At 37.0% G+C, this 72089-nt stretch overlaps 2 protein-coding genes across 2 annotated transcripts; both read left to right on the top strand.

The window, feature by feature from the left end:
* Nucleotides 1-14935: 14935 nt before the first annotated feature.
* LOC130982669 (zinc finger CCCH domain-containing protein 48-like) lies at nt 14936-18291 on the top strand. Its single transcript, XM_057906717.1, has 7 exons — nt 14936-16103; nt 16373-16558; nt 16659-16760; nt 16911-17069; nt 17305-17484; nt 17596-17693; nt 17804-18291. The coding sequence occupies exons 1-6, from the start codon at nt 15606-15608 to the stop codon at nt 17653-17655; spliced, it is 1185 nt and encodes a 394-aa protein (XP_057762700.1). The 5' UTR covers nt 14936-15605; the 3' UTR covers nt 17656-17693; nt 17804-18291.
* Nucleotides 18292-29531: 11240 nt separating this feature from the next.
* Nucleotides 29532-37880, top strand: LOC130980711 (exocyst complex component EXO84A-like). The gene is made up of 8 exons (XM_057904363.1): nt 29532-29705; nt 31457-31554; nt 32116-33157; nt 33773-34279; nt 34582-34770; nt 35929-36065; nt 36168-36283; nt 37423-37880. The coding sequence occupies exons 1-8, from the start codon at nt 29532-29534 to the stop codon at nt 37878-37880; spliced, it is 2721 nt and encodes a 906-aa protein (XP_057760346.1).
* Nucleotides 37881-72089: the final 34209 nt, after the last annotated feature.

The raw sequence follows: 72089 nt of genomic DNA, 5'->3' as shown, positions 1-72089 counted from the left end.
AATCCTTTTCTCTTACCCTGCAACACTCCAAAACCCCAGAAACCTGTTGAAAGCACATCCACAGTGCCACCGGCTCCATCTAAAATGTATTCTATACAATATAACTCTTTCGATAATATTCATCTATTCTTATTCTTATAATATCATATGTGTCAACAGGTAGTAATCCACCTCCTGAAGCTCCTGCTGCATTAATGATGATCGCCAACACAGCATCCTATGTACCAAAAAAATTTCTGGCACCGTCATTCTGTCTCGGCTTTACTGATTCAAGTCAAGAAGAAACCTTGACTCAAGAGGGGCAACCAGGATTTCAGAAGGGAAAAAGTCCTGAGACACCTATATTAATTGAGGAATTAGAGGAGCTGGTGGAGAAAATTGAAAGCACTGGGGTTAAGGTAGCAATGGACTTTGCAGAGGGTAAAAGTCCCCTGCACGAAAAGCAACCGGCTGACCAAATTTTTGAAAAATTTGAAACTCCTATAAGGAGTAAGGAATTGTCAGCTGAGATGAAAGAGAAGTGCTACCTTTGGGCCACAAATGTGAAGAAATACGGGGATGGAAGTACTAATGAGTACGACCCAATGTGCACCCTCAATGCCCAAGAACCATTAATACTGTCAAAAATCCATTTTGCATCACTAGTAGCTAGCAAATATATCGAAGCTGAGGTAAAATTAGGACAAGATTAATGATTTAATTATGACATGTGATTGCAATGTTGGTTGATTAAATTGATTTGGGTTTTCTTTTTTCTAGATTGTCAATGCTATGTGTCTCATTCTGAACAGATGATGAACGGATATTTTATACGCTTTTTGCCATCATTTTCATATAGCTTTTAGTATGTTTTGTTTAAGTTTTCATAGGTTTTAGTGTAAAAATTCACATTTTTGGATTCTACTATGAGTTTGTGTGTTTTTGTGCAATTTCAGGTATTTTCTGGCTGAAATTGAGGAGCTAGAGCAAAAGTCCGATTCAGAGACAGAGAAAGTGCTGTAGATGATGTCTGGATCTGACCTCCTTACACTCGAAGGAGCTTTTCTGGAGCTACACACATCTAAATGGAGCGTTCTCAATGACTATAGAAAGCTAACATCTAGAGCTTTCCCGTAATGTATAATAGTTCACTTTTCTTCAGAATTGAAGGCCCAAAACTGGCGTTTAATACCAGCCTCCTGCCCTATTCTGGTGTCCAGCGTCCAAAGGAGAAGAGACCAGCGTCCAATGCCCAAAAAGGAACCCTAGCCAATGTTCAATGCCCTAGAGGCCTCCTAGCACCTGGATCTCAATAAAGCTCAACCCAAACATTCACCAAGTGGGCCCCGAAAATGGATTTTAGCACTAAAAGACTGTTTTATCCTTTTTATGTAATCCTTAGTCATTAGTTTAGTATTTAAAGTAGAAGATCACTCTTTGTAAAAGACTTTTCAATATTCTTCCAACTTTTTTCTACTTTACATGTTTATCATTGTATTCTCTATCAGTATAAGTCACTAAGCCTCCTAGGTTGAGGCTAGGAGCTCTATTGAGTTTTATGGATTAATAAAAGTACTACTGTTCTATTTACAATTTATGTTTGATCCTCTGTTCTAAGATGTATCTTCATTCTTCATCCTAAGACTACGTCCCTGACAACCACCCATGTTCTTCTTGGGTTCATGTGACAACGTAACTGAAAGTATTGAACCACTAGCATGAGTAATCAACTCTTAGATAGTCAATCCACAATTTCGTTGTGGACTTCTCAAGACACCAGTTCAGCTGAGGTATGGGGAGATTAGCGTTTTGTGGTAAAGGCTAGAACCCAAGGTGCAACATTCTCTAATCCAAAAGATTCAACCTTATCTGTGGCGTTTTGAGTAGGATCATCAGGGGGGAATGAATTGCAGGTGCTTCACTTTCAATCAGAATGGATCCACACTAAACCTGGGGTTCAGCACTAGAGGAAGATTAGCAACCGCGATCGTACAATGTTGATCACATACAGCCTAACATAAAAGAAATCATTTACAGTTGGAGTAGACAGTAAGACCAAATTGATCCAGAGGAACAAAGTATCTCCGAGGCCTTAACCATCCTCTTATCATTGCATTCACCATCAATTGAGTAACGTTTTCTTTAATTTACTTTTATGCGCTTTAAACAAATAAACAACTCTTCTACCCGTCTGACTAAGATCTACAAGATAACCATAGCTTGCTTCAAACCACAATTCTCATGGGATCGACCCTGACTTGTTCAGGTATTACTTGGACGACCCAGTACACTTGCTGGTTCAGTTGTACGAAGTGTGGGAATTCGTGCACCAAGTTTTTGGTGCTGTTGCCGGGGTTGTTCGAGTTTGGACAACTAACGGATTATCTTGTTGCTTAGATTAGGTAAATTTCCTTTTCTTTACAGGTTTAGTTTTATTTTATTTGAGTCTTTTATTTTCTTTTCAAAAAATTTTCAAAAGTCTTCACTCTTCTTTATTAATCTTTGTTTTTGGTTTGAGTCTTTTGTTTTTGTTCTTGTTGAATTTTCGAATTTCTTGTTTCTTTTTTAAAAAAATTTTCAAAAATAGTGTCTTTTGTTTAAGTCTTGTGTCAATCTTTAAGTTTGGTGTCTTCTTGAATATTTTCTTTTAAAATTTTGAAAATTGTGTCTTTGGTTTTCAAAATTTTTAAGTTTGGTGTCCTTTGCATGTTCTTGTTTTCTTTGAATTCTTTGAGCTTTGCTTTTGGTGTTCTTCTTGATCTTCAAAGTGTTCTTATTTTTCTTCTTAGTTTGATCTTAAAATTTTTAAGCTTGGTGTCTCTTTGTGTTTTTCTTTGCAATTTTTGAATTCTAGGTGTCTTAGATCTAAAAATTTTAAGTTTGGTGTCATTTTGTTGTTTTTCTCTTTCTTCATTAATTCAAAATAAAAAAAATAAAATATCTTTTTTTATCTTTAATTACAATTTTCGAAATTATTGTTAATTGATTTCAAAAATTTTTAAATTTGGTTTTTTTTGTTAGTCAAGTCAAGATTTAAATTCAAAAATCATATCTTTTTCAAATCATTATCTTATCTTATTTCAAATTCAAATTTTAAAATTCAATTTCAAAATTTAAAATTTAAAATTTCAAAAACAAATCTTTTTCAAAAATCAAATTTCAAATCTTATTTTCTTCAACCTCTTTTCAAATCTTTTCTTTTAAAATTTGATTCTTTCTTATCTTATCTTTCTTTTAAAATTTAAATCTCAAATCTTCTTAAATTAGAAAATAACTTTTTGATTTTGATTTCAAATCTTTTTAATTTAAAACTTATCTTCTTAACTTTCTTATCTTATCTTGCTTACCTAACTTATCTTCTTTTCAATTTAAAACTTTTCTATCTTATATTCTTTTAAATTTTAATTTCAAAATCTTTTTCAAATCTTTTCAATTCTTATCTTATCTTGTTTTAATTTCAATTTCAAAATCAAATTTTTTCTAATCTACTATCTTATTTTATTTTCAATCTCTCGTAATTAGTTATTTGTTTTCTTTTTCTTCTTTTTCAAAACTTCCTAACTAATTCTTCTCTCTTATATTATTCAAAAATTCTCCACTTATTTCTCTCTTCTTTTTCGAATTTCATACTTTAATTTTCAAAACCTTTTAATTCAATTAATAAATAAAATAAAAACAAAAATATTTTAATTCTAGTTTTTAATTTTGCTTCTAAACTTTCGAATTCTTCCTTTCTTCTATTCGAATTCTTCTTCTCTTCTCTCCATCTTCATTCTTCTTCTTCACATCTCACATGGAGTTCCCTATACTATGACATAGAGACTCCCATTTGTCTTTGTCTCTTATTTATATATGCAGAGACACCAGGGTCACTATGGATCTAAAGAGGAATGTACAAATTGGGAGACCTCTGGGCTCCTATACATTTGACACTCCTATAGACTCATATGACTTTAAGGTCAACCTAGACCAGGTCCTACTGTTACAGCAAAAATGCCAGTTTCATGGACATCTACAGGAAGACCCCAGTAAGTTTATCTTTGACTTTCTGTAGTTATGTGACACTGTAGAGGCCAATGGGGTGAACCCTGAAGTCCCCAGGCTAAAACTCTTTCCATCTGAGTGATCAAGCAAATGAATGGTAGCATATGGAACTTAGAGGAATTTTGAACACCTGGGATAAGGTTGTTAACAAATTCCTGAATAGATTCTCTCTCACACAGAGATTAACTAAGCTGGTGACAGATGTTCAGACCTTCAGGCAGAAGGAGAGTGAGTCTTTCCATGATACTTGAAAGAGGTACAAGCTGATGTTCAGGAATTGTCCTCCCCATATGTTCTCAGGATGGGGCAAGATAATGATCTTCTATGAAGCAATAGATCACTTTGCAAACGGCCTTCTGTACTTTATAGAGACACATGAAGAGGCAGATGAGCTCATTGAGATAGCTGCCAATAACCAGCACCTATACTCCTGTGAGGAGACCCCAGCTAGGACAGAAGTTCTAGACATGGAGGCTGTAGCCACATCCCCTGCTGAGATTTATAATGCTCCTAGTGATATGAGTGGTAACTACCCTCAAGGAGACACTCTCACCCATGATCGGTGGATACTTGAGCAGGTTAATATTCCTCTTACTCAGTTGTTTGAGGAGGTGCATCCCTATAGGGCTCTCACAGAAAGCCTAATGCTCTCTGGGAAGGAGACTTTAAAAGAAGGTGAGACAGTAGTCTTCACCAAAGAGGCCAAACCTCAAGAGTCTACTATTGAGGGACTGAAGGCAATCAAGAACTAGGAGGATCCTGAGAATGCCATTGAGCACGGCCCTACAGAGGAGAAGGAACCTCAAGTTGATTCTTCTCTGGGCATGCAAGAGAAGCTTGTGACTCCCATAGAGCATGCCCTTGCAGAGGTGAAAGAGCCTCAAGAGCTACCTTTCCTAAGTGTGCAAACAGAACCAGAAGATGAGATTGTAGTACTGACCAAAGAGTGTAGTGCTTTAGTCCAGAATGAACTACCAAAGGAGATGCCCAACATAGGGAGCTTTCAGCTCCTATGTCCTATTAGAAAGATCACTTTTGACAAAGCCATGTATGATCTTGGCTTGAGTTTAAAGAAGCTGGGAATCCAAGAGGCACAAGAAATAAGGATTAGCTTGCATAAGGACTGTATGGTGTTCAAGGTTCTTGACCCTCCATTACCCCCTGATAAGGGAGGCACTTGCATAAAGGATTCAGCATTCAAGCCTCCTCCCTTGGATGAAACCAATTCAATCCCTCCTAAGACCAAACATAAGTTTGGTGTTGGATGTACACTATCCACAAAGGAGGAAGTCCCCAAAAGGAAGATGCCTAGGGGCTGAAAAAACAAAAATATCCCTACTGAAGGCTTTTTACCATGGAAGATGGTATTATCACTTATCTCATCATGGTATTCACCATGGAAGAGGGAAGTGGCAAAAAGGAACACCAACATAATGCTGCAAGCCCAACCCTGTCTCAAGCAGTGAACAAGATCCTGTCTCTTGAGCATATTACGCTATTCTATAAGAGCACAGGAAGGACACTCCCAGTAAGGAGTAAGAATTTATTCCGCTATGACTATCTCCCTCCTTGAAAGGAGTTGTCCGTCAAGCTAATGACATTAAAGAAGCGTTTGTTGGGAGGTAACCCAAACATAAGTAGAGTATTTATGTTCTTATTTCTTTTCTTTATTTTCATTTGAATTTATTTTATTTTATTTTTGGAGTTTTTCCTTGCTTTTTAATATTTGTGATCATGTGCAGTAGTTAGAATAGAAACAGAAACAATCAGAGCTGGAAACAGAACACCCTAGAACAGAAACCTTGCTGGCATTGAACACCAGACAAGGAGCCAGAGTGGGCATTCAACGCCCTTTGGGGAGCAACAAGCTAGCGTCGAACGCCAGCGAGGGAGCCAGGCTGAGCATTCAATGCCCAAAAAGGCAGAAGACCTAGCGTTGAACGCTAGGAAGGAGGTTTCTCCTAGGCGTTCAATGCCACAAATGGGAGGCAAGCTGGCGTTGCACAAGCTGGGCGTTCAACGCCCATAAGGAGGGCAGGGAATTTGAATTCCTTAGCCTCTCAGGACCAGTAGGTTCCATAGAATCTCCATGTACTCCACCTTTTTCTACTCTATTCATCCCTATTGCTCATATTTGCTTGAGAACGAGCAAAACTCTTAAGTTTGGTGTTGTAAAAGCTTTGCTTTTTGACTTCTACCACTCCTAAGTATAGCACCAAAGACTGGTGAAACCTAAAGGAAGAGGAACGGAAAGGCACTTGCCTCCGCTCCCCTCACCTCATATGTCACTTATGCAATTCAGTTGGAATTGTCATAAAAGGAGACATTCTCATTGAAAAGGACAAGCGCATCACTAAAAGAAGGATGGAGCAAACTAGAGAGCATGCACAAGAGCCTATGCAACCGCCTCAACATGAGATCCCTGAGATGCCTCAAGGGATGCATTTTCCTCTTTAAAGCTATTGGGATCAATGGCATACCTCCATGGGAGAATTAAACTCTAACATGAATCAGCTGAGGATGGAGCATCAAGAGCAGTCTACCATCCTTAATGAAATTAGAGAAGATCAAAGAGCCATGAGGGAAGAACAACAGATACAAAGGCATGACATTGAAGAGATCAAGCACTACATTGGATCCTCAAGGAGAAGTAATAGCTGCCATCACTAAGGTGGATTCGTTCTCTTAATTTCCTTTTCTCATGTTATTTTTCTGTTTTATGTTATGTTTTATTGTCTGTTCTTTTGTTCTTGTTGCGTGATCATCTATGTCTTAAGGCTATAAAATGTTCCATATATCTCTCACCTTACTTAAAAGAAAATTTTCATTTTAAAAGAATTGAGAGATACATGAACTTTGAGTTATATAATAAGAATAGTCAATTATCTTGATGTGGTGGCATTGCTTTTGTTTTCTAAATGTATGAATAAACAATGCATATTTGAAATTGGAATTAAGAATTTTGGCTCTTGAAAGAATGATGATGAAAGTGAAATATTATTGGTAATCTGAAAAATCCAAAAATTGATTCTTGAAGCAAGAAAAAACAACAAAAAGCAAAAAAAAAAAAATAAGTATATAAGAGAATATGGATATATATATATATATATACTTGCGAAAAAGCCAATAACCCTTTAAACCAAAAGACAAGGGTAAAAAGGATCCAAGACTTTGAGCAACAATGGTTAGGAGGGCCTAAAAGAAACAAAATCTTGGTCTAAGCAGCTCAACTAAACTGTCTCTAACCATGTGCTTGTGGTGTGAAGGTGTCAAGTAAAAAGCTTGAGACTGAGCAGTTAAAGTCATGATCCAAAGCAAAACGAGTGTGCTTAAGAACTCTAGACACCTCTATCTGGGGATTCTAGCAAAGCTAAATCACAATCCGAAAGGGTTCACCCAGTTAAGTGTATGTGGCATTTATGTATCCGGTGGTATTACTGAAAAACAAAGTGCTTAGGGTCACGGCCAAGACTCTAAAAAGCTGTGTTCAGGAATAAAAAAGAACTAAACTAGGAGTGTCAGTAATATAATCTGGATTCTAAGTTCCTAAAGATGCCAACACTTCTGAGTTTCAATAGATAGTGAGATGCCAAAACTATTCAGAAGCAAAAAGCTATAAACTGAGCTTAATTGAAAACTCTAAGATTTAATGTATCTTACTATTTTTTTTATCCTACTTTGTTTTTAGTTGCTTGAGGACAAGCAACAGTTTAAGTTTGGTGTTTTGATTAGTGGATATTTTATACGATTTTTGCCATCATTTTCATATAGTTTTTAGTATGTTTTGTTTAAGTTTTATTAAGTTTTCATAGGTTTTAGTGTAAAATTTACATTTTTGGATTCTACTATGAGTTTGTGTGTTTTGTGCAATTTCAGGTATTTTCTGGCTGAAATTGAGGAGCTGGAGCAAAAGTCTGATTCAGAGACAGAGAAAGTGCTGCAGATGCTATCTAGATCTGACCTCCTTACACTCGAAAGAGATTTTCTGGAGCTACAGACATCCAAATGGAGCATTCTATATGGCTATGAAAAGCTAACATTCAGTGCTTCCCAGAAATGTATAATAGTCTATACTTTGCTTCAGAATTGAAGGCACAAAATTGGCGTTTAATGCCAGCCTACTGCCCTATTCCAGGGTCCAGTGCCCAAAGGAGAAGAGACCAGCGTCCAACGCCCAAAAAGGACCCCCTAGCCAGCGCTTAGTGCCCTAAAGGCCTTCTAGCACGTGGATCTCAATCAAGCTCAGCCCAAACACTCACCAAGTGAGCCCCGAAAGTGGATTTTAGCACTAAAAGACTGTTTTACCCTTTTTTATGTAATCCTTAGTCATTAGTTTAGAATTTAAAGTAGAAGATCACTCTTTGTAAAAGACTTTTCGATCTTCTTCCAACTTTTTGACACTTTACACGTTTATCATTGTATTCTCTATCAGTATGAGTTACTAAACCACCTAGGTTGAGGCTAGGAGCTCTGCTGAGTTTTATGGATTAATAAAAGTACTATTATTCTATTTCTAATTTGTGTTTGATCCTCTGTTCTAAGATGTATCTTCGTTCTTCATCCTAAGACTGCCTACCTGACAACCACCCATGTTCTTCTTGGGTTCTTGTGACTACATAACTGGAAAGCGTTAAACCACTAGCTTGATTATACATCTCTTAGACGGTTAATCCACAACTTCGTTATGGACTTCTCAAGACACCAGTTTAGCCGAGGTATGGGGAGATTAGCGGCTTTGTGGTAAAGGCTTGAACCTAAGGTGCAACATTCTATGATCTGGAAGATTTGACCTTGTCTGTGGTGTTTTGAGTAGGATCATCAAGGGGAATGAACTGTAGGAGCTTCATCCTCAATCAGACTGGATCCACACTAAACCCGGGATTCAGCACTAGAGGAAGATTAGCAACCGCGACCGTACGGTGTTGATCACGTACAACCTGCCATAGAAGAAATCATTCACAGTTGGAGTAGACAGTAAGACAAAATTGATCCAGAGGAATAAAGTATCTCTGAGGTCTTAACCATCCTCCTATCATTGCATTCACCATCAATTGAGTAACATTTTCTTTAATTTATTTTTATGCGCTTTAAACAAACAAACAACTCTTCTACCCGCCTGACTAAGATCTACAAGATAACCATAGCTTGCTTCAAACCACAATCCTCGTAGGATCGATCCTGACTCGCTCAAGTATTACTTGGATGACCCAGTGCACTTGCTGGTTCAATTGTACGAAGTGTGGGAATTCGTGCACCGACAGACAAAATATTAAAAGATTTGAGGAAGAAATTTACTTTCATCCCCCTAATACTGTGGTAAGGTGTATTGGACTCAATTTTGGGTATATTTGTGTAATATTTTGGGTGTATTAAATATTTCTTCTGGTGTTTCTCAAATGCTATAGAACATGGCTATTGGGAATCATGGCGGTGGTGAGTTCTTATAGCCAAAATAAAAAAAGCCATTTATGATTGAGGACTACAAAATGTTCATTCCTTTTTTCGGATTTGAAAAAATTGGCATCCCATCCATATTTAAGTTTTCTTTCTAAAACTTCTGATCATAATTCTTTTATTTATGTGCCAATTAAACTAAAATACTGTTCAATGTGGCCATACTTCAGATATTTGCACTTGTTTGCTATGCGGAGCATTGGTGGTTTTGGGTGGTTGATGTTAGAAAGAAAAAATTTTGTATCCTTGACCCATATCACAAGACGTGTCCCTCCAAACCTAGAATGAAGCTTAATAAATTTGTTGTAAGTTGATTCTATTTTTTGTATTTTAATATTTGGGTGTATTTCTATTCAAAATAAGGTATAGCGTGTGATCCTTTGGGTGTATTCATTTATTATATTTATTCTCTCTTATATTTTGCTTTGTTTTTTATTTTTAGGGGTATGTGATTTCCCGAATAAGGGTATATACCGGGGACACCTTTCAAGAAAAATAATCGTGAAATTGAACCGCCATACATCAACATTTTAGGCCAAAAGACAAGGTATAAATCTTTCTCTTTGAAAATTGTGTTTTCTGTTGCTGTGCTATTTTAATTTGCTAATTTATTTTTGGTTTTCAGCTATGATGTGTTGTTTATGTAATAAAATGGCTTGAAATTATCGAGCCTCAAAATATTAAAAAGGAGAAGTATGACTGGGACAATTAGACACAGGTAATTGTGTTTAAAACTGTAGGCAGAGGTGGACCACTTTCGAGTTGAATATGCTTCATAAATTATGTTTCATGAGATTAATTGACACAGAGATATTGCAATAGAGAAAGTAAAGCAATAAGATTGTCCAAGCCATCTGCAGTGTTTTTGAGTCCATATTATCAAATAGAATCAGATGATATTGGCAGTGATTAGTTAGAGTGGTGTATAGTGTTGGAATAGTTTAAACAGTTTATGTAAATTTTCTGAATATTTAATCCAATCTTATTATAAATTGTTTTTCATAAATAAACTGGCTGTGCTGCATTCAAAAGATGTCAATTACAGGTTAAAAAAATGAAAGAAAACAACACCATACGTGCTAATACTCCCATTTTCTTTAATAATACACCCAAATATAGCCGGTATACACCCAAATTGAGTACTCCCATATTTCCATGAAAAAAAAACCAACAAGGTGGTATAAAAATTCTAGTATTTAATTGTATATGTATAGTAAATTTAAAACAAATAAATATAAACAAAACACTAATTGCTAACACAAACAGTAACATCTGAAAAATATATAAAAAGAAAAATGTCAAATACAAGAGAATGCAGAAATACACCCAAAAAATTGAATGTTACACCTAAATAGTTTCACTATACACCCAAAATTCTATCCCATGCTGCTGGATCTCTGAACTGATAATTCATAACATGTCCGTGATATTGGTTGGAATTTGGTTGCACCACTGACGCAGAATTAAAAAGGTTTAACTACAAAAAATAAACTCATATATTACGAAAACTATTAACAAAAAAATTAAACTCAATTACCATCTATTTAAAGAACATCACTTTTACCTCGCTTAGAGGTTTTATTTTCTTCTTCTTTGAGGCGTTTGCATCCAACTTTAAACCTAGCCTATTTTTTGGACGTCCTCTTGTTCGAACCATTGGAGGGCTTTGAAGCTCGTTAACCGATTCCAAGTTAGCATCTTCATGAGATAACGAACATGTCCCCTTCCTTTTGGCTTTCAGTTCTTCCATCTCAACCATGACGTTATCATAGGCACGATGTAGAATGGCGGTGGACTCCTCGGATTCTGATGCAAATTCACATATATTTTGCGAACGAAACACCAATTTGTCAGACCTCTTGCTTCTTGGTGCCAACAATGGCTCGTTGTGGCTGCTCTTAATGTGTGTGTCTCTTCTTTACGTTCTTACTCCATCGTTCCAATATGTATCTCGGTGACACTTTGGTTACTCGTTCAAAGCTCAACACGCTTAAGGAGTGACAGCACAATATCCCTTTTGACTCGAATAATAAGCACTGGCATTTCACTTGGGCTGCTACCGAGTCATAGATAACTATAAACATGTTGAATGTTGAGCTAGAAACTTGTTCAGCAACTTCGTATACTGAATAGCCTAGAGCAGAGTTTGTTAACCTTGTAATGCAATTCACCTTTCCTCTAAATTGTGCTTGGACTTTCCTAAACTTTTGGTGAGTGTACACATGTTGAAACTGGACTTCTATGGAGGATTTTGTTGCACAAGGTATGACAGTGTGAAAATCTGCAGCATCCAATTCCCTCTCTTTGCTCCCTACTTCCGAGGCAATTATCGTATTGTTTGACGAATTGGATAAATGAGCTGTTCCGGGTAATGAACTTGTTAAAAAACGCATGCATGCTCTCGCTTCTTTATGTGCTTCTCATCCCGGCTCAAAAGTAGTGATCTAGATAAATTGGAATCCATATATGACGGTCTTCATATAGCTTTACAAAACACACCCAAATCAGACTATAATACACCAAAAAATATGCAATTTATACCTCTGCTGCAGATTTTAAACGTCATTACCTAAAAGCCACTTGTTGTCTACATGACCATACTTCAATAGAAAATCATTCTAATTCCTATCAAATGATTCTTTGGTATGAGAGTTCCAAACAACATGGTTAATTTCTTGTTCGATTTCTATGTGTCCCTTGAAGCCGTTTAATTTGACTAGAATTTTCTTCATGATGTGTTAGATACACCAACAGTTAATTTTTGTGGGCATACTAGCCTCAATAGCCCTTTGCATCGATGCGCCTTGATCGGTAAGAATCCCTTTCGGACCCTTTCCTCTCATACAACGAAGCCAACATTGAAATAACCATTTGAATGATTGAATATCTTCGTTTTTCATCAAAAAACGTATCCAAGAAGTATTGACTGACCGTGGTGATTCACCCCGACAAAAGAACCACAAACCAAATTATACCTGAAACAAATTATGACAAAACAGAACTAAAATCATTAAATACATCCAAATAATGACTTTATATACCCAAAAACATCCAATATATACCTCTACAGCAGATTCATAAAACAACATTAATTCAACATCATAAACCGAAACAGCATATTAGCTGTTTGTATTATAGGTGGTGTTGAATGAAATAACATTTCCGAAATACTCACAGGCAGCTTTGCTCCTTGCATCCGCCCAAAAAGCAAGCTTAATCGACTGATCATCCTCGAGTTCGAGCTCGAAAAATAAATTCTGATTCTTCTCTTTCATTCTTAATAAGTATTTGCCAAATTCTTTTGGATCGTCTAGTTCTGAAACATTTCGCACTTCTCTCGTGATGTAATTCCTCACACCTTTTTCGATAAAATTTAACTAACGGTGACCCCTGGCTGCTGCAACAAATGATTGGTAAGTTTTGCTTGGTCTGATACCGGCTTCCTCGTTATTCTCTATGGTACGACGCACGGACATGCTTAGTTTCCTGTGCTGTTTGAGTATCTCTGCTTGATTTGGACAGCAAGAATGTGAATGATGGCAACACGACCTTCGAAATGACCCAAACACCAACGTCCTTCAATATGTGTATATAAATTCTTGCAGGACAATTTAAACCAACAGAGGGATTTGTCTTTTCGGTGGGAGATATTTTTTATTTTTATTTTTTCTCTGTGCTACATGTAATCAATTGATTCTTAATTTTGTTTCCCTTCTTATTTGTGCTCCGAACTCTTATAGAAAAACCTGCAGCCTTCGAATAATCCTTGTAGAATTTTGCAGCATCTTCAAGGGTGTTAAAAGTCATTCCAACCTTGGGAACAAACTGCTCATCAACGACATAGAGGGGCTGCAAAAAACACCAAAAAATACACGATATTAAACACAAGCATAATCTATAGAATGTAAATACAACTATAAAACCATCATAAAAAATAACAAAAATCAGATTCATGAATCATTATTAAACAGAAATAGAAACTGTAAATACCCAAACTGTCCTAAAAATATACCCAAATATTCCTAATTTACACCCAAATGTATGATTTAAAATGCAGAAAATTCATTAGAACTAATAGATTAGATTCAATTCAAACAAGGAATAATGAACAACAAATTTCACAGGCAAGGTTCACGCATTATTCAGCTACACAATTATAAACTACTAATTGGATTTAAATTCAGATTCAATTATTAACTAGAATTAAACCACACCTCAGGAACTTCATTGGATTCAAATTCAAAATCCACTTCACTCTAGTTCAGCTGACAATTTGAAGTTGAATCATCCATTATCTTCAAAACGATTTTAGAGCTTGATTTTAGAAACAATGGAAAAGGAGAAAAACGAAGAAAGAGAAAAGAGAGAAAATCTTACGTAAACGGTGACAGAAAAGGCAGAGAGAAACACACGAAAGAGATAGAAGAGAGAAGGCAAGAAAATGCAGAAGAAGAAAACGAAATCCTTTCGAAGAAGGAAATAAAATATTCGTGCGTTGATTGATTGAAAAATCTGTTAAAAAAGTGCGTGAAACATACGTGCCATAAGAGGCACGTTTTAGGGCTAAGAGAATTTCAGCACTTATAAAACTTGTACAGTGAAAATGCTTGTATGTGAATATTAATTGTAGGTTAAAAAGTCTAATATAAACATACCTAATAAATCATAAAATTTTGGTTGGAATGATTTCTTTTAAATTTGTTTTAAACCGTACCGGAAACATGTAATGAATGAATAATCATGATAACCATAGTGTATTAGGCTTTTAACTATTAACTCCAATTTGAGTTTGTGTTTTGAATTTTTTTTCCCAGTTAGTTTTGATATTTATGTCAGCTTTAAACTTGAAATCTAGAAACTTCAAATCTTATTATTTATACCCCATAATAGTTTAGATTTGAAGAAGAGGATTTAGATTAGATTTTAAATCTTTTTTAATATAAACTAATTTTTATCGATTTAAAAATGATACACATCTAGGAGGAAAAATGGCTAAAATTAAAGTATCATAAAAAATGACAAAGACTAATGTATTTTAAAATGTAAAAAATACAATATTTTTTGAATTTTACCATCTAAATTATAAATCTTAAATTATAAATTATAAATTATAAATTATAAATTTTAAATGTAAATTATTAATATAAAATATAATAAATAGAAAATTAAATTTTGTTTAATTAATAAAGAATATAGAATTTTTTATTTAATAAAGAGCATTTAGGATGAGTTTAGAAAAATCATATAGTGAATGATTGAATAAGATACTTCTATTACGGTTATATAATTAAATATATAAACTATAAATAAATCACTTCAAACTATAAATAAATCCAATAATAAAATTATTAAATATTTTGTTATTTATTATATAAAAACAGTTCCGTTGATTTTTCCCGGTTTAATTTAATTTCGGATGTATGAAATCTTTTTCTGACTTGCCCAAACAACCAAAATCTTTAACATTGTAACTGCTCAGCGCAAACGTAACCTATAAATAAAGGATCTTCACTCCAATTTCCCTTTGCACTATTATACAAACACTTTCCTTTTCTTTGAATCTCTCTGACTCTTCAGATTGAAATCCCTATAGTTTTACTGCGGTTCTGGATCCCAATTCTACTCTCTACTCAGGTTTGCTCCTTGTAATGCTAGCTTCTTTGGAATTCTCTATTTACTTTCTCCTCCTATTTTGCCATGGATGGTCTACGTGAAGCGTTGTTCTCTCCGATTGGATTGACCTCGCTGAAGCTCCACGCTATTTCCTGGTGGAAAGTTTGGATTTTTATTTTAGGGTTCCATTTAATTTCATTATTGACGTTGAGAGCAAGGTTAAATTATTTGAGGGGTTTTGTTTGATTTCTCATCAAACTATGTAAATTATTGTCATTATGAAATTTCTTTATTCTCTTGCTGTTCATAAGTTGTATTTTAATTAAGCTGTGTTAAGTTGGTTGATGGAGAGTTGTGGAGTAACAGAATTTGGGTTTTGACGAGGGAATGGGTTCTGCTGCTTCTTGTGAATGGGTTGCTGTTTGAGTTTTGGAAGAGATCAATGAGCAATGAAGGGTCTAATTCATGGGGATACTTTGTGCCTGATGTAGATTGTGTTTTTGTTTCATAGTATTATGGCTGTTATAACAACAACAAGGAGGACTGAACTTTTGGGTCGAACAACATCCCCAACATGTAAGTACTGGCTAGCTGGGAGATGCAACAGAAATCCTTGTAGATTTTCGCATAAGTTACCAACATTGTCATCCAATGTATACTATAAGCATTCAAAGAAGCCCCATTCTTGTGTTGAGAAGATGAACAGTTCCTCTGTTAAGAAGCCAACAAATTGCGCACCAAAGGCTGTCAAGAAACCAGCAAATTGTGCGCTGAAGGCTGTTGTGTCTGCTGAGAAGCCAACCAAATGTGAACAAAAGGCTGTAGTGATTGAAAAGATTGAAAATGTAGAAGATGTGGCCGCTATTGCTATGGCTTCTGTGGAGAAATCACGCAGTATTTGTAAATATTGGATGACTGACAATTGTGTGCATGGTGACCTGTGTCAGAATTTGCATTCATGGTTTTATGGTGATGGGTTTACCACACTTGCAAAGCTTTATGAACACAAGAAGGTACATGTCTCATTCCACTTTTATTATTTGATATTAACATATGAAAGTATATTTTGTTGAGTGGTTTTGCTAAACTAATTCTTTAGTGAATTGCTTTGGTTTATGAACTTAGATGGTACATTAATTTTGTAACTGAAATAAGTTTGGGTGCCAATAAAATTATTTTTTGAAATGTTTACTCCAATTAAGTTACTCAGTAAGTGCCATTGAGTTAGATTCTACTATGCCAATATTAGTGGAATAGCTAAGTCCCAAATTTTTGTTGACAGGTTGTCACTGGGATTGCACTGCCATCTGGTTCAGACAAACTTTATTCTGGCAGTACTGATGGCACAGTTCGGGCATGGGACTGCAACACCGGCCATTGTGTTAATACTATAAGTGTTGATTCTGAAGTCACCTCATTGATATCTGAGGACCAATGGATTTTTGCTGGTATAAAGAATGCTGTGAAGGTAAGAGAATACTTCACTCTTTTATTTTATTGTAGCAATGATGTCTTATTCATAGGAACTTTAACTGTATGGTGATAATTTGGTTGTGGTTGTTGTTAAGGCATGGAATATTCAGACCGGTGCAAATGTTACTCTTGATGGACCTAAAGGACAAGTCCTTTCCTTGAATGTTGGCAATGATATCCTCCTTGCTGGAGCAGAGGTAAATCACCTTGCAGTGATTTATGGTTGTTATAATTCAATCATTGTTTATAGTTAGCCATTTGCTACTTTTGTTGTTTGATTAAAGCTGTCACATTTCTGCTCGTTCTGTTGTCTTAGTTTTTAAATAATTTGTTTATTTAAATTGCAGGATGGTGTTATTTATGCTTGGAGATGCAACTCTGAACCCAAAGCTGAGTCTCCTTTCGAACTGGTTGCAACACTAAGTGGCCATACTAAACCTGTAGTTTGTCTTGCTATTGGATGCCACAAGATGCTGTATTCTGGGTCCATGGACCATAGCATTAAGGTAGTGTTTTCTGTGAACTTGCAATTTGTTTATTTATTTATTTCAACGAGATATGCTTCATGTAGATCGTTTAGACCATCCTCACAATATTTTGTTTTTGGTGAATGGTTTCATTTGTAATTTAGTGATGATCAGTCTTGGCTGTTTATACATTATTTCCCTGTTATTTATGCAATTAGTCTTCTTTTCTAAACCAGCAGTGGGTCTAAAATATTTGTTTTCCTACTGTCTACAGGTTTGGGACCTTGATACATTACAGTGCACGATGACACTTAACGGACATACAGACGTAGTCACATCACTTATTTGTTGGGATAATTATCTATTATCTAGTTCATCTGATTGCACAGTCAATGTGTGGGTGTGCACTGAGGAGGGAACTCTAAAAGTGGCATACACTCACATTGTCGAAAATGTAAGTTGTTTAACTACTGATATTTATGCACCAATATGTTTTAGTTGATATTTTAATTTTGTTTATGAAGGAGGTGATTTGTTTGTATAAACATTTTTTTTCTTATTATAGGCTGTTCTTAGACTGTATGGGATGACTGATGCAGACGCCAAGCCAATATTGTTTTGTTAGTGCGAAGACAATTCAGTTCGTATGTATGAATTGCCTACGTGAGTCACCATCAAGCTTTCGTCTAGTTACTTTTGCTGCAATGTCTCTGTATTATATGGGGCTTGTTTTTTCTTGCTACTGTAGCTACTTAATGTGCTAGCTTCTACAGGTTTTTAGAGAGAGGTCGACTATTTACCAAACAAGAAGTTCGATCCTTTGAGATAGGTCCTAATGGACTCTTCTTCACTGGAGATGGGAGCGGTTTGTTAAATGTGTGGAAATGGTTGGAAGAGCCCAAGGTGCTAATCTCCTGAGCTACAACAACAAAAGGTTTTTGGATGAAGAGAGTCTACAAGATCATTGGTTGGATCATGTTCTATCTGTGATAATCGGGGGAATTTTGCATGTATAATACCTATGATATGAGAAAATAGTGATGTTTGTGTTTCAATTTGTTATTCGGTCTATTTGTCTTTTGTTTTGTTGGATAAGTTGTAATTACTCTTTGGTTGGTTCCTTGTTCCTTGATGGCAATGCCGAAGGGAAATAATTAACTGGCCATGGAATGTTGTTTTGTTCTCCTCTCTTTTGGGTTTTGTATAGAACAATTTAAAAAGAATTTTGTATATATAATATAACAGTTTATGTATTATACAATTTTCAAGGTCATGAATTTTGAAAAAGGTGAATGTGTTTTTAAATTTTTCACGTAAGGTATTTAATTTTTGTAATATTAAATCATAAATAGTTTTTTGGGTGACTACAGATAATTAACCATTCTCGATTTTGATTATAGACAGATCCAAAAATCAAAATAATAAGTCAACGTAACAAATTCAAACCATAGTTTATATACACAGTTAGTTTAGATTTTAAATCTTTTTTTATATGAACTAGTTTTTATTGAGTTAAAATACACAGAAAAATAAAATCTCTAACTTAAGGTATGATGAAAAGATTATATGGTGAATGCTTGAATAACGAGTTTAATTTATGTGGTGTATATTTAAATGTTTAAGTATATTATTATGTATCAAATAAATTCAACTTCAAGCTTTCTTCCGTAAAAAATAGTTTTGCTTTAATATGGGGTTTTCAATTAAAAAACATGATTCACATGGCAAGTAATTTGGAATCGAAATTTGTTGAAATAAATATCATATTTATAATTGTGTTATGAATAGTATGGGATTAACACTTCAAAAAGAGTTTTACATTGTTGAAGAATCAACACATTAAAAAGAGTCTTATAAAACATTAAAACCTTCGACTCCCCCACTATATGAGCTCATTTTTGTGGTGATGGACGGATGGTTCTCCAGAGCCTACGGTTAATGAACTAGCTCATGTCGTGGGAGAGCGCAAAATCTTATAAAGCTCTTTTTCAGGTGTTGGCTCTCTCAGATTTTTTTTAAATAAATTTAATTATTTTATTTATCAAAATATATAATTTATAACGTATTTATTAATTTACATCACATGATTTATCTTGTTTACACGGTAAAAGAAATAATTATGAATGTAAACAGAGATAAGCCAAATTTTGTTTTGCATGTATTTCGTTTACAATATAAATGAGATATGTGTATTATTATTAAAAAATTATAATTAAAATAATATCAATAATTCAAATTTTTAACGTGTAATTAGTACTTAAAAAAGTTGGTAGATTAAAATAAATATGTTTGAACAATTAGTACTAAAAAAGAGTACATAAAAATTTTTAGATTAAATTATAGATTGAATTGGATTGATTTAAATTTAAAAAAAATTACGTGTTCAGATTCTTTGACGAGAGTAAATACGATCATTGTGCCAACTCCTACAAATCGAAAGATAGAAATCGTGAAGTTGACTAGGATAAATAAAATAGAGAAAGAATGGAGAGATAACCATTTCAATTGTGTGCCGATTAATTGTTAGGAGAGATTGATAAGGACAAATAAAAGTATAAAACAAAAAAAGAGTGGAAAATAACTGTTTCAATTGTGTGCCAATTGTGAGGAGATCCATTTCAATTCTCTTTCTGTAACACCCTACTATTCAAATTCTTATACTCGAGTCATAAGTCAATAATAATAATGTGATACGATTGTTAAGGTGGATTACAATACATAAGTATAGATATAATTGAAAGAAAGTATTAATCGAGGAGTTTGAAAAGAGTGAAAATAAAATCACGAAGCGTAATACTCATGTATCGACAAGAAGATAAAGCGTGAATCAAGAATGATATAAAGATAAAGCGGTAGAGAAGAATAAGAAAAAGACAGAATATAAATATATAACATAAGTAAATAGCCACTAGTCGCGACCCGCGAAATTTAGGCCCGCTAAGGTACAGAATAAAAACAGTTTGACAATATTAGGTCCTATCTCTCCTAAAATATACATAAGGTCTCTATAGGCAGGTTCCAAAGGAGATTAATACATAATATAAGTTCTTCAAAATAAATACGGAGAGATTCTAACAGAAAGTAAACAGAGTTCAAAGATCTTCGCCATCTCTCAGATGAAACACAGCTCACTGCTGAGCACCAGGACCTGCATATTAAAAACAAGAGATATATATAGAATGAGAACCCCCGACCCATGGGTTTCCAATATGATAAAAGTGCCAAATAAATACAATGTACTATAATAAGAATTCACTAAGCATCTTAACTTCACACCTAATCATATCCATCTTACTATTCTCTCTACTCTATAACTTGGCAACTATCTTAAGGTATTTCTAAGTCTAAGTCAACAATTCTCGCCTTTCTTTAACTCTCCAATCAAACAACATTATAACTAGAACAAACACCAGCCCTCAGCGTCATCCAACACCATCATGAGGGACCTCTTAATTGTACAAACACAAACAATGGAATCAAGTAATACATAAGTATATTCAAGTAAAACAAGTATCATATAATCATGTAATATATACAATTAGGCAAACCAGACAACTAAAAAAACTCAAATAAATCAAAACATATGCAAATGATGTATGCCTGTCCTATAGTCAATGATATCATCTGTTGGTTATACAATCAAACCTGACACATCTGGTAGCTAATCCGGACATTGTCATCTCTACTATTTACTCGCTATATTGCATAGCCTCGCAGAGTGAGTGCCCTGTACACCTCGCAGACAGAGGAAACCTCGCAGGGTTGAGTGCCCTGTACACCTCGCAAGCAGGATAGCCTGTATTTCTCACAGGGTTAGTACCCTACCATATCATCATATAACCATTCATGATTTCACCATCACTTTTAGTATCTCGCAGGCAGAACAACCTGTATGTTGAGTGTCCTGTACACCTCGCAAGCATAAAACCCGTGTCTCTTTTTATAACCACAATAACTAAGGGGAAATCCTCAACCCCAACTCATCCATCAACCTCAAATCATCGTTAGTCATCTCCATTTTCTCATCTCAATCTATTCTCACTCTCAAGTCTCAGCATTCTAGGGATATAGTATCTGGTACATTATTGTTCCAAGGATATAGTGTCTGGCACACTTTCTTTCAATAACCAACAAGTTCGTCATTCTTCTCCAAGTTCTCAACTCATAAATTCTCATTCTTAACTTCTCTATCCTCTAATTCACCGGCTCTAGACTCGTATCGAAGTTTATAAAGCTTTAGGAGACAAAAGAATGATTAAAATACATAAAAATACACTTTTTAAAAATCTGAGGGTTTCGCGTACGCATGCAGGTGGCTCGCGTATACATGCAATGAAAACTGGGGGTGTCGCATACGCGAGCTTTAGCCGCGTACGCGAGTGGTAAAAACAGCAACGTTTACTTACATCGCATACCATGTTTGCGTATGCGAGTCTTCAATTTCGACACTCCCACGTATGCTTGCCTCCTTCCGGGTACGCAAGGCCACTGGACAGTGCCCAATGCCCGTATCGCGTGGCACCTCCGCGTTCGCGAGTCTTGCAGAAAAGGTAAAAAGCTGTTAAGTGTAAAAGTCAGTTTTTAAACCCAATTTTCAAACCTTCATATTTTTTGGTACAAAATTCATTTTTCAACCATTCTTGAATTGTTGAAAAGATCGATGAATGAATTTTTATAAAAATTTAGTTTTTTAAAATGTTCAACTCCGAGGGTCGAGTTACAACTCGTCAAAATTGACCAAAATTCAATTTTTAACCAAAAGTGGTATTTACCAATCTTTTTAAATGTCCACAAGTCAAAACAGTTTTTACTTATCAAATTGACCACAAACCAACCATATTCACATATTTACACTTAACCAAATCCAAACCTACTTCATCCACATAATTTAACCCAAATCCATCAATTCCACACCTCAATGCCTCAAATCTCATTATTCAATAATCATTCCAATTATTTACACATTCAATATCCAAAATCCATTCAATCTCATATATCATCACACCATACAAATACCACTTACCTTTCTTACCTCTTTCCGGCCTCTGACCCAAGATTCACGATCTCCGGTCCAATTCATCATATATATATATATATATATATATATATATATATATATATATATATATATATATATATATAATTCAACACATACTATCATCATTCAAATATACAAAATCACACAATACTTATCCAATTAATTATTTTCTACAACATATCATCTATACACATCAATTCCAAAAAAACACACAATTTAAACTTAATCCTATGAGCAATCAACTTAGGAATTCTCATCACATCATACAGTACTTAAATGAAACTTAAACTGTACCTTATTAACGGTGGTTCACACCCACACTTAAGCCTCGTTCACAAAGACACCCACCATAATTGAATCTCCACTTCCAAGCTCACTCAAGAGTTTTACAAACTAATTCAAGTTCCCAAGAGCACCAAAAATTCACCCAACAACTCTAACACAATCAATATAATACATATGTCAACATAGAATTCATAAATTTGATAAATCACAAGGATTTTGAGGTTTCTTATCTTAACCCATGAAAATTTGGAACGAAATTCGCCAATAGCTCATACTAGAGCACCCCTAAACAACCAAAACCACAAAATTTCTCAAAACCCAAAGTCAAAACTTGAAATTGAGAGGAGAATGAAAACTGTGCATGAGTTTTGAAGTTTCATATCACAATACCTAGATAGAATTAAAGAGCTCATTGAGCGCGACGTGTGGCCATAAATGGCTCGTCAATTGAAGCTCCAAATCAAAAGTTATGAAAGATTGAAGGTTTGGGGGAGTTAGGGTTTCTCTCAATCCTTCTCTTCTCCTGCAACTACACACTCTCAATAACGAGGGTTGTGTTGTGCTTAAAAGGCTTAAATGAAGCTATATATATGTTAGGTTTGGACCCAATTTGAGTCCGGTTTGATCGGTTTAGCCCGTTGTCTCAATTTTGGGCCAAAACCTTTAAGATTAGCGTTTTAATCCACGCTTTAATTATTTTTACTTTCCCAAAATAAAATTTAACTTTTTACCCTCTATACTCAATTAATTTTCTCAATCGCAGTACCGGACAGTCGTAAGCCAGTATTGCCGGCTAAAATGCCAGTTCACGTTTTTACGCCGAAAACTATATTTTCCAACTTGGAAAAGTCCTCCGAATCCAAAAATCATATTTAAATTTTCAAATTATAATTCTAAAATTTTCATCCCCGACGGTCCATATTTAATTAATTAATTATTTATTTAATTTTTGTTAAATCGAGATTTTACATCCTATCCACCTTATTTAAATTTTTGTCCTCAAAATTTGCTTTTCTATCTTCATATATGTTGCCTCAAGTTCAACCAAACTCGTACCATCTCATTCTTTATAAAACATCCCTGCCCTTCAAGGGTTCCATCTAAATTAAATCAATCTCAAATTCTTTTCAATTATCTCAAACACCAAACAATTTCTCAACACTTTAATCTAAATCAATCCATTATAGCCTAAACCACACACTCACACATTCCATTCTTCGATCCTTCGTCAATCCTCGAAACAATTTCATATCCCACGTCACTACAAGTCTAAAGCCACTAAAATCACCGTGCTTCCGTAACGCAATTCTGATTATTAACCACCAAGAATCTAATCATGCATTCACATCCTATTCGCTTATCGGATCACAAAATCTATGCTCACTTTTAAGCTTTCTCACCTTGGCCAAAATAATGCTTATGCTCACCCAAGAACTCAATCACAATCTCTTAAAAATCCTTAACCTTAACACTCACATTATCTAATTAGTCAAACGTGTACATCAGTTTTCTAACAATAGTCATTATCCTATTCCTACAAAATTGCTCACATGCAAAATATACCAATACCATTTACAAGTCTTCTCTCTACTCAATCATCAAGATCCAATTAATTCAAGCCTAAATAAACCAATCACTTTCAAATATTCGCTTCCAAGTATTTCACTCAACAATCCAAAATTAACACACCAATCTCATATATCCCACAGCCAAGATTCCCATTTCGAGTACCTCGCTCATGTCCATGAGACGACATTCGAGTTCTGTCCACATTAAACAAGTAATACCAAGGTGATCAATCTTAATATCCCAAGTTAAGTGCTTCAATTTACCAAAGGTATGCTCATGAACTTCATGCTAGACATATTAGTTAGATACCCTAACTAGCACAAGCACAGACTCAAAGTATGCATTGAAGCATAAGTAGTCCATCTCTCAGGCTCATGAGGACGAACTACTCTGATACTATAATGTAACACCCTAATATTCAAATCTTTAGCTCGAGTCATAAGTCAATGATAATAAGGTGGTATGATTCTTAAGGTGGATTATTACAATACATAAGCATAGATATAATTGAAAGGAAGTATTAATCGAGTAGCCTGAAAAGGGTAAAAATAAAATTGCGAAGTGTAATACTCACGTATCGACAAGAAGATAAAGCGTGAATCGAGAATGATATAAAGATAAAATCGTAGAGAAGAATAAGATAAAGACAGAATATAGATATATAAGATAAGTAAATAACCACTAGTCACAACCCGCGAAGTTTAGGTCAGCTATGGTACAGAATAAAAGCAGTTTGACAATATTAGGTCCTATCTCTCCTAAAATATACATAAGACCTCTATAGGCAAGTTCCAAAAGAGATTAATACATAATATAAGTTCTTCAAAATAAATACGGATAGATTCTAGACAGAAAGTAAACCGAGTTCAAAGATCTTTGCCATCTCTCAAATGAAGCACAGCTCACTGCTGAATACCAGGACCTGCATCTGAAAAATAAGAGATATATACGGAATGAGAACCCTCGACCCATGGGTTCCTAGTACGGTAAAAGTGCCAAATAAAAATAATGCACTATAATAAGAACTCACTAAGCATCTTAACTTCACGCCTTATCATATCCATCTTATTATTCTCTCTACTCCATAACATGGCAACTATCTTAGGAATTTCTAAGTCTAAGTCAACAATTCTCACATTTCTTCAACTCTCCAATCAAACAGCATCATAACCAGAACAAACACTAGCCCTCAATGTTAATCAACACCAGCATGAAGGACCTTTCAGTTGTACAAACACAAGCAATGCAATTAAGTAGTACACAAGTAGATTCAAGTAAAACAAGTAGCATATAATCATGTAATATGTATAATTAGGCAAACTAGACAATTAAACAAACCCAAAAGAATCAAAACGTATGCAAATGATGTATACCTGTCCTATGGCCAAAAATATCTTATGTCGGTTATACAGCCAAACCCGACACATCCGATAGCTAACCCGGATATTGTCTCCTCTACTGTTTACTCGCTATATTGCATTGCCTCGTAGGGTGAGTGCCATGTACATCTCGCAAAGTTAATACTCTATATATCTCACAGGGAGAGTGACATATATACCTCATAGACAGAGGAAACCTCGTAGGGTTGAGTGCATTGTACACCTTGCAGGCATGATAGCCTTGTGTTGGCCTGGATACGGATGTTGTCAATAGGAGCGCTGCTGATGAATACCAGCTTTTCACTCGCACGCAAATAAGATTTAGCTAAGATGTGGATTTTGTGATTTTTGATGTAGTAACTAATATTAGAATAAGTTATGATTTAATTTGATGATATTGTGGTTGATGGTTCAAATGAGTTATGAGTTGAGGGAACCCGTAAAGGTGGTTTCCATTTTTAGGGGAGGTTATATCCAAATTTTTATAAAAATATTGGTTGTTACAATATGTCAGGTGGAATGATTATCAACCAGCTATCAAGCAATATAAAAATTGGACAATCACTGATGTTAGGAGAAGGTTGGACGATCTTTCTTTTGGACAGGGTGCGTGTTTTGTCATTTAGACTTTTTTATATTAAATTAAATTGATAATTGCGCATTTATACCTTTGAGATTTGATATGTTTTTACCGTTTGTGTGGGACGCATATGTCCCAATCTGATTGTGCTGTATCTTAATCTATTTGAGATCAACAACAGTGCAGATCTCTGGAGTAAAACTGTGCCTTTAATATGTTTTGAAGTTGTAGAGTGGCATCTGACTGATAGGGTTAGAAGACAATTTTACTTTCATCAAGACCTCTAGTCGAACCTTTGAAACTCGGAGCTTCCCATAACATAGTCCTGACGGGTCGAAAAAATAAGAACTGGGGCGTAGAACACGAAAAATGGATTTCACAGTAGTTAAACAGTCCTGCAGCGTATTGACCGGTGCACATGTCGACCACTATCAACCATCTGACCAGTACATGGACTGGTATGTTTGTAAAGTCGGTGATCACCTGTGACTCTCCGAGCATGTCAATCAAGAGCAACAACCATAGCAAGAGCAACCACATTAACAAGAACAACCACCTCAGCAACAACATCCACCTCGGCAAGAACAACCATCTCGGCGAGAACAACCACCATATCCACAAGCATATGCATACCCACCGTATCCATACCTACTATATCCATAGTCATATTCATACCCACCACAATATTTATATCCACCATACTTACAAGAATACGCACAACCTTCCACCCAGTCTGTTATGTCATACCCACCATATACACAGAAATGTGCACAACTTTTCAACCAGCTTACCATATAGTCATACAGTCATCTCTCTACTATGCACGGGAAATACATACCAACACAGACATCGCACTATTCATTATCACAATGACTAGGAACAACAACATAGGATGCAAAATAATATAGATACATTATTGATTGGGTTCAGGGTCCTGAGTCATCTCAGTGGGTGAATAATTTATTCTCTACTCAGGATCTTGTACAGGTGTCGATGCCTCAAGTTGTTCCAGGTCAATTATCTTTGGATGTCATGTGCTCACCACGGTCCTATTCTGAGCACTCTATGCTGAGAACTTCTGTTGATTCAGGTAGGAGTGTTCATAGGGAGATTGGATGTTGTGAGACTCCAACACGTATTTCTATGTCTGAGGGTGACGAGGAGGAGAATACCGATGCGGTTGATGAAACTTGTGCAAGTGACGATGTTGTTAATAAGACTTTTGCATGTGAGGATGAGGTTAATCATGCTGGTACAAGTGATGATGTGGTTTGTGCTTCTTGTTCAGGTGATAATGTGGGTGATGAGCCTATTTCAGGTAATTTAATTATTGTATTTATGATTGATCCGAATTTAAAAGAGTCCCTTTATACTTTTCATACAAATGTGTGCCGTCAATCCGGACTAGTTGCTTGCAACTTCTGAATGTTTTAATACAAGGGTAGAAAGTCTAGAAGACTTGCGTCAGTATTAAGAGATTCTCAATTAACTCATTTCCACGGTAACCATATGCAGTTTTGTACTCTACAACCAAGTAAAATACCTAACCAAGTTATTATTAAGGGTTTTAAATTCACGCGCTCTCCTCCTCCCATGTTGCTGCTACTTCTTCTTTTCCTCCTCCTTTTTTCTCATCTTTCTCGTTCGTTATCATCATCGCTGTCACCACCACCTCCTCCTCCTCTTTTTTTTTTTCATTTAAATTTCTTTCTTTTCTTTTCCTCCTCCTCCTTCTTTTTCATTTAAATTTTTTCTTCTCCTTTCTTTTCCTCCTTCTTCTCCTCCATCTTCATCATCATCGTTATCATTATCGTTATTTTCGTCATCGTCGTCTTCTTCTTCTCCTCTTTTTTTCTCATCTTTCTCTTTCATTATTGTCGTCATCATCACCACCACGCCACCACCTCCATCTCCTCCTCCTCTTTCTTTTCTCATTTGAATTTCTTCAATCTCCTCCTTTCTTTTCCTCCTCCTTCATCATTGTTATTATCGTCATCGTCGTCTTCTTCTTATATGTATAATAGTTTAAATTCATAATGCACCGAAATTTCTTAATGACGGAGACACACAAACAAACTTAGTTCAAAACAAGTTCGGACCAAAAGTGCACCTTATTTAATCCAGAATGCGCCGAAATTACATCTAGAATGCACCAAAATTACTTAATGATGACGATACACGAACAAACTCGATTCAAAATAAGCACAGATCAAGTACACCTTATTTAAATCCAAAATGCACTAAAATTACTTAATAATAATGACACACAAACAAACTCAATTGAAAACAAGCACAGACCAAAAGTGCACCTTATTTAAATTTAGAATACACTAAAATTACTTAATGACAACTCAAAACTCCTCCTCCTCATTCTTCTTCTTCATTATCATCATCATCTTCTTCTGTTTTTTATTCATCATTTTCTTATTTTACTTTCTCATGATTTTTCTTATTTTACTCTCTTAATAATAATAAAAAAAAATCAAACAAAGAAAAAGAAACATATAATGCTACAAAATCACTAGCAAGAAGATAAACCTACATTCTTTCAACTAAATAAAATTGTAATACATTACAAACATGTTCATTCAAAAGTCTAATATGAGAAGCAATATTCCTAAAAGAATAAATAAGAGTAACAGAAAAAGAAAAAATAAAGAATAAAAAGAAGAAAAAAATACAGCACTAAAGAAGATATTTTTGTACTTTTGTACTAAAATTTTAGTGTAAAAACTAAAAAAATTATGTGTTATTGTTAAGAAATTTTGGTGTTATTTACTCTGATAAATTCTGCATAATTTAAAACTCTTCCTCTTCCTCCTCCTCATCTTGTGCTGTTGTTTCTTCTTCTTTTTCATCTTTTTTTTTCTTTTTTTTTCTTCTTATTTCATTTTCTCATAATTCTTCTTGTTTCACTCTCTTAAGAAGAATAAAAAAATTATTGCTGCAAAATTATTAAGAAATAAAAGGAGAAAAAGAAAAAAAATGCAGCAACAATAGCAGCAATAAAAAAAGACGATGAAAAAAATATGCAAAAAAAAAACAACGCGAAAAATAAGACCAAAAAATGCAAAGAAGAATAAGAACACAAAGAAAAAAAAGAACGTAAAAAAGAACATGAATATGAACATGGTTACTGGGTAAAGAGTTGGAACGTGTATTCATGCTTTCACTAATAAATTAATTTTTATTAGACTTGGATCAACTTGATTAAATTTAGATGTCAAAAAAAATTTGAATGTATAATAAAACTGTTTTCAAAATATCTTCTAAAAAAATAAAAATAACTTTATATTTAGATATTCATTTAAAAAAATCTTTTTGTTATTATTTATATTTAAGTATAATAATATAAAAATATTTTTTTATTTATTTATTATATAAAAATATTTTTTAATTTTTTAGTATTTTTATTTTTGCTATTAAAAATTTACTAAATATATTAAAAAAATAAAAAAATCTTTTTCTATCAACTTACACCAAACAAGCACTTTAAACTAATTCAACTGATTATTCTTCGACGTGATTTTGTTCTCTGCATGTTCTGCAGATCTTCCAATTTATATAGCTATATATCCCAGTGTTGTGTGATTCGTATCAACGCAACGCAAGTGTTGTGAAGGAGGTAGGAAGAATCATAGAAAATGTCAATGGATCAGATGGCGTTTGTGACTCCGAGAGGGTCACTGTCGAGCATCGGAGACTCGACGGAGCTTGAGGTCAATCCCAATCTCACTCTCAGCGATAAGCTCAGGGTTTTCAAGAGTTCCTCCTTTGATCCCAATGCCTTCATCCAAACCAAATCCCGCGCCATGAATGAAAAGGTACCATGCATCATCATGCCAACCTTAATTAATTTATTCCAATAGTAATCCAGTTAGGTTTATTCATTTTATACTACCAGTTTCAAAGTGTTGATAATTTTGAAGAAGACCAACGTTGTATACCAAAAATGCGGTTGTTCATTTTATTATAATGATTCATGTGCACATATTTTCTTTCTGTTAACATGTGTTTGCAGACACTCTATCTAGGTGCAAATTATATTATTCATGTGTGCACGTGTTCGTGTGCATGAGTGATGCGTGTGCAACAGTTGATGGAATGTTAAAAGTTTGGCCTGTTGATCAACTGTTATCTTTTCTTGTTCAGAACTTGGGATGCATAAAAGTGACTGATTATAAATTTAATAGTGAATTGGAGAAGAGAGTATTATACAGGATTCATTTACTATTTATTTTTTGAAACATGTCTAGAACACCTAATCATTTCTTTAATCATTGTGCATAATTTATAGTGTAAAACAAAGGAATTAAGAGATGTTTAAAGTAAACACCAAATTAAACGTGCAAATAAAATGACAGCCTTTGTTAGTGTAGAACTGAAATATTGTCTACATGCTCTGCAAATATCTGTGAGTATGTATGTGCCAATATAGTAGGATACTTATATTTTTTATGCCCGAGTTACATGTACCACTCTTGTGTACATAAAAACTGGTATATATTGTTAGTTTTTGTTTCTACAATAAATTCATAAACTATATCTAACGCGGATATAAAATCTTAAAATTTATGATTATCATATGATAAGAATATAATTAAAAAATATACCAGATTCATGTTAGTGAGTTTTGAGATGTTGTTATTTGCTTGTGGTTATTCTTTGATGTTAGAGCCTAGTTCTTATCCGGGGACTTGTAAGTTGTGAGTTATGGACACACTGCGCTTTAAATTATTGAATTATTTTGCAATCTCCTAATAAGTTTCTGTTTCTAGGTGTTTTTCTCCTCTTTTTCTTTTACCTTCTCACTTTTTTATTGATGGCACAGAGAATAAATGTTGTTGAGCAGAGACATTTTTCTTCTCTTATCACGTATTTCTTTTGAAAAATGTAACCTCTACTTTTCTATTCCGAAGAGAGGAGGAAGAATATCCTTTATTTTATTATTTAAAACTCTCACTAATTCTATTTCTTTTATTGAATAACACCTATTATATTTATCTCATTATAATTAGAATTATTTTTATTAATTACATAGACTACATTATTATTGTAATAAAATAAGTTACAGATATTTATCATTTTTCTTTATGCCTCTTCATGAATAATGTATTTATGCTGCTAATAAATGCTGTACTGATGCTAAGTGATCTAGTAGCTTCTTGTTTCTACTATTTAGAAAATCCAGAAGGAAAAGCTTCCAACCAAATAACATTTGTTGCAGGTTCTAGCCTTTGCAACGTTTTTAGTTTTCATTTGGAATTACAGAACCATGGTTTCAGCAAAAGTGCTTTTGAGCAATTTCCAATAATACTTTGGAGATTTCCAACTGAAACCAAACATGCTAATAGGATTCATGCTGTTATAGATTTTGGTGTAGAACTCCTAGATATTAGTTTTGCATGCCTTGAAAGTGTCGTTGTAATTATAATTTCAATGCACTTAAGTGATTCTTATGCAGTTTGCCAAGTGCTAACACCATTAATTCTTGGCACATAAAGTCACATGGTAATGAAATAATATTATTACTTTAGTCTATCCTATTCAATCAGCTTTTTTTCTCTGTTTACAGGAGATAAGGCATTTGTGTGTTTATCTTGTTGACCTGAAGAAGGCTTCTGCTGAAGAAATGCGGAAAAGTGTTCTTGCTAACTACTCAGCCTTCATTCGGTGAGCATGCGAGAACACACACACCCCTCAGTATGGTTTAAGGGAATTTGTTAGTGCTAATTGCATATCTTAGCTCAGGAACCTTTGTTGCCGCTGCTATGTTTCCAAGTTGTTAGGAGAAGGCATGTGATTAAATTTGTAAAGCATGTTTGGTGACTACCATTGTGCATTTACATAGGTCACTTTTGACAAAAAAAAAAAAAGAAGCAACAGATATTAAGAAATTGTTAACTTAAAACTTATTTAGAGTATTTGGACTAATTTAATTAAAACTATTTAGTGCACACTGTCAAGCAGTGAGTTGCCTTGAGAATGAAAATACGGGGATAATTAGACAACTAAAGAAAGAATCCTTAATATAATCAAATCTAGTATCAAACCATATGGATATCATCAAGTATCAAACTATATCCCTCTCAGCCGGCATTGCACTTTTAAACATTTGAATAAGGGACTATCACTACGATGATTGTTGTAATTCCAACATAAACGCATGCACTATGAGCAAGCATGATTATGATTGCTATGTTGAAAACTATGTGTGAAAATCTTTATATGCAGTACATCCAAAGAGATTTCGGATCTTGAGGGGGAGCTAGTTTCCATGAGAAATCTTCTGGTGACGCAGGCCGCATCAGTTCATGCTATAGCAGAAGGTTGTCAGCTTAGTACCTTGGTTGCTAGAAAAGAAAACTCGGACATGGAAGAGATACTAAGTCAAAAAACGGATCTATCCAAGACAGAGAAATGGCTGATAGAGTTTCTAGAAACGCTGGAGGTTCTATTAGCAGAGAAAAGAGTGGACGAAGCGATGGCTAAGTTGGAAGAAGGCAAAAAAATGGCAGAAGAAATTACTAGAGAGAAACTTCTGAGTCCAGTTTTGTTCCAGGCATTGGAAGATGCCCTTGCTGATAAGAAGAAAAAATTAGCTGATCAGCTAGCAGAGACTATGGGCCAGTCATCCACTCGAAACTCAGAAATTCGTTTCACAGCTTGGGCTTTGAAAAAGCTAGGAGACGGTCCTCGTGCTCACACATTACTACTAAATGCACACAAAGAAAAGTTGCAGCGTAAAATGAATGGTTTTGAGTCCACCAATGATGGAAGGGTTAAAGCGGCTGGTCAATACACAACTAGCCTTTCACAGCTTGTCTTTTCTATCATTTCACGAGCGGCAACAGATTCTTTGACAGTGTTTGGCAAACAAGAGCCTGCATATAGTTCGGAGCTGGTTACTTGGGCCGTAGGGCAGGTTGAGAATTGTGCTCTTCTCCTAAAGAAGCGCATCCTTGCCTCGGCTGCTGCTACAGGAAGCCTCAGAGTTGCAGTTGAAAGTGTTCATGTTTGCATGAGCCACTGTCAACTGTTGGAGGTTAATGGATTGGCCCTTTCCCCTGTCTTGCTCAAACACTTTAGGCCATTAGTTGAGCAAGCATTGAACAATAATTTGAAAAGAATTGAACAAACCACTGCTGCAATTGCTCTTGGAGAAGAATGGTCACTTGTTTATGCACCAACCAGCAGGAATTCAGGCCTCGCTCCTGTTTCATCATCCCAGCCAAAACTTTCAAGTAGTGCTCACAAATTCAACTCATTGGTTCAGGTGATTATTCTTTTTCGGAACAAGGTGCATTTTAGTCTTTTAACTTTATTTTAGTCCTTCAAATTTTTAGTCTTTCAACTTTCAAGACGTGAGTTAAGTTCTTTTATTCCATTTATATTTTTGCACTATCCTATTTTATTGATATGTCACACTAAACTGATAAAAAATATGTGCAACTTAGTTATTGTTTTGGTGGACTAATTTGATTTTTTTTTTTTTTTAATTGATTCTACATCTGAAGTGATGCTGGATGCTCTCATGTTAATTAATATGACAAATAAGTGAAAAATGAGATGACACAATGACTAAAAGTTAAATTTTAAGAACCAAAAGAATTCATAAATACAATAGTTTTTGGTAGACCTCACACATACAATCTCAAAGACTAAAATGAACTTGTACTCATATTTTTCATCTTAATATAAATGTTATCCAGGCTTGATTTGACAACTGTTGGCATCTGATAGCTTCTGTAAGAAAGAAAAGCATTGCCAAGTAGCCTTGACAAAAATAACTTTTGTCAACGAGAAAGTGAGGAACAAGAAGCTCAAAGTGAGTATTTTTCATGTCCTTTGGCTCAAAATGAATAACTCTTTGGTTTGATTGTTTGTGTAGGAACTTTTTGAAGATGTAGAACCTCTTGAAATCTTACAGTTAGATGGTCTTGCATATGAAGGCCTTCTACGGGTGTTTAACTCCTACATCAATCTGCTGATAAATGCATTACCAGGTTCGGTAGAAACTGAGAACCTGGAAGGTACATCAGTTCATAAAATTGTAAAGATTGCTGAGACTGAAGCACAGCAGATAGCAGTGCTAGCCAATGCAATATTGCTAGCAGATGAATTAATCCCTCGTGCCGTTGTGAAGCTTTCACACAGCAGCAAAGGTGATGAGTCTCATAGAAAAGGATCAGACAAGCAACAAAGGCTTCCTGAACAGCGCGAATTGAAGAAGAGACTCCAGCGGGAAGTTGATCGCCTCAGAGACAGTTTCTGCAGGCAGCATGCTCTTGAGCTCATCTTTAACGAGGAAGGGGAAACACGCCTCAATGCAATGATGTATTTGAGTTTAGACGGACAAGGCCAACAACCTGAATGGTTTCCTTCTACAATTTTTCAGGTACTATAGTGTGCTTTAGCATTTTAAATACTATTTTATCCTTCAAATTTTAACTATTAGTTAATTGTCACATTTTTACTAATGGAGAGGTTTACTACAACATTGGTCAATGTTACATGTCACGCCACATTGACAAACAATGATGGTTGATCAATGGTTGACTAAAAGACAAGCATATTTACAGTTTCAGAGACCTTCTTGAACCTTTACTCCCACTCTGAAACATTCATAATGCATTGATACATGCACTGTAGTATCTCTTAATTCTAATAGGGTTTAGTATATCGTGTACTATGGTTCAGGAGCTCTTTGCAAAGCTTACAAGAGTGGCAACAATTGCAACAGATATGTTTGTGGGAAAGGACAGGTATGCAACCCTTTTGTTGATGAGACTTGCAGAGTCTGTGATCCTTTTTCTTGCTGATGACCAAACCTTCTGGGGAGAGGTAGAGACAGGCCCAACGCCTTTGGGTCCTCTTGGCCTTCAACAGGTACTCACTTTGAACAGTCTTTTTCTTGTTGTGAGTGACTCCCCGTCTTATATAATCTGAACTAAAGCTCTGTTGATGCTCTATAAAAAAGGATGCTAAAGTATTAGAAGAAGCCATTAGGATTTAGGAGCCTATAAAAATAATGTATAATATATTCTATAAATACTTAGAATGGGCCATACACACTCATGTGAGTGGGTGAGACTTTCCAACTCGGTCGACATGAGTGGTTGTAACATGCTTCATTTAGAAAGTAGTAAGTGTTTGCTAAATGGAATGTAAATACTAAATAACAGTATAATAATGACAAATAGTGATGGTATTTAATGTAATTTTGTGAAACCATTTAGATATATTCAAAGCGAGCCATAATGTATTTTGAATGTGATATAACATAGATATAGTACAAAACACGATATACTTATGTGAGCGTGATTGACTATTGAGATAAAATAATATATTTGTATATTTATATGAGAAATTGTTGTATTTTGATGGCCAAATATTTAAGTCAAATAAATAGTCAAATTCGTCTTTAAAATATTACAGAGTTTAAACAAATTTATCCTTAAGAAAATTTAAGATGTTTATATTAGTCTTTTCATTACTTTTGTTGTTTATGACATCAGAGTTTGCTAATATAACATGTTAAGTGATATTATAGTATACACTTGATATTTCTAATTGACTATTAACATGATAAGTTTATGAAATTAGATTAAATTAATATCAAATTAAGAGATTTCAATATCTCAAAGTCTCCACAATTTAAGGTTAATTTGATCTAATTACATAAATATATCATGTTAGCAATTAATTAAGAGTAGCATATATGTGCTTCGGTCAATATAGTATTATTTAATGTGCTACATCAGCAAATTTTAATGCTGTCAGCAACCGAAGTGACAAAAGGATTAATGTGACTAACTTAAAATTTTTGAATGACAAATTTAAAAAAAAAAATCTTTCAAAAACTAATTTAAAAAATGAGTGATCTTTAAAAGAAGATTTTCATCATTTACTCTATTGAACTCATTAATATATTGTAGATTTTTAAACAGAATTCCAAACCAAACAGCTACTTATTTGAAAAGTTAATTGAGACTAATCTTTTGAATGAATAAAATTAACACTTAGAACCCATTATTTCATGTGCAGCTTTATTTGGATATGCAATTTGTGATGATATTTGCATCCCAAGGTCGATATTTATCTCGTCATCTGCACCAATCTATCAAAGACATCATCAGTAAGGCAATTGAAGCTGTTGCTTCTACAGGACTAGATCCCAACAGGTACATCTACTTAGCATCAAGAACATTAATGGTGGAAATATATTTATGATCAAATTGCCCACAATCTACTGCTTCATACTAATTGAACTTTGGTCATTGCAGTATATTGCCAGAGGATGAGTGGTTTGTTGAAGTTGCTCAGATTGCTGTAAAGACGTTAACTGGGAAAGCTGCCTTTGATATAGACGATGATGTCGGTAGCCCCTTTGCCGCCGGCGGTTACAACTAACCAGGGATAATTCGTTTTATTGTCAGCTGCTTCATTCACATGGAAGTAACATCATTTTATACACTAATCAATCCTGGCATATATTGTAGATAGAATAAAAGAAGAAATTGAAGAGTAGTATTATCTATCAACTGGCTATGGTTACTCACAGATTTTCAACGAATGTGTTTCTTTTCAATTTGAGTGGGGATGGACGCATTAGAGTTTAGCTGTATTCTTGCCTGTGTAAAAGAATTTTATATTTCCTTCTAATCAAATCTTTACGTTTGTAAGAATTCTAAGTTAGGAGTTGATTAAGTCAAACATTTTTTTTTATTTTTGATGTGATTAAGTCAAATATTAATCTTGTTTGCTATGTTTGGTTGCTTTGCGACCATGTTTAAATGGAAGAATTCATACACATTATTTATTCAACTCCGCTAGATAACCAACGGGATTTAGCCAGCTCCTATCAATTCTTGTTGGGCTGATCCCAAAACCCAAAAAAAAAACAATTCCCTTTTTCCTTTCTTTCCTAATTCAAACTTTAACTTTAACCTTTTCATGTCCCATCGATTCTCAATAAGAGAAAATTCTCTCTCAATAAGAGAGTTCTTCTAAAACACCAAGTTCTTCTCCAATAAGTAACTATTACCAATCTTCTTTTACACAAATATTTTTAAAGTTTAACAATTACATATTTTTAGTACTACCAATAATCTAAAGAGTTTTATAATCCGAATTGATCTCATAACCCGAACTGAGCTCATATTCCTACACAGGTTACTGCACCTGTAGCGTGACACAGACATAAAATCTACAAGAAAAAAGCAATAGCAAGTGAGGAAAAAGGTAGACATGAATTCTATAAAAAGAAAGGTTATCAGTCTCAACAAACCAGGTGAGCTAGGATTTAAAGTAGACTGTCTCAACATAGTGAAAAAAATCATCTTTGATAAAGTGGTAAGTTATAAGGCATGCAAGAGTGCTTTATTGGGAATGTGGGACAATCCACCAGGTGTAGCTGTCACTGAGATAGGATTAAAGAAGTTACTTTTCAGTTTCAAAGACAGAAAAAAAGGCTGCAAATACTTTAGAATGGACCATAGAATGTGAGAGGTAATCTGATTAATCTTCGGCTTTGAACAGAAGGTAAATCTGTATTTGAAATTAATCATGATTTTATGGAATTCTGGGTTCAAGTTCATGGTATTCCTGTTGACTACACGAGTAAGAAAACAGCCATTCATATTGGGAACATGTTAGGAGTTGTTGCTGAAGTAGAAAACCCAAAGGTGGATGGAGTTATTAAGAGATCTTTTTTGAGAATCAGAGTAGGCATCAATATAACAAAGGCTCTTCCAACAGGATTTTGGTTAGCAAGAGAAAAATCGTCAAACCTATGGGTATATTTTCAATACGAAAGGTTACCAGAGTGTTACTGCTACAACTGTGGCATCATTGGACATGAAAAGAAAAACTGCAAAAATCAAATAGCAATGGCAGTTTGGGATCCGACAAAGCCTAAATACTCAGCAGGTTTGGGAGTTAGCCAGGTTCGATCTACTACATCCATAAGTGCTGGTAGCTCAAGACAAGGAGGATGAAAAGACCAAGATATGGAAGAAATAACGCGTGGACAACAAAACATGAGAAGAGGGAGTGAGGACAGACAAGATACTGAAGAAAGTATGATCAGAGATGAGCAGAATTTGCAGCATGAATTAAAGGAAGATGATTTCTTGAAAAATCAATTTGTGGAAGAGAACGAGAGAGAAAGAGCAGAGGGGCAGGTAAAAAAAAAAACAAAGAATATCCCAGATTTTCAGGGAATGAATGCTGACCTAGAGAAATTAAAGGTAGCCTATATAATGGATAACTCAGCAGGGGAGATCAGGTAAAAAAATAAGGGAATAGAAAGACCAGCCCAACAAGAAGAAGCTGAAGGAGAGTTCCAAGAGAGGGTAAAATTTGGGTTAAATATTGACAAAAGGCCTAATATAGAAATAACACATGTCCAACAAAACAAACAGGCTGGAAGGGAGCCCAACATTGAAGGTCCAATTAATTGGATTAGGGAAGAGATAACTCAAAGAGAAATAAAGAGTCAAGATCAGAAGGAACATCATGGAGCTGAAGCAAGCTATGAAGTCCACATCCCAAGGATAACAGAACATGAAGTGCTGATTCACAACAACTAGACAAATGGAAGCAATAGAGAATGCAGACTCAAAAAACAACTTTGGCATTATATAACAATTCTGAGCTGATACACACACGCTGGAGTTATAGGAGCAATAAGGAGAAGATGAGTGAGAATAGGGAAGAAAGCAAGAAAAAGAAATACAAGCAAGAGTACAAAGCAGAAATTGGAGATATGTATTATGTTGAATTGGCAAGCGATGGCGAAGAGGAAGCAGAGAAGATGGTGGAGAATAATAGAGGGACATCAGGGTGGGAAATTGAGCTAGCTAATTGTATGCAATAAAGTTTGAAACTTAAAAGGAAGAGAGAGGATAGACGCATATTGCAGATAGCTGAAGTAGCCTGGGAGGAAGATAATAAGAAAGATCCTGTGCAAATCAGCAAGAAAATTATGAGGAAGAGGTAGCAGAATAGGATAGAACTGAGGAAGGAACAGAGGATTGGGATGCAGGTAACAACAACAAGGCTGAGGAGGCGGGTCTAAACATGCCCCAAATTCAGCCATGAATATTTTAAGTTAGAATTGTCGAGGAGTGGCAGCGTCCTCGATAATGGCTGAATTAAAAAAATTTGCAAATTTAGCAAGCCGTCAGTAGTTTTTTTTTATATGAAAACTAGAGCTAAGGAAGGTAGAATTAATTATATTAGAAGGAGATTATGTTTTGATAAATCCTTTTGTGTAGAACTCCAAGGCTTTTTCGGAGGTCTATGTATTTATGGAAATCGAATGTAAGCATTAATATTTTGTCGTGGTGTGATATTTTTTTAAAGACTAGGATAAGTATAAATAATGGTGAATCTTGAAAATGTGTTTTTGTGTATGGTAATCCAATTTTCAGGAACAGGAAGAAGTTATGGAGGAATTTAACAGCCAATAACTAGAATCAAGAGGAAGCGCAAATATACATTGGGAACTTTAATGATGTTCTAACATAAGAGGAGAAGGTTGGTTTACACTCAAAGCCTAGAGAGCAACTTAAAGAGTTCAGGAAGTTCGTAAATGAAAATAGTCTCATGGATTTTGAACTTAAAGGAAACAAATTTACTTGGTTTAGTAACCCAAGAAATGGGTTCATAACTAGAGAAAGACTTGACCGAGCCCTATCAAATTGCCAGTGGAGAGAGAAGTTTCAACATGCTATTTTGGAAGCCCTACCAGCGATAAGCTTAGATCATTGTCCATTAATGCTGATTACCAACCCGACGAATAAAACGAGTACACTTTTTAAGTATGAGACTTTTTGGAAAGATCATAAGGAATGTCACAATGTTATTAATAGGGGATGGAACAAAGAGATCACAAGAGAAAGTGCTTGGACTAACATTATTCAAAAAATGAAGAATTGCAAGGAGGAGCTGAAGAAATGGAGCAGAACCATCTTTAAAAGGGCTGACAAGAAAATTTTGAAGATCAAGGAGGAGCTCAGAAAACTACAGAATTCAAGCTTGGAAGAAAATAAACAGCAACATATTAATCAGATAAAAAAAAGAATTTCAGAAATGTGAAGGCAAGAAGAAAAATATTGGGGACAACGGTCAAGATTAAAATTGCTTAAATGGAGAGATAAGAATACTAAATTTTTTCACGCAATTACCATTCAGAGGAGAGATAGGAATAGAATAGAAAGATTAAAGAATTCTACAGGACAATGGATCCAAGGAGGTCATGAAATATTAAAGCTGGCTGAAGAACATTTTTCCAAGTTGTTCACTTCTTAAAAGAGAGGAAGTTTACAGGAGTGCATCACCAAAATACCGAAAAAGTTAACTAATGAGATGAATGAAGAGATCCTAGAAAATATAAGTGATGATGAAATAAGAGTTGTAGCCTTTAGTTTGGGGAGTTTAAAGGCCCCAGGACCAGATGGACTCAACAGGATGTTTTACCAAAAGCATTGGGAGATTATGAAAGAAGAGGTATGCGCAGTTGTAAAAAATTTTTTTGAGGAAGCTATTATGCCTGAGAAAATCAGTGAAACTACTCTTGTTCTTATTCTAAAAACAAATATTCATAAAAACCTTAATCAGTTAAGGCCTATAAGTTGTTGCAATTTTATATACAAGATAATATCTAGGCTGATTGTGGTAAGGTTACAGAAGATCTTGGACAAGATAGTGTCTCCAATGCAAAGTGCTTTTGTTGGTGGGAGGCTTATTCAAGATAATATAATCATTGTACAAGAAGCCTGTTTAGGAAAAAAAAGGGAAGGATGAAGCCAATGAAATGGCGATCAAGCTAGATATGAATAAAGCTTATGATAGACTTGAATGGGACTTTCTTGAAGAGGTGCTCAAGGCATTCGGCTTTAATGAAAAGTGGGTGAAGTTGATGATGGGATGTGTGAAGAGTGCAATTTATAAGATAAAAATAAATGGCAACATGTCCAACAAGATTAAACCTCAAAGAGGCTTGCGGCAGGGAAATCCGTTATCACCCTATCTTTTTATAATGGCGGCAGAGGTCTTTACTATCCTAATGAATGAAGCGCAACAGAAAAATCTAATCTCTGGCATTAAACTTGCACCAACAGTCCCATCTATAACACACTTACTTTTTGCTAATGATTGTATTATTTTTACTGAAGCTAAGGAAGAGGAGGTTTATCAGATTATTCAAGTACTTAATCAATACACTAAAGCCTCGGGTCAGCGAATAAATTTGGAGAAATCAGGCATTTCTTTTGGAAGTCTTATTCCTATTCAAACTAGGGTCAATATAGAGGAGATCTTAGGTATGACAGCTTGGGAGAATCTTGGAAAGTACTTTGGACTACCAGCTAGATGGGGAAGATCAAAGAACAAAGTTTTGAAATAGATAGAGAAGAAGGTTATGAACAAAATGGAAGGATGGAAGGAGAAATTATTGAACCAAACTAAAAAAGAGGTTCTTATAAAATCAATGATTCAAGCGATTCCAGCCTATACCATGAATGTTGTGAACTTTCCTAAAAACTTCTGTGGGAGGCTTAGTGCGAGAGTGGCAAAATTTTGGTGGGCATCCTCAGGAAAAGAGATTGGTATTCATTGAAAAAGTTGGAAAAAAATTTCAAGGAGTAAAGAGGATGGGGGCTTAAGATTTAAAGATTTTGAATTACAAAATCTAGCCCATTTAGCAAAACAGGCTTGGAGGATATTAAGTAATCCAGAAGCCATATGGGTGAGAATCTTAAAGGCAGTATATTTTCCCAACAACAGTTTTTGAGAAACTAGAGCGCATAGAAGTGCATCATGGGTCTAGAGAAGCATTTTAGAAGGCAGAGATTTCCTTAGACGAAAAAGAAGCTGGAGCATTGGAGATGGATCTGAAGTAGAGGTTTGGGGGGACAAGAAAAACACAGATTGGACGAAGCACCAGAAAATGCGAGAAGAATGAAAATTAAGGAGTTGTTAGTTGAAGGACAAGGATGGGATGCTAATAAAGTTTCACACCCTTTTTCGGATTTACTTGTCTGAAAGAATACTAAGAACACTTGTCAGCTTAGTGAATAAGAAGGATACTTTAATTTGGCCATATAAGATGGATGGAGATTACACAATCAAGACAGGATATTATGCAGTAAAAGAGGAGAAAAGAAAGGAAGAGGGAGAGAAGGCATTAACTAGCATAGATCTTAAAGCTCTTTGGAATGAAGAATGCAAGTTCCACAAAAAATAAAATTTTTTCTCTGGAAGGCAGCACAAAACAAAATAGCAGTAATTTCAATCTGACTAAAAGAAAGATTGCAAAAAATCCTAACTGTAGGATATGTTTAAAGGCAGAGGAGGTGATGGAGCATGCTCTTTTATTGTGTCCTTGGACCAGAGCAGTTTGGTTCGGCTCACAAATCCGATGCATACGAACACCAATCTCAGTGTCCTCTTTTGGAGAATGGTTCATAGGGATGATTCAAAAACTTGGAGGTGAAAGGCAAGCAGAGGATGAAATAGCCAGTTTAGGTTTCTTATGTTGGGCTGTATAGAAATCCAGAAACCACTTTGTCTTTCAAAACAATGATGTTAATCCAAAAACAACTATGATCATGGTAAAGAGAATAGAGGCAGACTTCAGACAAACCAGAGACACACAGCAAGAAATACAACTGCACAAGAATAATAGAAGAGGAAAGTAAGTTACCTGGAGGCCTCCACCGAAATATTAGCTAAAAATAAATGTAGATGCGTCCTTTTGTAGAGAAACGGGGGAAGTAGCTTCAGCTACAATAATCAGAGATAACATGGAAAGTATCATTAGAGGATCTGCATCAAGTTTCAAAGCCAAGTCAAGCCTAATAGCAGAGGCCACTGCACTTAGGGAAGCTATCATTATGGCCAAAAACTTAATGCTTGGAAAGACTATTATAGAATCAGATAGCCTAATTCTTGTTCAAGCAGTAAAATCAAAAGGAAAAATTTGGGAAATTGATGCAATACTCAAAGATATTATAATACTTTCAAATGATTTGTAGGATATATGGTTTACTTGGATGCTGAGAGAGGGAAACAGACTAGCTCATGAAATCGCAGCCAGGACATCGATGGGAAGCTTAGGTAACCGATGGAGATTTAACCACCCACCGGAAATTGCAAGCATTGTGAAAAGTGAAGCCAGAGTCAGAGCGTGTTGAGTGAGCTATAAGCTTTAGTGGTGCTGCTCCCTTTTCAAATCAGAGGGGTAGCCTGTGAAACCAAGGAGAGGATTTAATGTTAAGAATAGTAAAGGCAACTACAGAGGAGTTAAGGCCCATCAATTGGATTACCAACCTGAGAAGCTCCAACAATCATTTCCAGAAATTCCTACTTCATCAACTAACTCACAAGCAGGATGGTTGTACTGATGCGACAGAGGCATGGCCATCAGTGTCATGGAAGCAAAAGCTGTATGAGGGGCAGCGACGGTGAAGTAGAGTTGAGACAAAATTTTTCTGTTATTATAACAGCGAGGTCCAAAGGGTGATTATGCTCTAAAACCTGATGTTAGAGTGGGTTCAATAGAAGTCACTGGCATGGCGGGTGAGGATAGGAATGGTGGAGTCCTTGCTTTGAGTTCATCATCGCCGAGAAACAAGGATCCATTGGCGGTGACACACAAGAGCAAGGAGACACAAATCAGGCGCACCTGGCTTCGGAGATACGATTCGAGTATCGAACATGATGCCGTCCACCTCGTCAGGGTTGCAGAGGGAAGCCTCAGCAATTAGGGGTGGCAACGGGGCGGGTAGGGGTAATTTTTTGCTCTACCCAATCCCGCCCCGCCTTATAATAACCCGCATAGAACCCGCCCACTCCTACCCGCGGGTAGTAAAAATTTGAACCCTAACCCGCCCCCGCGGGTACCTTCCCCGCACCTATCCGCCCCTATAATTATTAAAATCCAATAAATAAAATTAAATTTCAAAATTTATATAACTATCATTACATACATAATATAAATTAAAGTAAAATTTTAAATATGATACAATATTATTAATCATTTTACTAATTATTTCATATATATTACACATATTATATATTAAAATTATATATATTATATATATACCGCGGCGGGTAGGAGCGGGTATTACCTAAACCCGGTCCCGCCCCGCCCTACTAAAAACCCGTCCCGGGATGGGTACCCGCGGGTTCGGGTGGTATTGCCATCCCTAGCAGCAATGAAGAATGCAGAAGCTGGTCTCCTACACAAGGTAAAGAGGGAATCGTTGTTTTGAATTTCGGGTCAAGAAGTGGGGTGGGTTGGGATTCGGGTTTTCTGCTATGGGTTTGGGCCAGTTGTGGCCCGAAAAACTGACAAAAAAATACTTTAACCTTTTCACATACTCTTTTTGGCCACCATCTATGTTCTTCTTCTCACCTCCATCAACGACACTAGCTTTATTGCTCAGCCTCCTTCACTTGCCGTCTTTGTCGCCGTCAACGGGTCTCCTCAGCGCCGCCTCTGCTTACAACTTGCGCAGCCCGAGTTGCTCCCCCCACCCGCAAGGACGTCATCGTCTTCAACACCATAACACAACCCTGCTGTTGTTGCTTCTCACGAAGGTTGACGCCGCCGAAGCTCCGTCGTTGCTAGTTCTCACGGAGTTTGACATCGCCGCAGGAGTCCTTCTCGTCTGAAAGTGTCGACGACGAACCCCCTCCTCTAGGCCACAACATCAACCGCCTTTGTGTCCATGCCGTCCCGCCGCCGATCGTCACACGCCGCTCTTTGCAATCATCCCGGTGTTCTCCAATTGGTTAGTATATTGTTAGAGTTTTAAGTAACAGTAGATGTTTCGACTTTGTTCCAGGGTTCAGATTCTTGGTATTCGTGGTTCTTATGTGATGCTCTTCTAATTTTTGTTGGATTAATGAATTTTTCATTGATTTTAATTGTTGGATGTTTCTTCTGGGATAGTTTGATATAATTTCTTTGTAACTTTTCTCTGAATTGCAGTTCATTGAACTCCTTTAGTTTATGCTTGTCTTAATGGAAATATAATGGTGTATATTAATTTTAAGGCCGAATTTTGATTTTGGACTTTTATGTCATGTAATTTTATTTAATTTTCATTTGCCACTATGTGTTTGTTACTTGGTTATGTGTATGTTTGGTGTAACTTTGCTATTTTTAGCTATATGCTATAACGAATTTATTGACTTTTTATTGGTTATATGCTACAATGGAAATACCACAGAATTAAATTTATCAAAAATTCATCATTATAAACACCAATTCACTATGATGAGATGTTGAATTAGTCATGAATGGCTAGTTTTTGTTTATAACTATAGTGACTTTCTTCTATTGTTGATTTAGGAGCAAAGTAAGAACTTGTAAATAGTTGACCGCTTGATGCTTGACATGAATTCCTAAGAGAAGGTTTGTTCTAATTTTCTAGGAGATGCATATATAGCTGGAGAAGAAATAAAAGATTGTGTAATATATTTGATAAAACCCTTGCCTCACCTGATCTTACAAATGATGAGATGCTAAAAAAATTTGTCAAAAGCCAACTTGTATGTTATTCGGAACAAAAAGTAGAATGTCACAACATTCCCTTGTGTCCTTTGAATTCATTTATGCAGAAAGGGTACTAGCTTGGTGGAGTCATTATTTTTAGTTAAATTATTCTTTTATAGGTTCTTAAGATGCTTTGTTTGATTAATTAGCATACAAGAAAAAGTTGTTAGAAATGAAGACAACAGAGGTATCTAATTTTCTTGATATATTAAGGAGTACTTCTTTAGATGATATCTTTTTATTTTTGTTAAACACTTGTTTTGTTTTAACTGGTTGATACTTAGATGTATCTTTAATGGATATGTCTTCTGTTGGATGTGTCTTCTATTAGAAGTATCTTTAATGGATGAGTCTTCTGACTAAATAATTTTTCCAAACAGGGGTGCATCTTTAATGAAGCATCTTTAATAGATGTGTTTTTAATGAATGTGTCTTTCATTCAAAACTTGCTTGGATGTGTCATTAATTTCATAACTACTTAAAATTAAGTAAGATTTAGATTCGCTCTGGTGCACCCTAATCTAATCTTTGAATACAAGCCCTTACCTTTAGTAAAGAAGACCAACTTTTAATCAAGACTACAAAAAAATTAAATAAATAATTATTTGTCATATGATTTGAAGATAATTGACTACAACCCAAAGTTCACAGTTCATGAAACTAAATGATAAACTTCATATTTGAGAAGAATATTATGTCATGTTCCGAGGTTGATAATACATAAGCAAACGGCATGCCTGAATAATAGGCTTGTAAGTAACACCACTATATATTGTAGTTGTTATGCTTTAGGCATCTAATTTAAACAAAATATTAATAGCTTCACAGTCACCTATGCAAAAAGCAAAAATTTTGACTAAAGAAATTAAGAAACATTTTAAAAATAAATCCATTAGTTATTATTTTGGTCAGGTTTAGCATCAGAGGGCACCATATGGTCTTCAAATAGATCATGCTGCCTTGATCTATCTTATTCAGTTGCCCCTTCCAGCATGTGATTCGCTAATACAGATAAGAAAATTAAATTTGAAAGTTAAAAACTTATGTGATCAAGCACCAATTATATTCCAGACTAAGAAACATAATCATCAACTTGAAACCACTTATCTTCACTACTATTCTCTTGGCAATCTGGATCTCTGCTTGATATGAACTCACAAGTTTGATCTGCAACAACAAGACAAATTCTATTGTAAAAACAACATTTTTATTTTCTTTAATGACCAACACATTTGAAACAAGATCTTGAAAATTCAGAAAACCATTATGATTATATGTCCTAAAAATCATTCTTGATTTTCAATTTAAAAGCCTTAGGATCCTGATAAAACACAGGATGTTACAAGCATTATCACAGTAAATGCAAAAAAACACTAAATTAACAAAACAAGAATAATCTTCATTAGTAATAACAGAATACAATATCCCCAAAATCAACTAACATCGCAAATTCCACAAGGACCCAAAAACAAAAAAATCATGAATTCTGATACAAATCCAACGTCTGCCACCCCATCATCATAGTTTATAATAGAAACAACATAACACCAATAAAAATTTCACAAACAGTGAATGACATACTTGATCATCCAAAATTCAAATACCATACACATGCACTTGGACAAATCAGAAATTTAGAGAAGGAGATTGAGCCATTGAGTGACTGTACCTGATTCGGATTAGAAAATAATGCGCCGGTGTTGATCTCTCAGAGGCCTGCAGCAGTGACCAAATAGAACAGGCCGGTGGTAGGAGGAGATCGACGTGCAAGGGCCGGCGGCACTGGCTCAGAAGACCTACAGCAGCGACCTCTCAGACGTGTGAAAGGACTGTGACGGTGGCGGCAATGCCGCGAATCGCGACGAGAACGGCAATGCGGTGGTGGCGGGTTGCAAATCGCGATGATAACGGCTCTGCAGTGGTCGGCAGCACTGTGAATTGCGAGGGAGGTGCTGCGGTGGTGGCGAGCTGCAAATCGCGACAAGGAGGGCACTGTGGTGATCAGCGGTGCGATGAATCGCAACAAGAATGGCTTTGCGATGGTCGGTGACGGTGCGAATTGCGAGGGAGGTGCTGCGGTGGTTGGTGACAGTGCAAATTGCAATAACGACACTCTTGAGGGATGACGACGGTGAGAGTAGTTTGAGTGGAGGTGGGACGAGATCGCGGAGCGTTATCACGATGAGAAAGAGAAGAATACGGCATTAAGGGGAGTTTACTAATCTTCATAATTCAAAATGGTAATTAATGCTGATTATTCTGATTTATTTTTTATTTTAAATAAATAATTATTACGTGGGTAACCTGAGATAGGTGGATTGGGCTTGAAGGATTGCCCAAATTTCAAGAGAAGGTGGCCTCCGATTTGGTTCGCGTCTGGGAGCCGTCGTCCGATTTGTATATTGTGAAAGAATATGGGGTGGTACCTACAAAGATACTCCGATGCCTAAGTCAGCAAGGGTTAAGCAGGTTTAGAGAGTATTGGAACTTTGAGATACCTAAGGGGTGTCAGTGTATTTATAGTGGTGATCCAATAACCGCTGTTGGAGTAGTTTCACTTTTTAGGGTGGATAACCGTCCTTTTATTTTAGGGTAGTTGAGATATGGCTCCTGGAAGTGGGTTGAGAGATTTTAGGGATAGTTACTTATTTGAATAAGTGTTATCTGCCAGCTATCCTTCGAGCCTGACTTCTTTGGGATGGAGTCTGTGTTGAATCTGACCTCTTCTGAGAAGGTCGGTGGGTAGCGAAGGCAATCTTTGGATTGGGCCTTTTTGGCTTACTTGGACCTGGGCCCTAGTGTTGGGCCAGGGTATGAATAGTGCCCCTGCTCGAGTCCAACCTCTTTGTTTATGAGTTAGATTCGAGTATTAATTGAACTCGGAGAAAACCGACGTGATCTTGGTTTAGAACTGACGTGTTTCTAACCGCCTTGTCCAATCAAACGTCACGTCCGTTCGGGTTTCATATTTACATGTGGGAGCAGTTTCATTGGTAACGGCGTGTTTCTTTAATGACCGCGTCAATTTACCCTTACACCCCTAGCGTATTATAAATACTTTTTCCTCTCTTTTCTCTATTTTCTTTCGCCTTCTGAAGTTTCTTGCCTACACTCTTTACTCTTTCTCATTCAAAAGAAAATACCTTGAGCCTTCCTTCTCGGAGTGCTTCGTTGTTGCCGTGTTCGCAGATAAAAGTTAGTCCCTTTCTTCCCTTCTTCTATCATTTATGCTCATGCTTTGTTTTGCATATTGGAGGAGGTTGGCATATTCTTTATGATGTTTAGTACCTTCGTGAGTCTGTTTTGTCGGCCTAGTGATTCTGTTCTTTGTTTTACTTTTCTAGAGAGAGGCTGCTTTGTCTTTGGAAGCTCTGTTTTTTATGCTTTTTCATTTTTCTTTGTAGGTTTTTTATCGCTTTTATACCTACCTCTTTTGTTGGAAAAATGTCTTCTCATATCCCTGAATCCCTTTCGAGATGGGTAGATAATACAGTATTGGAGAAAAATCCATTAGTAGATACTGATTACATCACCGACCTCCGTACCCACCATAGAATTTGTGGTACTAATGTTGACGAGCCCAAATATGAGTTAATAGCTTCGGGTCCTGAAGACCGGGATTGTTTCGGGAAGGCTGCTAATGCTGACCCTCATTTTTTCTTTATGTATGATTGTCTCTTCACCCGTCTGGGGGGATTTTTCTGTCTTTTTCTGACTTTGAGATTAGTGTGTTGTCTCATTGCCGAGTTGCTCCTACCCAGCTCCACCCCAACTCTTGGGGTTTTATGAAAATTTACCAGCTTGTTAGTCGAGAGCTAGATTTTCTGACCTCTTTAAAGATCTTTTTCTATCTTTTCCATCTGACCAAACCGTTTAGTGCACAGAACAATAAATAGCAGCGGGTTTATTTTTGGGCCATTCAAGGTCAGAAAGTTTTTTCTATTTTTGACGAATCTTTCCACGATTTCAAAAACTTTTTCTTCAAAGTCCAAGCTATAGAGGGTCACCATCCCTTTTTTCTTGATGAGAATAACTGTCCCTATTTTCCTCTTTATTGGTTAGAGGCCTCCCCTGTAAAGAAGTATGGCCTTTACGATTTGGACGAGGTAGAGGAGGCCATAGTGGAGTTTTTTCGAGAAGCTTGGGGGAGAGCCCCTAACTTGGATACTAAGAAGTTTCTTTTGGGATCTCCGAGTTTCATACGAACCAAATTAGATAGCTTTTACTTTTTGTAGTTATCTCTAAAGTTTTCGACTTGTGGTGCTTTTCGATATGTAAAACTGATTGATTTTTATTTATTTTTTTCAGAAATGGTGAAGAGCGGCTCTAGTGCTTCTTACCAGAAAGTCCAGGATGCCAAGAGAAGGGCTCCCGCCCGAGCTGATGCGGCTAAGATCGGGGCTGCTGATACTCCTCCTCCTCTTCCTCCTCCTCATGACTCGGGGACCTCCTCTCGTCCGATCTTGGTATCCTCTGCCTCTGCTTCTCCTCTTCCTCCTCCTGTCCTCCTAGTTCGACCTCCCTCCGAACCTGAAAAAAAGAAACGCAAGTCCTCGGAGTTTGGCTCTTCTCCTTCTGGGGAGGCCAACTTTGATGGTCTTAAATTCGTTCGGAAGCATATCTTCCCGCATAGCCAGATTGGCATGGATGATGCTTCCTTTCGAAACCACCTTCAAATTATGATTCGGGGGGGGGGGTGTTCGGACCGCTAGAGTCTGCACTGCTCTCCTTGATATTCTTGACAAAACTCCTTTGAGTTCTTTGGGTTCTTCCCAAAGGACTGTAGAGGAACTTGAGGGGGAGGATTGTTTTATATCAAGGAGAGGAGAAGCGGCTTCAGAGGGAGGTCATCTGGCTAAAGGAGAAGCTGGCCCGACTTCAGGAAAGGGAGAAGAAGCTAATGAACCAGTGTGCCATCGCAGAGGGCCTGAAGGAGAAGGCAGAGCAAAACTATGTCAAACTTTTTACTGAAAATATTAACCTTCAGAAGCAGTTGGAGTTGAACCGGGAGGCCTATCAAGACTTGGAGGATTCTGTGGCGGAGAGCTCATAGGAGGCTTGGAGGATATTTAAGGAGCAGATCGGAGTTATTGCTCCTGACTTGGACCTTTTTCCCCTCCATCATGACAAGATCGTTGTTGACGGAGCTATTGTCTCCCTTCCTCGTCCTGCGACGGACTCCAAGTTGAAGACTTGCCGACAGAGGCTTATTGAGTCTCCTCCTCGTGACGAACAGCAGGAGGGATGTCTGCCGAGTTCTTCAGAAGCTTCGTCTTCAGCTGTTGAGGAGACCGTTCTGATCCTTCCGACCCCTGCCGCTGATTCGAGCTCCTCTCCTCTGGACGTCCCCAATTTACCTTCTCAGTAATTTTAGTTATGTTAGGGCCCGGCTTGTGGCCCCTTCTTTGAACAATTTATTTTTTATGTTTGTAATGGTTGTTTTTGACTCTTTTGGCCTTTTGGCCATTAACAAAAAGTTGCTTCATTTAATTTGCCCTTTTTGGGATAATGGCTTTAAGGTATACTTTGTGTGTGCATGCTTTGTGGCGATTCTATTGTTAGGTTTTTTATGAAAACCCCTTAGTTTGGTGGGAAAATCTCTCTTATTAGGCAGGCTATTTTTGTGAGATTTCTTGGTGGTGGACGAAATTGTGATCCTTAAAGTTGTACTCCTTGTACTCGTATGGAATTTAAAATTGGCACGTGTGGACACAACTCCGTTCAACTTAACCAGCAAGTGTACTGGGTCATCCAAGTAATACCTTACGTGAGTAAGGGTCGATCCCACAGAGATTGTTGGTATGAAGCAAGCTATGGTCATCTTGTAAATCCCAGTCAGGAGGATAAAATTATGGAATTTAGAAAATCAAATATGATTAATAAAAATAAACAGAAAATAAAATGGATAGAGATACTTATGTAAATCAATAGTGGAAATTTCAGATAGGCGTATGGAGATGTTGTGCTCCTCTTGAATCTCTACTTTCTTATTACATTCATCCAATCCTTCTTACTCCTTTCCATGGCAAGCTATATGTAGGGCATCACTATCATCAATGGCTACTTTTAATCCTCTCGGGAAAATGGTCCTATGTGCTGTCACTGCACGGCTAATCGTCTGGAGGCATCACCCTTATTGATAGCTACATCCCATCCTCTCAGTGAAAATGGTCCCAATGCTCTGTCACAGCACGGCTAATCATCTGTCAGTTCTCAATCAGGTTGGAGTAGAATCCATTGATTCTTTTGCGTTTGTCACTAACGCCCAGCCTTTAGGAGTTTGAAGCTCGTCACAGTCATTCAATACCAGAATCCTACTCGGAATACCACAGACAAGGTTAGACTTTCCGGATTCCCAGGATCCTATTCGGAATACCACAGACAAGGTTAGACTTTTCGGATCCCCATGAATGCCGCCATCTATCTAGCTTATACCACGAAGATTCTGTTGGGGAATCTAAGAGATATGCGCCCGGCCTAAGGTAGAACGGAAGCGGTTGTCAATCATGCGCGTTTGATGAGCGGATAATTTATACGCTTTTTGGCATTATTTTTAATATGTTTTTAGTATGATTTAGTTAGTTTTTAGTATATTTTTATTAGTTTTTAATTAAAATTCACTTTTTTGGACTTTACTATGAGTTTGTGTGTTTTTCTGTGATTTCAGGTATTTTCTGGCTGAAATTGAGGGATCTGAGCAAAAATCTGATTCAGAGGCTAAAAGGACTGCAGATGCTGTTGGATTCTGACCTCCCTGCACTCGAAGTGGATTTTCTGGAGCTACAAAAGCCCAATTGGCACGCTCTCAACGGCTTTGGAAAGTAGATATCCTGGGCTTTCCAGCAATGTATAATAGTCTATACTTTTCCCGAGATTTGATGGCCCAAACCGGCGTTGCAAATCAGCTTCAGAATTCCCAGTGTTTAACGCTGGAACTGGCATAGAAATTGGAGTTAAACGCCCAAACTGGCATAAAAGCTGGCGTTTAACTCCAGAAAGAGCCTCTACACGAAAATGCTTCAATGCTCAGCCCAAGCACACACCAAGTGGGCCCGGAAGTGGATTTTTCTGTCATTTACTCAATTCTGTAAACCCTAGGTTACTAATTCACTATTAATAGGATCTTTTGATATTGTATCTGTACCTCATGACACTTTACACGTTTCTTTGTGTACCTTCCACAGCATGAGTCTCTAAACCCCATGGTTGGGGGTGAGGAGCTCTGCTGTGTCTTGATGGATTAATGCAATTACTACTGTTTTTCATTCAATCATGCTTGCTTCCATTCTAAGATATTACTTGTTCTTAAACCGGATGAATGTGATGATCCGTGACACTCATCATCATTCTCAACTATGAACGTGTGCCTGACAACCACCTCCGTTCTACCTTAGATTAAGTAGATATCTCTTGGATTCTTTAATCAGAATCTTCGTGGTATAAGCTAGAACTGATGGCGGCATTCAAGAGAATCCGGAAGGTCTAAACCTTGTCTGTGGTATTCTGAGTAGGATTCAATGATTGAATGACTGTGACGAGCTTCAAACTCCTGAAGGCGGGGCGTTAGTGACAGACGCAAAAGAATCACTGGATTCTATTCCGGCCTGATTGAGAACCGACAGATGGATAGCCGTGCCGTGACAGGGTGCGTTGAACATTTCCACTGAGAGGATGGGAGGTAGCCACTGACAACGGTGAAACCCTTGCATACAGCTTGCCATGGAAGGAGCCTTGCGTGCTTGAAGAAGAAGACAGTAGGAAAACAAAGATTCAGAAGATGAAGCATCTCCAAAACCTCAACCTGTTTCCCCATTACTGCAAAACAAGTACTTATTTCATGTTCTTTTACTTTTCACAATCAATCCTGATAATTTCTGATATCCTGACTAAGATTTACAAGATAACCATAGCTTGCTTCAAGCCGACAATCTCCGTGGGATCGACCCTTACTCACGTAAGGTATTACTTGGACGACCCAGTGCACTTGCTGGTTAGTTGTGCGGAATTGCAAAAGTGTGATTGCAATTTCGTGCACCAAGTTTTTGGCGCCGTTGCCGGGGATTGTTCGAGTTTGGACAACTGACGGTTTATCTTGTTGCTTAAAAACTCTAAGTTTGGTGTCCTCCTTGTGTTTTTCCTTTAAAATTTTCGAAAATTTGTGTTTGGTTTTCTAAAAATTTTAAGTTTGGTGTCATTTTGTTGTTTTTCTCTTTCCTCATTTCAAAAAAATCAAATCTTTTTCAAAATAATTTTCGATCATATCTTTTCAATTGCTGATTTTAAAATCTTTTTAATTAACTAATTGATTCAGTTTTCAATTTGCTTTGATCTTATTTTTTTAATTTTTTTAATTTTCGAAATTTTATTTTATTTTCTATTTATTTTATTTTATATTTTTCGGTCACTTTAAAAAAAATAAAAAATAAATAAATAAATAAATAAATAAATAATCTACTTGCAATCTATATCATTTTCCTTTCTCCATCATGGACCTAAGTGGAATTGAGCAGTCCAGAAGGACTTTGGGGTCATATGCTAACCCCATTACAGCTGTATATGGGAGTAGCATCTGTATACCTCCCATCAAAGCAAGCAGCTTTGAGCTAAACCCTCAACTCATTATCATGGTGCAGCAAAATTGCCAGTATTCCGGTCTTCCACAGGAAGAACCTACTGAGTTTCTGGCAGAATTCTTACAAATTGCTGACACAGTACGTGATAAAGAGGTGGATCAGGATGTCTACAGATTATTACTGTTTCCATTTGCTGTAAAAGATCAAGCTAAGAAGTGGTTGAATAACCAACCTGCAGCAAGCATAAAGACATGGAAACAGTTATCAGACAAATTCCTGAATCACTTTTACCCTCCAAAAAGGATGACACAGCTAAGGCTGGACATCCAAGGCTTTAAACAAGAGGATAATGAATCCCTTTATAATGCCTGGGAGAGGTATAGAGGTATGCTAAGAAAATGCCCCTCTGAAATATTTTCAGAGTGGGTACAGTTAGACATCTTCTACTATGGGCTTACAGAAAAAGCTCAGATGTCTCTAGACCACTCAGCTGGTGGATCTATACATATGAAGAAGACGATTGAGGAGGCTCAAGAGCTTATAGATACTGTTGCTAGAAATCAACATTTGTACTCTAGCAATGAGTTCTCTACAAAAGAAGAAGTTATGGCAGTAGCCACTGATCCTAATCCTCAAGAACAAATGGTTGAGCTTAATCAGCAACTACACCTGATGACAAAACAGTTAGCAGAATTTAAAGAGATGCTCCAAGAAACTAAAATTGCTAACAAGAACATAGAATCACAGTTGAATCAGACAAAACAGCAGCTATCTAAACAGATAACAGAAGAATGCCAAGCAGTTCAACTAAGGAGTGGGAAGACATTGAATAACACTGCTCAAAGTAGCAAAAAGTCAATAAAGGAACAATTGACAGAGGATAGCCAAACCACTATCCAAAATCCCTCTGAGGACAGTAAGAGCCCAGAGAGGAATACTATTGGCGTTCAAACGCCAGAAAAGGGGGGAAAGCTGGCGTTAAACGCCCATTCCCTGCCCAGTTCTGGCGTTCAAATGCCAGAAAAGGGGGAAAAGTTGGCGTTAAACGCCCATTTTCCACCCAATCCTGGCGTTCAAACACCAAAGGGGAACCAGACACCTGAGAGTGCTGATAGTAACCCCTCTAAAAAGGCTTCTCCAACCACCTCTGTAAGGAATAAACCTATAGCAACTAAGGTTGAAGAATATAAAGCCAGGATGCCTTATCCTCAGAAACTCCGCCAAGCGGAACAGGATAAGCAATTTGCCCGCTTTGCCGACTATCTAAGGACTCTTGAAATAAAGATTCCGTTTGCAGAGGCACTTGAGCAAATACCTTCTTATGCTAAGTTCATGAAAGAGATCTTAAGTCATAAGAAGGATTGGAGAGAAACTGAAAAAGTGTTTCTCACTGAAGAATGCAGTGCAGTCATTCTGAAAAGCTTACCAGAAAAGCTTCAAGATCCAGGAAGCTTTATGATACCATGCACATTAGAAGGTGCTTGCACCAAGACAGCCCTGTGTGACCTTGGAGCAAGCATCAATCTAATACCTGCATCCACTATCAGAAAGCTTGGGTTGACTGAAGAAGTCAAACCAACCCGGATATGCCTCCAACTTGCTGATGGCTCCATTAAATATCCATCAGGCATAATTGAGGATATGATTGTCAAGGTTGGGCCATTTGCCTTTCCAACTGACTTTGTTGTGCTGGAAATGGAGGAGCACAATAGTGCAACTCTTATTCTAGGAAGACCTTTCCTAGCAACTGGACGAACTCTCATTGATGTACAAAAAGGGGAAATAACCCTGAGAGTCAATGAGGATGAGTTCAAGTTGAATGTTGTCAAAGCTGTGCAGCATCCAGACACATCAAATGACTACATGAGCACTGATATTATTGACTCTTTGGTGGAGGAGGTCAATATGACTGAAAGTCTTGAATCAGAGCTAGATGACATCTTTAAAGATGTTCAGCCTGATCTGGAGGAACTAAAGGAAATAAAAGAAATTCTGAAAATTCCTCAGGAAGAAGATAAGCCTCCTAAACCAGAGCTCAAACCACTACCACCATCCCTGAAATATGCATTTCTGGGAGAAGGTGACACTTTTCCAGTGATCATAAGCTCTGCTCTAAATCCACAGGAAGAGGAAGCACTAATTCAAGTGCTAAGGACACACAAGACAGCTCTTGGGTGGTCCATAAGTGATCTTAAGGGCATTAGCCCAGCAAGATGCATGCACAAGATCCTATTGGAGGATGATGCTAAGCCAGTGGTTCAACCACAAAGGCGGCTAAATCCAGCCATGAAGGAGGTGGTGCAGAAAGAGGTCACTAAGTTACTAGAGGCTGGGATTATTTATCCTATTTCTGATAGCCCCTGGGTGAGCCCTGTCCATGTTGTCCCTAAGAAGGGAGGCATGACAGTGGTTCATAATGAAAAGAATGAACTAGTTCCTACAAGAACAGTTACAAGGTGGCGCATGTGTATTGACTACAGAAGGCTCAATACAGTTACCAGAAAGGATCATTTTCCTTTACCATTCATAGACCAGATGCTAGAGAGACTAGCAGGTCATGAATACTACTGCTTTTTGGACGGCTACTCAGGTTACAACCAAATTACAGTAGATCCTCAGGACCAAGAGAAAACAGCATTTACATGTCCTTCTGGAGTATTTGCCTACAAAAGGATGCCTTTTGGTCTGTGTAATGCACCTGCAACCTTTCAGAGGTGCATGCTCTCTATCTTCTCAGATATGGTAGAGAAATTTCTGGAAGTCTTCATGGATGACTTTTCAGTATTTGGAGACTCATTCAGCTCCTGCCTTAACCATCTAACACTTGTTTTGAAAAGATGCCAAGAGACCAACTGATGAGCGGATAATTTATACGCTTTTTGGCATTGTTTTTAGTATGTTTTTAGTAGTTTTAGTTAGTTTTTAGTATACTTTTTATTAGTTTTTAGTTAAAATTCACTTTTCTGGACTTTACTATGAGTTTGTGTATTTTTCTGTGATTTCAGGTATTTTCTGGCTGAAATTGAGGGACCTGAGCAAAAATCTGATTCAGAGACTGAAAAGGACTGCAGATGCTGTTGGATTCTGACCTCCCTGCACTCAAAGTGGATTTTCTGGAGCTACAGAAGCCCAATTGGCGCGCTCTCAACGGCGTTGGAAAGTAGACATCCTGGGCTTTCCAGCAATATATGATAGTCCATACTTTGCCCAAGATTTGATGGCCCAAACCGGCGTTCAAAGTCACCCTCAGAAATCCCAGCGTTAAACGCTGGAACTGGCACCAAAATGGGAGTTAAACGCCCAAACTGGCATAAAAGCTGGCGTTTAACTCCAAGAAGAGTCTCTACACGAAAATGCTTCATTGCTCAGCCCAAGCACACACCAAGTGGGCCCGGAAGTGGATTTTTATGTCATTTACTCATCTCTGTACACCCTAGGCTACTAGTTCTCTATATATAGGACCTTTTACTATTGTATTTTCATCTGGGTTCTTCTGGTTCCCTCTCTGGGGCCGAAACCAATGATCACACTATCACTTATGTATTTTTAACGGTGGAGCTTCTACACACCATATATTAAGGTGTGGAGCTCTGCTGTACCTCGAGTATTAATGCAATTACTATTGTTCTTCTATTCAATTCCGCTTGTTCTTTGTCCAAGATATTCATTTGCACCCAAGAACATGATGAATGTGATGATTATGTGACACTCATCATCATTCTCACTTATGAACAAGGTGACTGACAACCACTTTTGTTCTACAAGCAACCAAGGCTCTAGTGAATATCTCTTGGATTCCTGATTGCACGATGCATGGTTGATCGCCTGACAACCGAGTGCTCGCCTGACAAACGAGCCAACCATTCTGTGAGATCAGAGTCTTCGTGGTATAGGCAAGAACTGATGGCAGCATTCAAGAGAATCCGGAAGGTCTAACCTTGTCTGTGGTATTCTGAGTAGGATTCAATGATTGAATGACTGTGACGTGCTTCAAACTCCTAGCAGGCGGGGCGTTAGTGACAGACGCAAAAGAATCGTTGGATTCTATTCCGGCCTGACCGAGAACCGACAGCTGATTACCCCATGCTGTGACAGAGCATAGGCAAAAGTTTTCACTGAGAGGATGGGAGGTAGCCACTGACAACGGTGAAACCCTACATAAGCTTGCCATGGAAAGGAGTAAGAAGGATTGGATGAAGACAGTAGGAAAGCAGAGAGACGGAAGGGAAGGCATCTTCATACGCTTATCTGAAGTTCCTACCAATGAATTACATAAGTATCTCTATCTTTATCTTTATGTTTTATTCATCATCTATACCCATTTGAGTCTGCCTGACTAAGATTTACAAGGTGACCATAGCTTGCTTCATACCAACAATCTCTGTGGGATCGACCCTTACTCGCGTAAGGTATTACTTGGACGACCCAGTGCACTTGCTGGTTAGTTGTGCAAAGTTGTGTAGTGATCACAATTTCGCGCACCACCAACCTAGTTTTAAACTGGGAAAAATGTCACTTTATGGTGACTGAAGGAATTGTCCTTGGGCATAAAATTTCAAACAAAGGAATAGAGGTGGATCAAGCTAAAGTTGAAGTAATTGAAAAATTACCACCACCTACCAATGTTAAGGCAATCAGAAGCTTTCTGGGGCATGCAGGATTCTACAGAAGGTTCATAAAGGATTTTTCAAAAATTGCCAAACCTCTGAGTAATCTGCTAGCTGCTGACACTCCATTTATTTTTGATAATGAGTGTCTGCAGGCGTTTGAAACTCTGAAAGCTAAGCTGGTCACAGCACCAGTCATCTCTGCACCAGACTGGACATTACCATTTGAACTAATGTGTGATGCCAGTGACCATGCCATTGGTGCAGTACTGGGACAAAGGAATGGTAAGCTTCTGCACGTCATTTACTATGGCAGCCGTATTCTAAATGATGCACAGAAGAACTACACAACCACAGAAAAGGAGTTACTTGCAGTGGTTTATGCCATTGACAAGTTCAGATCTTATTTAGTAGGATCAAAAGTGATTGTGTACACTGACCATGCTGCTCTTAAATATCTACTCACAAAGCAGGATTCAAAACCCAGGCTCATAAGATGGGTGTTGCTTCTACAAGAGTTTGATATAGAAATAAGAGACAGAAAAGGGACAGAGAATCAAGTGGCTGATCACTTGTTCCGGATAGAACCAGTAGCAGGAGCCTCCCTCCCTCCTACTGAGATCTCTGAAACCTTTCCGGATGAGCAATTATTTGCTATTCAGGAAGCTCCGTGGCTTGTAGACAGTGCAAACTATAAGACTCAAGGTTCTCCTTCTGTAACCATGGAGAGGAAGCATGAAGAGCTTCTCTCAAAACAGAGTCAAACAGAGCCCCCACAGTCAAACTCTAAGTTTGGTGTTGGGAGGCCACCACCAACTTCTAAGTTTGGTGTTGAACCCCCACATTCAAACTCTAAGTTTGGTGTTGGGAGGTTCCAACATTGCTCTGAACATCTGTAAGGCTCCATGAGAGCCCACTGTCAAGCTACTGACATTAAAGAAGTGCTTGTTGGGAGGCAACCCAATGTTATATTTATTATTTTCCTTTGTTATTTTATATTTTCTATAGGTTGATGATCATGGGAAGTCACAAATTCAATTGAAAAAGCAGAAACAGAATGAAAAACAGAAAGAAAAACAGCACACCCTGGAGGATAACCTTGCTGGCGTTTAAACGCCAGTAAGGGCAGCAAATGGGCGTTTAACGCCCAGTCTGGCACCATTCTGGGCGTTTAACGCCAGAAAGGGGGCACCAGACTGGTGTTAAACGCCAGGAATGGGCACCAAGCTGGCGTTAAACGCCAGAAATGGGCACCAGCCCGGCGTTTAACGCCAGAATTGGCAGAAAGAGCATTTTTGCTCGCCACTTGGTGCAGGGATGAATTATCCTTGACACCTCAGGATCTGTGGATCCCACAGGATCCCCACCTACCCCACCACTCTCTCTCTTCATTCCTCTTTTGCTCGAGGACGAGTAAACCTTCTAAGTTTGGTGTGGTAAAAGCGTTGCTTTTTGTTTCTCCATAACCATTTATGGCACCTAAGGCCGGAGAAACCTCTAGAAAGAGGAAAGGGAAGCCAAAAGCTTCCATCTCCGAGCCATGGGAGATGGAGAAATTCATCTCAAGGGATGCACTTTCCTCCACAAAACTATTGGGAGCAAATTAACACCTCCCTAGGAGAATTGAGTTCCAACATGGGACAACTAAGGGTGGAGCACCAAGAACATTCCATCCTCCTCCATGAAATTAAAGAAGATCATAGAATCATGAGAGAGGAGCAACAAAAGCAAGGAAGAGACATTGAGGAGCTCAAGCACTCCATAAGATCTTCAAGAGGAAGAACAAGCCGCCATCACTAAGGTGGACCCGTTCTTTAATTTCCTTGTTCTTTATTTCCTTGTTTTTCGAATTTCATGCTTATGTTTATCCATGTTTGTGTCTTGTGATCATTAGTGTCTTAGTGTCTATGCCTTAAAGTTATGAATGTCCTATGAATCCATCACCTCTCTTAAATGAAAAATGCTTTAATTACAAAAGAACAAGAAGTACAGGATTTCGAATTTATCTCTGAAACTAGTTGAATTAGTTTGATGTGGTGACAATACTTTTTGTTTTCTGAATGAATGCTTGAACAGTGCATATGTCTTTTGAATTTGTTGTTTTAAGAATGTTAAAATTGTTGGCTCTTGAAAGAATGATGGAAAAGGAGAACTGTTATTGAGGATCTGAAAAATCATCAATTGATTCTTGAAGCAAGAAAAAGCAGTGATTCAAAAAAAAAACGAAAAAGGATCCAAGGCAAGGGTAATAAAAAGGATCCAAGGCTTTGAGCATCAGTGGATAGGAGGGCCTACAGGAATAACATCCTGGCCTAAGCGGCTAAACCAAGCTGTCCCTAACCATGTGCTTGTGGCGTGAAGGTGTCAAGTGAAAACTTGAGACTGAGCGGTTAAAGTCGTGATCCAAGGTAAAGAGAGTGTGCTTAAGAACCCTGGACACCTCTAATTGGGGACTCTAGCAAAGCTGAGTCACAATCTGAAAAGGTTCACCCAATTATGTGTCTGTGGCATGTATGTATCCGGTGGTAATACTGGAAGACAGAGTGCTTTGGGCCACGGCCAAGACTCATTAAGTAGCTGTGTTCAAGAATCATCATACTTAACTAGGAGAATCAATAACACCATCTGGATTCCAAGTTCCTAAAGAAGCCAATCATTCTGAATTTCAAAGGATAAAGCGAGATGCCAAAACTGTTCGGAAGCAAAAAGCTACTAATCCCGCTCATCTAATTGGAACTATGTTTCTTTGATATTTTGGAGTCTATAGTATATTCTCTTCTTTTTATTCTATTTTGATTTTCAGTTGCTTGGGGACAAGCAACACTTTAAGTTTGGTGTTGTGATGAGCGGATAATTTATACGCTTTTTGGCATTATTTTTAATATGTTTTTAGTATGATTTAGTTAGTTTTTAGTATATTTTTATTAGTTTTTAATTAAAATTCACTTTTCTGGACTTTACTATGAGTTTGTGTGTTTTTCTGTGATTTCAGGTATTTTCTGGCTGAAATTGAGGGATCTGAGCAAAAATCTGATTCAGAGGCTAAAAGGACTGCAGATGCTGTTGGATTCTGACCTCCCTGCACTCGAAGTGAATTTTCTGGAGCTACAGAAGCCCAATTGGCGCGCTCTCAACGGCTTTGGAAAGTAGACATCCTGGGCTTTCCAGCAATGTATAATAGTCCATACTTTTCCCGAGATTTGATGGCCCAAACCGGCATTGCAAATCAGCTTCAGAATTCCCAGCGTTTAACGCTGGAACTGGCATAGAAATTGGAGTTAAACGCCCAAACTGGCATAAAAGCTGGCGTTTAACTCCAGAAAGAGCCTCTACACGAAAATGCTTCAATGCTCAGCCCAAGCACACACCAAGTGGGCCCGGAAGTGGATTTTTCTGTCATTTACTCGATTCTGTAAACCCTAGGTTACTAATTCACTATTAATAGGATCTTTTGACATTGTATCTGTACCTCATGACACTTTACACGTTTCTTTGTGTACCTTCCACAGCATGAGTCTCTTAACCCCATGGTTGGGGGTGAGGAGCTCTGCTGTGTCTTGATGGATTAATGCAATTACTACTGTTTTTCATTCAATCATGCTTGCTTCCATTCTAAGATATTACTTGTTCTTAAACCGGATGAATGTGATGATCCGTGACACTCATCATCATTCTCAACTATGAACGTGTGCCTGACAACCACCTCCGTTCTACCTTAGATTAAGTAGATATCTCTTGGATTCTTTAATCAGAATCTTCGTGATATAAGCTAGAACTGATGGCGGCATTCAAGAGAATCCGGAAGGTCTAAACCTTGTCTGTGGTATTCTGAGTAGGATTCAATGATTGAATGACTGTGACGAGCTTCAAACTCCTGAAGGCGGGGTGTTAGTGACAGACGCAAAAGAATCACTGGATTCTATTCCGGCCTGATTGAGAACCGACAGATGGATAGCCGTGCCATGACAGGGTGCGTTGAACATTTCCACTGAGAGGATGGGAGGTAGCCACTGACAACGGTGAAACCCTTGCATACAGCTTGCCATAGAAGGAGCCTTGCGTGCTTGAAGAAGAAGACAGTAGGAAAACAGAGATTCAGAAGATGAAGCATCTCCAAAACCTCAACCTGTTTCCCCATTACTGCAAAACAAGTACTTATTTCATGTTCTTTTACTTTTCACAATCAATCCTGATAATTTCTGATATCCTGACTAAGATTTACAAGATAACCATAGCTTGCTTCAAGCTGACAATCTCCGTGGGATCGACCCTTACTCACGTAAGGTATTACTTGGACGACCCAGTGCACTTGCTGGTTAGTTGTGCGGAATTGCAAAAGTGTGATTGCAATTTCGTGCACCAGCGTTCATAAGTGAGAATGATGATGAGTGTCACGGATCATCACATTCATCAAAGTGTTGTGCAACATATATCTTGGAATAAGAATAAAAGAGAATTGAATAGAAAGTAATAGTAATTGTATTGAAACTTGAGGTACAGCAGAGCTCCACACCCTTAATCTATGGTGTGCAGAAACTCCACCGTTGAAAATACATAAGTGAAAGGTTCAGGCATGGCCGAATGGCCAGCCCCCATGGTCTAAGGACTAGGCGTCCAGAGATATCTAATACATTAGTTAAATGTTCTATTTATAATAAACTAGCTCCTAGGGTTTACATGAGTAAGTAATTGATGCATAAATCCACTTCCGGGGCCCACTTGGTGTATGCTTGGGCTGAGCTTGATCTATCCACGAGCTGAGGCTTCTCTTGGAGTTGAACTCCAAGTTATGACGTGTTTTGGGCGTTCAACTCCGGATCATGACGTTTTTCTGGCGTTTAACTCCAGACAGCAGCATGTACTTGGCGTTCAACGCCAAGTCGTCAATTTCCGAATAAAGTATGGACTATTATATATTGCTGGAAAGCTCTGGATGTCTACTTTCCAACGCCGTTAAGAGCGCGCCATTTGGAGTTCTGTAGCTCCAGAAAATCCATTTTGAGTGCAGGGAGGTCAGATTCCAACAGCATCAGCAGTCCTTTTGTCAGCCTCTTTCAGAGTTTTGCTCAAATCCCTCAATTTCAGCCAGAATTTACCTGAAATTACAGAAAAATACACAAACTCATAGTAAAGTCCAGAAATGTGAATTTAACATAAAAACTAATGAAAACATCCTTAAAAGTAGCTTGAACTTACTAAAAACTACCTAAAAACAATGCCAAAAAGCGTATAAATTATCCGCTCATCACAACACCAAACTTAAATTGTTGCTTGTCCCCAAGCAACTTAAAATCAAATAGGATAAAAAGAAGAGAATATACTATAAATTCCAGAACATCAATGAATATTAATTATAATTAGATGAGCGGGACTTGTAGCTTTTTGCTTCTGAACAGTTTTGGCATCTCACTTTTTCCTTTGAAGTTTAGAATGATTGGCTTCTCTAGGAACTTAGAATTTCGGATGGTGTTATTGACTTTCCTAGTTAAGTATGTTGATTCTTGAACACAGCTACTTATGAGTCTTGGCCGTGGCCCTAAGCACTTTGTTTTCCAGTATTACCACCAGATACATAAAAGCCACAGACACATAACTGGGTGAACCTTTTCAGATTGTGACTCAGCTTTGCTAGAGTCCCCAGTTAGAGGTGTCCAGAGCTCTTAAGCACACTCTTTTGCTTTGGATCACGACTTTAACCACTCAGTCTCAAGCTTTTCACTTGGACCTTCATGACACAAGCACATGGTTAGGGACAGCTTGATTTAGCCGCTTAGGCCTGGATTTTATTTCCTTGGGCCCTCCTATCCATTGATGCTCAAAGCCTTGGATCCTTTTTACCCTTGCCTTTTGGTTTTAAGGGCTATTGGCTTTTTCTGCTTGCTTTTTCTTTTTCTTTCTAATTTTTTTTCACCATTTTTTTCAAGCTTTTGCTATTCACTGCTTTTTCTTGCTTCAAGAATCAATTTCATGATTTTTCAGATCATCAATAACATTTCTCTTTGTTCATCATTCTTTCAAGAGCCAACAATTTTAACATTCATAAACAACAAGATCAAAAGACATATGCACTGTTCAAGCATTCATTCAGAAAACAAAAAGTATTGTCACCACATCAATATAATTAAATTAAATTCAAGGATAAATTCGAAATTCATGTACTTCTTGTTCTTTTGAATTAAAACATTTTTCATTTAAGAGAGGTGAAGGATTAATGGGCTTATTCATAACTTTAAGACATAGTTACTAACTACTAATGATCATGTAATAAAGACACAAGTATAGATAAACATATAACATAAAAAAAATGAAAAGCAGAAAGAAATAAGAACATGGAATGAATCCACCTGAGTGAGGGTGGCGCCTTCTTGAAGGTCCAATGGTGCTCTTTGAGCTCCTCTATGTCTCTTCCTTGCTTCTGTTGAATGATTCCTAGTAATTTTGGTGTTCCTACCCTTAGTTGCTTCCAATATTTGTGTGGAGGACAATTTATCCCCTGAGGTATCTCAGCGATCTCTTGATTTGCAGCCACATGTTCTACCACTGAGCTATAAACCCTTTACATGAGTCTTTCCATCTCCCATGACTCAGAGGTGGAAGCTTTTGTCTTCCCTTTTTTTTTGAATGTCTCTGGCCTTAGGTGCCATTAATGGTTATGGAAAAGCAAAAAGCTATGCTTTTACCACACCAAACTTAGAAAATTGCTCGCCCTCGAGCAAGAGAAGAAAGAAGAGATGAAGAAGAAGAAGAAGATATGGAGGAGATGGAGGCATGTGTGTAGTCGGCTATATGGGTGGGTTTGGGTGGGAAAATGGTTTTGAATTTTTGAAGGTAGGTGGGGATCCTGTGGGGTCCACAGATCCTGAGGTGATCCTGTGGGGTCCACAGGATATGAGGTGTCAAGGAATTCCATCCCTGCACCAAATAGGCATGTAAAATGCCTTTGCACACCATTCTGGCGTTTAAACGCCCATTGGTGCACGTTCTGGGCATTCAATGCCCATGTAAAGCATGTTTCTGGCGTTGAACGCCAGTTTCATGCTTGTTACTGGCGTTCAGCGCCAGCTTTTCTTCTCTAGGCACATTCCTGGCGCTCAGCGCCAGAATGTTGCTTGTTTCTGGCGTTCAGCACCAGAGTGGTGCTCTGTTCTGGCGTTGAACGCCGGCCAGATGCATCTTACTGGCGTTGAACGCCAGCCTGTGCGTCCTCCAGGGTGTGATTTTTTTTCTTCTGCTGTTTTTGATTCTGTTTTAATTTTTATGATTTTTTTCGTGACTCCTCATGATCATGTACCTAATAAAACATAAAATAACAATAAAATAAAAATTAGATAAATAAAATTAGGTTGCCTCCCAACAAGCGCTTCTTTAATGTCAATAGCTTGATAGTGGCTCTCATGGAGCCACAAGGTGATCAGGTCAATGTTGTATAGTCCCAACACCAAACTTAGAGTTTGGATATGGGATCTTAACACCAAACTTAGAGTTTGGTTGTGGCCTCACAACACCAAACTTAGAGTTTGACTGTGGGGGCTCTTCTTGACTCTGAACTGAGAGAAGTTCTTCATGCTTACTCTCTTTTGTCACAGAGGGATGGCCATGTGCCTTAAACACAAGGTAGTCCCCATTCAGTTGAAGGACTAATTCACCTCTGTTGACATCTATCACAGCTCCTGCTGTGGCTAGGAAAGGTCTTCCAAGGATGATGCAATCATCCTTTTCCTTCCTAGTGTCTAAGATTATGAAATCAGCAGGGATGTAAAGGCCTTCAACCTTTACTAACACGTCCTCTACTATTCCATAAGCTTGTCTCAAAGACTTGTCTGCCAATTGTAATGAGAACAAGGCAGGCTGTACCTCAATGATCCCCAGCTTCTCCATTACAGAGAGTGGCATAAGATTTATCCCTGACCCCGGGTCACATAGAGCCTTTTCAAAGTTCATGGTGCCTATGGTACAAGGTATTAGGAACTTGCCAGGATCTTGTTTCTTTTGAGGTAGAGTTTTCTGAATCCAAGTATCTAGTTCACTAATGAGCAAGGGAGGTTCACTTTCCCAAGTCTCATTACCAAACAACTTGGCATTCAGCTTCATGATAGCTCCTAAGTATTGAGCAACTTGCTCTCCAGTCACATCTTCATCCTCTTTAGAGGAAGAATAGTCTTCAGAGCTCATGAATGGCAGAAGGAGATTTAATGGAATCTCTATGGTCTCTATATGAGCCTCAGATTCCTTTGGATCCTTAATAGGAAACTCCTTCTTGCTTGAGGGATGTCCCAGGAGGTCTTCCTCACTAGGATTTTCGTCCTCTTCCTCCCTTGTGCATTCGGCCACATTGATCACATCAATGGCCTTGCAATCTCCTTTTGGATTCTCTTCTGTATTACTTGGGAGAATACTGGGAGGAGTTTCAATGATTTTCTTACTCAGCTGGCCCACTTGTGCCTCCAAATTTCTAATGGAGGATCTTGTTTCATTCATGAAACTGAAAGTGGCCTTTGACAGATCAGAGACTATATTGGCTAAATTAGAAGTATTTTGTTCAGAATTCTTTGTCTGTTGCTGAGAAGATGATGGATATGGCTTGCTATTGTTCAGCCTATTACGTCCACCATTGTTAAAGCCTTGTTGAGGCTTTTGTTGATCCTTCCATGAGAAATTTGGATGATTTCTCCATGATGAGTTATAGGTGTTTCCATAGGGTTCACCCATGTAATTAACCTCTGCCATGGCAGGGTTCTCAAGATCATAGGCTTCTTCAGAAGCTGCCTCTCTAGTACTGTTGAATGCATGTTGCCATCCATTCAGATTTTGAGAGATCATGTTGACCTGTTGAGTCAACACTTTGTTCTGAGCCAATATGGCATTCAGAGCATCAATTTTAAGAACTCCTTTCTTCTGAGGTGCCCCATTATTCACGGAATTCCTCTCAGAAGTGTACATGAATTGGTTGTTTGCAACCATGTCAATGAGTTCTTGAGCCTCTTCAGGCGTTTTCTTCAGGTGAATAGATCCACCTGTAGAGTGGTCCAATGACATTTTCGAAAATTCAGAGAGACCATAATAGAATATGTCTAATATGGTCTATTCTGAAAACATGTCAGATGGACATCTTTTGGTCAGCTGCTTGTATCTTTCCCAAGCTTCATAGAGGGATTCACCATTTTTTTGTTTGAAGATTTGAACATCCACTCTCAGTTTGCTCAGCTTTTGAGGAGGAAAGAATTTATCCAAGAAGGCTGTGACCAGCTTATCCCAGGAGTCCAGGCTATCCTTAGGTTGTGAATCCAACCATATTCTAGCTCTGTCTCTTACAGCAAAAGGGAAAAGCATGAGTCTGTAGACTTCAGGATCAACTCCATTCGTCTTTACAGTCTCACAGAACTGCAAGAACTCAGTTAAAAACTGATAAGGATCTTCGGATGGAAGTCCATAAAACTTGCAGTTTTGTTGCATTAAGGCAACTAGTTGAGGCTTAAGCTCAAAGTTATTGGCTCCAATGGCAGGAATGGAGATGCTTCTTCCATCAAATTTGGACGTTGGCTTTGTGAAGTCACCAAGCATTCTCCTTGCATTATTATTATTTTCGGCTGCCATCTCCTTCTCTTGTTTGAAAATTCCTGAAAGGTTACCTTTAGAATAATTTAATTTAGCTTCTCTTAATTTCCTCTTCAGAGTCCTTTCAGGTTCTGGATCAATTTCAACAAGAGTGCCTTTTTCCTGTTCCTGCTCATATGAAAGAGAAGAAAACAAGAAAAGAAAGAGGAATCCTCTATGTCACAGTATAGAGATTCCTTTATGTTAGTAGTAGAAGAAGAAAGGGGTAGAAGAGTGAAGAAGGATGGGTTCGGATATTTAGATGAAGAGAGGTGAAGAGAAGTGTTAGTAAATAAATAATTAAATAGAATAAGAAAAGAGAAGGGAAATTTCGAAAACAATTTTGAAAAAAGAGGTTAGTAATTTTTGAAAATTAAAGATAAAATATAATTGAAATTAAAACATGAAACAATTAGTTAATTAAAAAGAATTTTTGAAAAAGGGGTGAGATATTTTCGAAAATTGAAGAGGGAAAAGTAGTTAGGTGGTTTTGAAAAAGATAAGAAACAAACAAAAAGTTAGTTAGTTGATTGAAAAAGATTTTAAAATCAAATTTGAAAAAGATAAGAAGATAAGAAGTTAGATAAGATATTTTGAAATCAAATTTTTTTTTAAAGATAAAATTTTGAGAAGGATAAGATAAAAAGATAAGATAAAAATTTTTATAAAAAGATATTTTGAAAAAGATTTAATTTTTAAAATGACTTGACTAACAAGAAACTACAAGATAAGATTCTAGAACTTAAAGATTGAACCTTTCTTAACAAGAAAGTAACAAACTTCAAATTTTTGAACCAATCACATTAATTGTTAGCTAATTTTCGAAAATATGATATAAAGATAAGAAAAAGATTTTGAAAATATTTTGAAAAATAATTTTGAAATTTTCGAAAATTATATAAAAAAAATGAAAAAGATATGATTTTTGAAAAAGATTTTGAAAAGATAAGATTTTTAAAATTTGAAATTTTGACTTGACTTGTAAGAAACAACTAATTTTAAAAATTTTTGACCAAGTCAACCCAAAATTTCGAAAATTTGGAGGAAAATAAGGAAAAGATAATTTTTTTATTTTTGAATTTTTAATTATGAGAGTGAAAAACAACAAAAATACTCAATGCATGAAATTTTTAGATCAAAACAATGAGTGCATGCAAGAATGCTATGAATGTCAAGATGAACACCAAGAACACTTTGAAGATCATGATGAACATCAAGAACATATTTTTGAAAAATTTTTAATGCAAAGAAAACATGCAAGACACCAAACTTAGAAATCTTTAATGCATGGACTCTAACAAACGAAAAATGCATATGAAAAACAACAAAAAACACAAAACAAGAAAACATCAAGATCAAACAAGAAGACTTGTCAAGAACAACTTGAAGATCATGAAGAACACCATGAATGCATGAAATTTTCGAAAAATGCAAAAAATTTTTAAAGCATGCAATTGACACCAAACTTAAAAATTGACTCAAGACTCAAACAAGAAACACAAAATATTTTTGGTTTTTACGATTTTATGATTTTTTTTGTATTTTTATTATTTTTTTCGAAAATATTTTTGGAAAAACAAAAAAATAAAAGAAAAATTTTTGAAAAAGATTTTTGAAAAGAAATTTACCTAATCTGAGCAACAAGATGAACCGTCAGTTGTCCATACTCGAACAATCCCCGGCAACGGCGCCAAAAACTTGGTGGACGAAATTGTGATCCTTAAAGTTGTACTCCTTGTACTCGTATGGAATTTAAAATTGGCACGTGTGGACACAACTCCGTTCAACTTAACCAGCAAGTGTACTGGGTCATCCAAGTAATACCTTACGTGAGTAAGGGTCGATCCCACAGAGATTGTTGGTATGAAGCAAGCTATGGTCATCTTGTAAATCCCAGTCAGGAGGATAAAATTATGGAATTTAGAAAATCAAATATGATTAATAAAAATAAACAGAAAATAAAATGGATAGAGATACTTATGTAAATCAATAGTGGAAATTTCAGATAGGCGTATGGAGATGTTGTGCTCCTCTTGAATCTCTACTTTCTTATTACATTCATCCAATCCTTCTTACTCCTTTCTATGGCAAGCTGTATGTAGGGCATCACTATCATCAATGGCTACTTTTAATCCTCTCGGGAAAATGGTCCTATGCGCTGTCACTGCACGGCTAATCGTCTGGAGGCATCACCCTTGTTGATAGCTACATCCCATCCTCTCAGTGAAAATGGTCCAAATGCTCTGTCACAGCACGGTAAATCATCTGTCGGTTCTCAATCAGGTTGGAGTAGAATCCATTGATTCTTTTGCGTTTGTCACTAACGCCCAGCCTTCAGAAGTTTGAAGCTCGTCACAGTCATTCAATACCGGAATCCTACTCGGAATACCACAGACAAGGTTAGACTTTCCGGATTCCCAGGATCCTACTCGGAATACCACAGACAAGGTTAGACTTTCCGGATCCCCATGAATGCCGCCATCTATCTAGCTTATACCATGAAGATTCTGTTGGGGAATCTAAGAGATATGCGCCCGGCCTAAGGTAGAACGGAAGTGGTTGTCAATCACGCGCGTTCATAAGTGAGAATGATGATAAGTGTCACGGATCATCACATTCATCAAAGTGTTGTGCAACGTATATCTTGGAATAAGAATAAAAGAGAATTGAATAGAAAGTAATAGTAATTGTATTGAAACTTGAGGTACAGCAGAGCTCCACACCCTTAATCTATGGTGTGCAGAAACTCCACCGTTGAAAATACATAAGTGAAAGGTTCAGGCATGGCCGAATGGCCAGCCCCCATGGTCTAAGGACTAGGCGTCCAGAGATATCTAATACATTAGTTAAATGTTCTATTTATAATAAACTAGCTCCTAGGGTTTACATGAGTAAGTAATTGATGCATAAATCCACTTCCGGGGCCCACTTGGTGTATGCTTGGGCTGAGCTTGATCTATCCACGAGCTGAGGCTTCTCTTGGAGTTGAACTCCAAGTTATGACGTGTTTTGGGCGTTCAACTCCGGATCATGACGTTTTTCTGGCGTTTAACTCCAAACAGCAGCATGTATTTGGCGTTCAACGCCAAGTTACGTCATCAATTTCCGAATAAAGTATGGACTATTATATATTGCTGGAAAGCTCTGGATGTCTACTTTCCAACTCCATTAAGAGCGCACCATTTGGAGTTCTGTAGCTTCATAAAATCCATTTTGAGTGCAGGGAGGTCAGATTCCAACAGCATCAGCAGTCCTTTTGTCAGCCTCTTTAAGAGTTTTGCTCAAATCCCTCAATTTCAGCCAGAATTTACCTGAAATTACAGAAAAACACACAAACTCATAGTAAAGTCCAGAAATATGAATTTAATATAAAAACTAATGAAAACATCCCTAAAAGTAGCTTGAACTTACTAAAAACTACCTAAAAACAATGCCAAAAAGCGTATAAATTATCCGCTCATCACTTGGCAACAGCCTTTTCCTTTTTAAATGATTTTTCTCATCTCTTTTGTATTCTTTACATATTCAATTTTTGTTTGTTGAATTGATTTCATGATTTAGGTTATTTTTGTAATGCATTTCAATTTTTCTCAGTTTTTCTGACTCATATGTCATAATGTTCCCGAGTTATCATGATCGTCTTTGTAACCTCTTTACACCAACTTGTACCTCGTCGTTTCATCCTACCGACCACTTAGGTCAGTCAAGGGATTTTTATGTTTTTTCGAGTTTAAATCGGCACGTTTCATAGAATAATGATAATGGAATTATAAAGAGATGTAATGAAAGATCTTTATTTATTGTTGAAGGTAACTTTTGCTACTAGGGAATCTTTAAGATTTTGTTCTCCCCTAGCCTTCACTT

The sequence above is a fragment of the Arachis stenosperma genome, chromosome 5 (assembly GCF_014773155.1).
Source record: "Arachis stenosperma cultivar V10309 chromosome 5, arast.V10309.gnm1.PFL2, whole genome shotgun sequence".
Taxonomy (NCBI): domain Eukaryota; kingdom Viridiplantae; phylum Streptophyta; class Magnoliopsida; order Fabales; family Fabaceae; genus Arachis; species Arachis stenosperma.
This window is presented reverse-complemented; position numbering and strand designations above follow the sequence as displayed.

Coding starts and splice junctions, on each gene's coding strand:
- LOC130982669 (XM_057906717.1), top strand. CDS start 15,606: ATGGCTGTTATAACAACAACAAGGAGGACTGAACTTTTGGGTCGAACA. Junction 16,761..16,910: donor TCCTCCTTGCTGGAGCAGAG/GTAAATCACCTT, acceptor TTTAAATTGCAG/GATGGTGTTATTTATGCTTG. Junction 17,485..17,595: donor ACACTCACATTGTCGAAAAT/GTAAGTTGTTTA, acceptor TTCTTATTATAG/GCTGTTCTTAGACTGTATGG.
- LOC130980711 (XM_057904363.1), top strand. CDS start 29,532: ATGGATCAGATGGCGTTTGTGACTCCGAGAGGGTCACTGTCGAGCATC. Junction 34,280..34,581: donor TTCCTTCTACAATTTTTCAG/GTACTATAGTGT, acceptor ACTATGGTTCAG/GAGCTCTTTGCAAAGCTTAC. Junction 36,284..37,422: donor TAGCCCCTTTGCCGCCGGCG/GTTACAACTAAC, acceptor GGCTTTGAACAG/AAGGTAAATCTGTATTTGAA.